The following is a 72,089-nucleotide window of genomic DNA, read 5'->3' on the forward strand; positions in this document are numbered from 1 at the left end:
AACGTTGCTTTTGGAGGAAGATTTATATCTACAAAAACCTATAATACGTAGGAAACAGCTCAGGGATATTCACAAATGGAAGAAGGCAAATGGAGGTGCTCATATCCAAGCTCTGAGTGGTGCTTAGGGCTGTCCTTCATGGATTAGCATGCACATAAATTGAAAGGCAGATAGCAAGGTTTTAAATTAGATCAGTCTGCATTTGCCAGGAGATTTTTAAATGTTTTGGATATGATCTTTAAGAATACTGTTTGAGAGGGAGAAAGGGACACACTTGTCTATTTCCAAACACTCCGATGGCCAGGGCTGGATCAGGTCAAGCCAGAGCCTGAAATTCTATGCTGGTCCTCCACATGGGTAGGCAGAATTCCAGCTTCTTGTGTCATTACTTCCACCTCCCAAGGCACTCATTAATGAGAAGCTGGAATCTGGGATAGAGATGGGCCTCAAACCTTGGTACTCTGCTTTGAGGTTGGTGTCCTGTTGAGGGGTTTATTTTTTTATAAGGTTTAACTTGTTTCAAAGTATTTCCAAATCAGTGACTTAACCATGTGTTTCAGAAACTACCAAAAGCACAATGTCTTTTCTATCAATTATCCCTTGGGTAGAAAGTTCCTTAGAATTAGAGAACCAAATTGCTTAGCATACCAGTGACCTGGAATGGAACTTAGTTTTGGTTAGTGGGATAATACGAAAGGCACTAGTGTTTATTAACTGTTCATGATAGGTAGGGCACTGGACTGTGTACACTTTCTACTTTATTGTTTCATGAAAACATGATTATTGTTTCATGTAACATGAAAAGGTGTGTGTTAACCACCCCATTTGTATTTGAAAAAAAAATAGCATAATACCGAGAGGTTAAGGCACACATTCTGAGTCACAGGATTTGGCAGTTAGTTTTCATGCAGCCCATGCTCTTTGTCTGAATAAAATCAGAATTCTTTTGCATTTCAGTTGCATTTTCAAATGAGAAGTTTTGGGACCAGAGAGGCAAAGCATGTTTCTCCGTGACTGGATGGGAAGCAGGTCCACTGGAATTAGAACTGGCACCCACATGGGATCCCAGCACATGCAAAACAAGGGACCCAATAGTTTTTTTTTTTTTTAATCCAGTCCATTTATGAATTGGGGCTACGGAGACCATGGTGGAAGTCTGACATAAATCCAGACCCAGAACTCGCTTGAGGGAGCAGAACAAGTGAGTGTAAGCAAAGAGCCATGTGCCAGCTGCAATAAGTAAAATCGAACTGTGGAGCTCTTGGTGACACAGCTTAGAAATTTGTCCCAGGGAGAAGAATCTGTTAACCAGAAGCACAATGACCAACAGCAAAAGAGGAGACAAAGGCACAATGAATATTGCTGAATACTCCTCTGCGAAGGAGCAAAACCCTTTGCCAACCTCAGAATTAACTGAGGAAATGAGTCAAATAAAAGTTGACATATCAGAATTTAAGAATACAATGGAGCAAATTAAAAGAATAGTGGGGAGTCTCCAAAATAAAGTAAATGAAGCAGAAGAAAGAATCTCGGAATTGGAAGATATTTCCTGTCACCAGGAGGAAACGAACAAAAAGCTGGAAGCAGAGCTGGGTCAAGCTAAGAAAAAGTATTCGAGAATTGAAAGAAACTATTAAAAGGCCAAATAAAAGAGTTATGGGACTTCCAGAAGGCAGAGAAAAAGAGATTGGAATTAAAGGTGTATTCACCATCTGATGATGGACACCTTGGTTGATTCAATATTAGCTATTCCAATTTTGGCTATTTTAATTTTTTAAGATACTATTTATTTTCAATAGGAAGGCAAATTTTACAGAGAGAAAGATAGACAGAGAGTTTTCCATCTGCTGGCTCATTCCAAAAATGGCCACAACAGCCCTAGCTGAGCTGATCTAGGGCTGGGGGCCACGAGCTTCTTCTGGGTCTCTCACGCAGGTACAGGGTCCTCAGCTTTGGGCCATCCTACACTGCTTTCCCAGGCCACAGCAGGTAGTTGGGTGGGAAGTGGATCTGCCAGGACACAAACTGGTGCTTATACGGGATCCTGGCGCTTGGAGATGGAGTATTAGCTAATTGAGCCCTCACATCGGATCCACCTTTATAACTCCTATTAGGCTTATCCCTTTACTTGGTTGATTCTACCAGACCCTGTCTCTCTGAGTGAAGACTGTGGTTCTTGTATTTATTGTGTATAGTATCTAGTTTAGTGCTGATATGTTGTCAATAAATATTGAATGAACAAAGGCTGAATATTGGTCAAAATTGTATATGCTGAAAACAGTACTGTAATATGCAGTTTCTTTCCTTGTCATGCAAAGCTGACTCTTTCCTTTGCCTTTAAAAATGAAATAAAATTCATTTATTAAAATAATTTGCCCCTTCCAAACCTGTCCTACGAATGATACTTAAAATCTTCTCTTTGCTAAAATGACAGGACCAAATTACCCCCCATGTATATCAACCCAGAATGTAAATGGCTTAAATGCATCAATCAAATGTGACAGGGATTCTCTGTTTGGAAGTTTGCTTGACTTTCCTGACCTGAGTCCACTGAAGTATTATTGCTTCTAGTTTTCATTCCCTAAGTTCTGAGAGGTCTTGTTTACCAATTATACACATGGTGTTGTTTTCTTTTCCTAATATCTGAATCACATTTTAACTGTGAATTTGCTTTTGGTTCACTTATGTCTAACTTGAGATTTTCCTTGACCCTTGGCAGCTGGAGAACAAGCACTTTGGGAGTGACAGAGGAAGCATGTGTTCACCTCTGAGAAGCTGCCTTAGGTACCCCCGCCATGGTTGTTGCACTTAACTCTTTTCTTTTTGTCTCTTCTGGCTTTTAAATCTTCCCACTGTTCCAGTAACATGAGCCTTGGGATCCGTATTATAGAAGATTCAACTTTGGGGCATCAAAAAAGAAATCCTCTGTCATCTAGATATAGAATCTTTTGTTATCTTGAATTTTTTATAAAATGATCAAGAATAAAATGGTCATAAGTCTAATAGGACAACTCTATGTAGAGCGATACCATATCTTAGGAGATGTTACCAGACATGCACTTTCTCCATTTCTTTGTTCATCCTTTGACTAGGAGCAGTCCTGTGGAAACCTGGGACTTCTTACAAATTTTGTTTGTAGGTTTAAGATGTTTGAAGTGAAGACAGATGACAGTTATTGGAGAAATGGATAAAAGACAGCTAGACTAGAAGGTAGGGTTTGTTTTTCTTCTTTCTTACCAGAAAATCAAGACTTTTTATGTCAGAGTCCTGTTCTCTGTCCAGGAAGCAGAGCAGGTCTTTTGCATGGTACTTTTTTCACTGACTGGAATTTCTGGTAATCAGGACCACAAAACATTGCCTATGTTGCCTACCTGGTAAGGGGCTTCATGATGGAATTGCTTCCTTTTTTGTATTATCAAATTTTTACAGCTCATGGTATCCTTCATCTCCGCACCCTATTGCCAATTGCTAAAGAAATTGTCTTCCTGTAGTTTCTCTAAATTGAATGTGGGCTGCCAGGCAATGGGGAGCATTCATGTGGATGTAGGTGATATATTGGATGTCAAGATGTTAAGGGTGATACAGTACATCTGGGAACTTTAAACAGAGCTTACTGGCAAGTGCTATTTATTGCAAGCTGATAAGAATCTACAAGATGTAAACAATGTCTCCCCAAAGAAAAACATCAAAGCCTGACCCTTTGTGCACATTTTGATAATGATGCTAGCATTTTTTTCTGGACTTCAGGTTGTGCTGTTCACAGCTAGCAGAGCTGTAGTCAGGCTGAATAGAGATAGTCCTAGCAAAATCAGTGCTATGCTGTTGAGCAGTTGAGTGGCCTGGATTCCAGGGTGGCCTCAGAGTGTCTGTGGGTCTTTATCAGGGGAGAAGTCCTGGAGCAGGAATTTCAAACACTGGTGAACCCTTACTCTATTGGGTTTTGAGGACAGAAGATTTCCCTGCCCACAAATCATCTATCCATTTAATGAACAGTTATGAGGACTTATTTGTATCAGGAGCAACAGGGAGGAAAGGGATTCAGCAGGAAGAATTGGGCACATATCCACACACTAATTGCACCTATAGTTTAAGACCTTGAACAGCTGCCAGATGAGTAAAAATGAAATATAAAAAAATGATAAATTTTGGATTAGATGTTTTGAGGGCCATAGAGGGGAAAAAATCTGTATTTTCATGTCTCATGTCTCATCTAATAGCCTGAATGTTAGAATCCCCAGAAAGGTGAATGTGATACTCGTGAACATATTTTGGAGTTATTTAATACTTTGTACTGGAAAGACATTTATATTGTGTTGTGTGAAGATTAAATTCTCCCATTCATTTGTGTTTGCATTGCTGCAGAACATCAATGTATGGAGTTTGTTCATCCTCCCACTGGGCCCAAACACTACTTTTTCATATCAAAATTGCTCTGTTCCTTTTCAATAAGCCAAAGCAATTTAAAATTCATTCCCATTTTTACTCTTATGATATTCTTATGATAAAAGTGTTTTGGGAAGACTTCAAAGGAGGGCCCTGAGCCTTCCTCATCCTGGGGCAATCCTCTACTCTTGATTATGGGTTGGGCCTGGTGACTTGCTTCTGACTGGCAGAATGCAGAAAGGTCACGACTTGTCCCTTTTGTCATTAGGTCACTAGAATCTGTGACTTCCATCTCAGCAACAAATCCCCTAGATTATCTTTATGATGTGTCTCTCGATAAGCCACACAATTCCATTCCAAAGAATTCCACATGGCAAGGAACTGAGAGGTGAGTTCCAGACAACTTCCGTCTGGAAATGGATGTTCTTGGGCCGACAGTCTGTGAGGAAGTGCATTTGATTCCAACAGTGTGTCTTCCCCCAGCTGAGTCTTGCAAGGACTGCTGATCAGGTGACACCTTGATTGCAGTCCGAGTGACCACTAAGTAAAGCATTTGTCTGCGCCAAAGCCAATTCCCTGAGCTTTAGAAACTGTGAAATAAAAAAAAAAAAATCTGTGATATTTTAAACTGCCAGATTTTGAGGTAATTTGTTGTGTAAAAACAAATAATTAAAACAATTAGCTCAGTAAATCATGTAGGAAATTAAAGTCATGTCTTATGAAAGTATATTTCAGTTGATAACTGCAGAGAGAAATTTCACCTGTACAAGTAGTAAGAAAAGTCAATGTTAATATAATGGAAGATATGGAAAAATAATGTCATTCTTTCTAGTTTTACTTGTTTTCTTGCACCTTATTTGAAATACATATCTGTATCTATTGCATCTATCTAGAGAGAATGCTCTTCAGTCTGCTGGTTCACTCCCAAAATGTTCACAACAGTGTAGCTCTGCCAAACCAAAGCTAGGAACCCATCACCCCATCAAGTCTCTCATGTGGTGGCAGACACTACAAGTGCTTGAGCCATCGGCTGCTCCTTCCTAGAGTACACATTAGCAGAAAGCTGGAGAGAGAATTAGAAAACTGTGGCTTGAACCAGGAACACCTGACATGGGATAATGGGCATCCAAGAGGTGTCTTAAATGCTGAGCTGATCTCTTGTGCCTGGGTCTTTTTTTTATTTGCATAAACTATAAATTCTGAAGAAGTATCTACCAAGATGATAAATATTATCATGCTTTGATCATCATATATGATGACCAATTTTATTGGGGCTGCTATTTGCAAATAAAGGAAGTAAAAATATATGCAATAAACTTGCAGAAATTTTGAGACTAGGTTTAAACAGTACTGGGCTAGTCCTATAGTCTAGGCCTAGAGCAGACGATAGAAATTATATGTCATCTCAATAGGGAAGGTATGAACACCTCAGTGTAACAGTGCTAGAATGTTTTTATTTCTAATTTTGTTGTATAAAATAGATGGTTACACATTGCATTAGGAGCAAGTCTACCAAGAATTGTTGGAAGAACAGTCTCAGAAAGGTTCACTGAAATTTCAAAAAACTGTATTTAGGCTTTTTATGTTCCTCTGTGAGGAACAGTTATGCCTTCCTGACTTTTGTCATTTTCTCCAAGTAAGTGGAGAACCATCAGCGACTCCAGTATTACTCTTCACATTGCCATGTTTTCTAATTCAGCATTGGCAGTTGGAAAAATTTTTTTTTGGTATTTCCTTCCATGTTTGTGTTTTATTTCTACCAGACTCAGAAATAACCTGCGGAAGGATGTATGTAGCATCTCTATGACATGATCAAGGGTGGCATTAAAGACTCTGAGGATGGAGGTCTCCTGAAGAAAGCCATGATGTTCATGTTTCTATTAAAAGGCACAAAAAAAGGCACAATCTGCTTTCAGTTCAAAGACCCTACAGCCAATGTGCACCATGTGAGCTTGACAGTATGATAACAATGCAGCAAAGCCATTAGGACACACAACACCCATACACAGAGAGGTGGCAGCCAGAGGCAGCATCAGCATTTATGGGCACAGAAAGGATATCAGAGCCTGGTAGGCACAGGATCCAGAACACCAGGAGAGCATAATTCATATTTGCTGAATTCATGAATAATAACAAAATGATTATTAACACAATCAGTAAGAGATTTGGGAAACAAGATTTAAAGATTTGGATAAGGAAGGAAATAAAGAATTTGCAAAAGCAATACAACAGCTCAGACTAGCATAGGGTACTAATATAATGGGACTTGTAAGAAAAGTTCAGGAAAATCTGGATTGTAGGAAGAGAAGAATTTTAACTTGATGGCTAGACATTGTGGTTTACTGACAATCTTGGTTTACACCAGGCATAATTATATATACATTCTCTTGAACTCTAAGAGTCAGTGATGAATTATGTAGACAACCTACTGTTAACTTATGTCTAAGAGTTATTATGAAGTTGTTTTAAAGGATTACTTGTTTATTAGGCATGGTAACAGGATGGGGAGGAGAGAGAGAGAAGAAGAGGGAGAGAAAGAGAAAATCTTCCGCTGCTTCATTCCATAAATGGCCACAATGACCCTGGTTGAACCGAGCACATTAGCAGGGAGCTCCTGGATTGAAAGTGGATCAGCAGGTCTTAAGCTGGCACCCATAATGGATGCTAGAATCATAGGTGTCAGCTTGAACCACTGTACCACACTAGCTTTGTAGGGATTTTAGTAGACTTAGTGAAGATGAAAGTAAAAATACTCTCTTTATAGTAGTGTTCAACTGAAATTCAATGGCAAGTCATGTAAACAACCAAAAAATTTCTAGTGTCTACATTAAAAAAAAAAGAAAAAGTAGCAGGCGGCATTCTTTTTAATAATGTATTATATTTAACCCAATGCAGTCGTGCATAACTTGTGATAAGGTTATGTTCCAAAAAATGTTTTGTTTGGCAATTTCTTCAGTGAACAAACATCACAGGCACTGCACAAGCTAAGATGGCTGAGGTGGCCCTAAGCAGCCTAATCTACGGGACCACTACTATGTGGTATTTCATTGGCCAGATTGTTGCTATGTGGCAAACGGTTGCATGTTCAGAATAGTATTTACAAATGTATTCAAGAGAATCATTGGTTAGGAATTTTGCATTATTTATTTTCTGATTTTGGATTTTTGGAGTGTATTTCACACTTGCAGCACATTTCAATCAGGAGGGAGCATTGCTCCAAGTGGTCATCCAAAAGAGCAGGCCCCACAGCCACAGACAGCAGGAAGTCAGTACTGCAGTTGTTGATAGAAGTATCTGGGCAAAACCTCCTATTTGTGGAAGTCATCACACATTGCTCTACAACCTTCTGGAGAAGGCGCAGGTGATGATGAGGACCAAACAGTCACTGAAGAATTTTCTGACTGATACGTTTGTAATAGTCACATCCACACTTAACTCACAAGTGAGTGTGAAAACAGAGACTGAGCCCTGCTTGGCTCTGCCTCTGTTACCCACACAAATCTTGAGAATGTTGCTAAAATGTTGTGTAGTTTTGTTGCTTCATTGAGAGTTGGATAAAATGATAATGCTGGTCTTAATTTACCATTCTTAATTTACCATTCTTGTATTAGTTTCTTTACTCATTTATTCACTACATTAAAATTTAATTTATTTGAGGGGCAGAAAGACACTTAAAGCACAAAATCTGTTTTCTGCTTCATTCTCTCCTCAAATGCCTGCACAAATGGGACTGAGGCTGAGCTAGGCCAACATTAGTAGCTGGGAACTCAACTCAGGTCTATGTGGGAGAAGGGACCAAGTACTTGAGTCTTCACCATTGCCTGCTAGGTTGCAAATTAGGAGGAGGGACACACACAGAGTAGGGGAGAGAGAGAGGAAATCTTTTGTCTGCTGGTTCATTCCCTAAAAAGCTGCAAAAGCCTGGTCCAGGCTGAAGCCAGGAGCTTCTTTGGGTCTCCCACATGGATGTGGGAGTCCCAGCACTTGGGCCATCCAGTATTTTCTTTTGCGTGTGCACCAACAAGAGTTGGATCGGAAGCAGTGCAGCATGGACATAAACTGGCACCCATATGGCATGGTTGTTCTGCAGGCCATGGGCTAGCCTACTACTCCAAAACACCTACCCAGGGTACAGACATCTTAACCACCAGCCAAACATCTACCCTGTCCATAAAGTATTTATAGTATCTTCATTGTGGAAGACACTAACCTAGGGACTGTGCACAAGATGCAAACTAATTCTTTTCTTAATGGACAGAAACTACTTGATAAAATGATCCCTAAAACTAAAATATAATAGACATGTAAATGATGATGATGGTGATATATTAATAAATCAACCTCCCAGTTTCTCTGAGAAATGTTTTTACCACCTCCACCCCTCCCTCCCTCTAAGTGTGTTGAAAATATAACATCAGCAATGTCCTACCTCTGGAGCAAGAGCTTACATTTTCTTTGTCAGTCTAGGCAAGTGTTTGTATTTATAATTTTCCCTGCACAGCTCCTAGGGTCCTGAGGGCCAGATATGCCAAGGTTGTTAAGATGCAGCCTCCCTTCCCCCTGTCACACAGGCAAATATGTCATTGATGTGTAATTAATGACAAGGGAGTCAGGAGCCCAACATTAACATGCACAAATCAAGGCCTTGTCAGCCAATGGAGGTGTCGATGGGATTTTTGTTCTTCTAGCAATATTTATTGTTACAAAATGCTGAACAGTCTAGTGGGGGAAAAGTAGTGCCTTTGTGGCATTGGTGATGTGCCTGTTTACTGCAAGCCAGAGGGGCAGCCTGAGTTGGAGCTACTGATTAATTCAAGGCTCTGCAGGCTGAAATGGATGAGGGAGCTGGAGGGAACATTTTTCCTGTTTAACATGTGTGTGCTGCACAGATTCCCTCTGATTATGAACTGACCCTTGTCTCTGAAAACTTAGGGGGATTTAAAAAGTTTCTGTTTACCCCCCCCAAAATATGAGTTAGTTGAGTATTTCTTGTGTGTCTAGTGTTGAACTAGGTTGGTAGGCAATGGAATCAGACATTGTGGTCTGTGAGTTCAGGAACTTTATATCGAGTTAATGAAGAATGGGAGTTCTTGTTAATCAGGCAATTAGCACTAAAAGAAATCTTAGAATTTATATTGCCCAGCACTCTGGGTCACAGAAACCTAGGATTCATTGTTAGGTATTCAGCCAAATCGCCTGGGGCAGATCTCAACAGCATTTGTTCCACTTATATTGCAGCTGAGAGATCCCAGAAAGTATCTCATGAGTTTTATGTACCAGGAGCTGCAGGGCTGATGTGTTGAGGTAATCAGAACTTACACTGTCAGTGCACTCTGCAGTTACACTGGAAAATCACAAAGTGAGGAAGTGGGAGAACTGGGTGAGTAACAGGCTCCCCTAAGAAACGTTCTGCAAAGAGGGTAAGGAAAAACGGACAGAAAAATGACATCTTTGAATGCTCAAAGCAAGTCAGATAGTGATCACAATTAGAACATCTAACACAGTCTTGCATTGCACCTGCAGATCCAGGTGTGCTTTGTTCCATGGTCATCAGACGTGTAATTTGGGTTGTTTAGTTATGAGATATTGAAACTGTTACACTTCAAGTTTCATGTCTATCTCTTTGTCAACCCTTAGGACTGACCCATATCTTAAATTTTATGTACAACCTCACCTGTTTCCAAAGTAAAATTCCTGTTTTGCTGGGCTTTTTCGCTCTGTTTTTCGCACTGAATGTACCCTTCAGATTTATCTCCTACTGCACATTCTGTGCTTTCCTTCATGAATTTTCTCTCTTTCCCTGATGATACTGTATTTTACTTCAGTCATGAGCAAGCCCAATTTTCTCACAGATTGAGTCTTGTGTTATAAGTTCCATTTAAGCAACCAACATTTTATACATGTTACCTTCTGTCTTCTTGTTTCTGCTTTCAGATATATCTGTATGCTCTAGGTAAGAGAAAAGCACTTCTCTGTGCAAATATAGTGTACAAATTCAGCACTGACCTCTAGTCCCCTAACCTGGCTCTGATTGATGGCCTCATCTGTTACACTCAATACTTCTGATACAACTCTAGCTACCCGTCAGAGTTCTTCTCTAAATATAGCAATGCTTCCTGGTCCATTGGCCATGAATTCTTGTCATCTTTCTCCTCATGAACATTATGGATTAATCAATGTTGTAGATTATTTTGTTTGATTTCTCTTAGAATCAGGGCTCAAGACAAAAATTATGGTACTTGTAGATTTCTTGGGAAGTGATTCCTGGAAACACTCATAGGAAATGGACAAGGCAGAAAGGCAGACAATAAAGGTGGTATAATTGATTGAGTAGCTTTTGTAGTTATTTAGAGTTTAACTCTGCTGAGATTTCTAGGATTTGACACACAGTATGTGCTTCAGAGTGGTGCCTAGCAGGAATGCAGGTTTCGAACACCTGTTGCTATTGATCTACTGTAGATCGCTGTGGAAAGGATGTTTATTTTCCACCACTCCTGAGCGGCTGCGGTTATTGTCTCTGGGAAGAAGTAACATTGACATCATCTGGTTAAACTTTTGAAGCTCTTGTGGAGAACCTACCAGTTCTCACACATTCCTCTTTTTTTGTCAATATGTTACTAACCTAAAATATTAGGAAATTTTATGAGGTCATGATTGCTCATTTTAAGTTGAGATTTTTGTAATAGTAGGAATATAATCCTCCATAAAGTACTTGAATCCTGAAGTTTGAAGTCATGCATTTTAATTTTGTGTGTGTGTGTGCGTACTTATATGTATCATAGATTTATGAAAGATAACTTGGTCTTGTGTTTAACTTCTATGTCATAGTTAGGCATATCCTTTGCTGTATATTGAATGTCAGAGTAGTTGCATGTCGTAAAGGTGAGAAAGGTGTTGATGATGACAATAATGATGATAGAGATGATAGTAAAACAATTCCTGGAAAATAAAACTGAATGGAGAAACATTTAAAACTGTTCTTCATGTCCTAATGTAGACATTGCATTACACCGGAAACATCACTTTGTACCCAACAAATTTCTTTTTAAAATTATTTATTTTTATTGGAAAGACAGACTTACAGAGTGAAGGAGAGAAAGAAAGATCTTCCATCTGTTGGTTCACTTTCCAAGTGGCCACAACACCTGGAGCTGAATTGATCCAAAGCCAGGAGCCAGGGTTGAGGGTTCAGGAGCCAGAAACTTGTTCCCAATCTCCCATGTGGGAAAGAGTCCCAAGAATTTGGGCCATTTTCCACTGCTTTCCGGGGCCACAAGTAGGGAACTGGATGGGAAGTGGAGCAGTTGGCACAGGAACTGGCACCAACATGGGATCCCAGTGCTTGCAAGGCAGAGGATCTGCTAATCAACCCATTGAGCCGGGCCCTCCAAAAAATTTCTTTCCAAAATTTTTATTTTGCCTAGGAGAAACTTTATCTTGAAATTGGATCATCCTGCATGCAAAAAGAATTGCAGCATTTCCATGTTCCCCAACGCCCTTCCTCTGAAGCTGTTCCTGCATACCTAGCTTAATGAGATGAGTTGGGATTCTCAGTTTTCCTTCAGTTGTGAACTAATTATCCCGGCTATTTAACCTACTTCCTCTCTGTGTATTCTTTATATTTTCCAAGATCTTGCTCCATCAAATATTACCTATATTGATTATGTATTTTCAGTCTTCTGTTTTTCTGTTGAATGTTTTCCTGTGGTTGATAAACTCACTTAAATATCCCTTGTTAAAAAATCAATTCTCCTCTACCCTGCTGTCACTTTTAGTTTTCTGCCTTTTATCGCAGCCCAGTTCCTGAAAACCATAATCTACGCTTCTGTGTTTCCTTCCATATTATTCACTCACTCCTCGTCACTCCACTGTCTGGCTTCTGTACTCACCACTCCACTGAAGCTGTTCTGACAGGGTCCACTGTAGCCTCCTAAGGCCACAGCTAATGACCCCTTTCGGCCCTCATCCTCTGATTTGCTTGTGGCATTTGACACTGTAAAACACTGCTTTCTTAATGTCTACAATTTTCTCTCTGTCTCTCTTCTGATCGTTCCTTCTCATTGCCCCTTGTGATCCCTTCTCCTGCTGTGGAAACTCCTTGTGCATTTTCCTGCCATAAATTTTAGATTTACAGGAAAACTATAGGATCCCCTTATAACCTCTGTAGCTTTTTCTGCTCTGAATGCTGTTTCCCAACTCACCCAGGAAGCCCAAACGATTTAGAAAATTGTTGCTTTCACTCTGCAGCTCATGTGTTTGTCATAGGAAAGGTCATTGGGTCTCTCTCAGGCTCTCGTATAAGAAAGGTATGTTGATAGCTTCCACCACATGGGTAGCTAGGAGAGTTTAGTGATATTAAATTAAATAAGGCATGCAATTCTTGCTAGTAGGGAGTTGAGAGTTAATGTATGTTAATGATTTACATCAGTACTTTACAGATCTCTGCTGTGAAGGGTATCATAACCCATTGCTGTCATCAATGTGCACATTTCCCAGCGACTATCAGTTATGAACAGTGTTTTAGTAACTTTTGTATCTTTGGTACCTAGTAGTATTAAAACTTTTAAAAATTAGATATTTTAACAGTATTGTAAAAATTATATGTATTTATGATACAATATGTAATGTTTTGAAATATATAAACATTGTGTAATATCCAAGCAGAATTAATGTCATTATCTCTGCTTATTTTAACATTTTGTTTTGATGAAAACACTTTTTTATAAGTAGAGAAATATACATTACAATAACATTATTTATGGTACAACTGAACCCTAAAACTTCTTATTCCTGTCTAGCTATAACTCAGTACTTGTTAACCAAGGTCTCCCAATCTCTTCCTCCTTTCCTTTCTCAATCTCTAATAACCATCATTATATTTTTAACTTCTATGAGATCACATGTATTTTAGACCGCATATGTAGTGAAATCATATGATACTTGTCTTTCTGTGGTTGGCTTATTTTACCTAACATAATGACCTCCAGGTCATTCATATATATATGAAATCTATTCCCTTCATACAAATAAATAAATAATGAAAAAATAATTCCAAAGTTGGGTTTTCCCATTTCATGGGTGCTGTAAGTAGTATTGCAATAAATGGAAGAGTTCAGATGTCTCTGATGGAGCAATTTAATTTACATTGGATATATACCTGGGTGTGAGATTGCTGGATCATATGGTAGCACTATTTTTGTTTTTTGAGGCAGTTCTTTACAATTTCCACAATGGCTTTCCTAATTTACTTCCCCACCAGTGGTGCCCAGTGGCTCCTTTTTCTCCACTATTCCTTGCTGCAACTTGTTGTCTTGATTTTTTATATTAATTTGAATAAATAAATGAAGAAGATCTATTGTTGTTACAAGATGATACTTAGCATTTTTTGGTTAGAAAATGTTAAGGGGCTCTATGTGTATTATTAAGGCAATGAAAAGTTTATATATGATAATATAACATGAAATGTGTGATGTTAGGCATGTGTCAAAATACATAAAGTTGTAAAACAACAGTGAACCCCAAATTTCATCTTTGGATTTTTATTAGTAACAATAATGATAATACCATATCAATACTAGTCCACCAATTGTAACGAGTGTATCACACCAAAGCAAGTTGTTAATCATAGGAGATATTTGGAAGGTAGAAGAGGGAGTGGGTTTATGGGAATTCAGTACATTTTCTGCTTAGTTTTTCTATATACCTGAAATTCCTGTAAAATAATAGACTATTAAAAAATAATGATATTAGTCAGGAGGATTAACATTTGCTCTCCGTAAGCTAGAGAAGTGATGTGATTGGCCAAGATTACATATCTGAGACAGTTAAGTGAAGGGGTTCAAGCTTTCTTACTGCTATACTCTTCTATAAGCCCTATTCTTTATTCTGTTTTGGCTGCATGAATAGAGTTGCACAGTTAGTAAAGGCTGAGTGTTTTTTTTTTATCTCTATTCAACTTTTAGTGAGGGAGAAGGTAAGCTTATCATTGGTATTCTCCTTTAGGCACTTTTGGAAAGTAAGACTTGGGTGGAGTGGAGTTTATTAGGGACTCGATGAGAATATCCTTCACAAGACTAATTTAGAGTCTTTATGACTCAGTGGAGGCTGTCAATCCTAAGTGATCTGACGTTTAATTTCTGCTGATGTAAATTTTATATGACAAATAGTTTCATTTAATTGTGTCACCTCTGGCTTATGTACACCATAAAAGTTTTCAGTTATAACAGCCACCAACAAAAGAGCTATGGCTGAGAAGAATAATGTCAAGAAATTTTGCAAGGGCGCAGAGAGTTGTTAAAGGGCAGGTTGTTCTCTGTGAGAAAAGATCTCTGGAGGAAGACTGGGCTTAAGGCAGAAACACACATGCACCTGTGCCTTTATGAAGGCCTAGACTGGCAAGGGCACTGCTTTCCCTTGGGACCTTGACTGATACATTTTTCCTGATAATGAGTCCACACACCTGTCTCCCTGCTGGCTCTTCTTTTTGGATAGATTTTCCACATCCTTTTGGATAGATTTTCCACTTGCTTTACAACATGCTCTGCCATACATAGTAGTAGCCCATTTCATGAAAGTTTTTTGATTCTGTTTGTTTTTCCAGGTTAAAAAATGCTATATTAGGGATAATGGCATGATTAACTGCCACTAAATATCAGGAAAGTGCTGATTTGTACCTGTGCATCAGCAAACGCTTTATTAAGCAGTTACTGTGTGGCAGGGTCATGTAGACTGTCTGGAAGATAAGTCATCTTTTCTTGTTTCGAATAAACTTTCATTTGACTTGTAACATCATATATATATATATGAGATATATATATATATATCTCATATATATCTGGATAAAGAGACAATAAAATACACTGTGATCAATTAGGAATGTTGCCATGTCTGTTGCTTCAGCGCTCCTTGAATGAGTAAAGCAGATCTACCCATTTTACTGGTGAGGTCCTCTGTGTAGTAGCTGGTTTTCCACTTCCAGGGTCTAGTGTGTTGTTCCCATTACACTGTGCGCACATGTACCTGTGAAAACATGGTGATGCACTGTGATGAAGCAAGAGCTCTTTCAAGATGCTGAGAGTATAGATACATGCTACCATTGCATATGCCATTGTTGACAATGCCTGCATCCCAAGAGTGAATGTTTTTGTAAATTTATAATTATAAGTAAGTCAACAGAGACTGAATAATGTAAGTTCATTCTACCAATGAACTGCATATTAGGCAGTTTTCATGTTCATTTTAACATTTCTTCATAAGATTAAACCTTGATCAACTTAATATTTCTATTCTCTAAGGGAACTACATCTAACCTATCTTTGGGAATAATGGTTACAACATGTGCCTGTTGTGTCCCATTTTCTCCACTGGATCCATTCCTTACCTTTCTCCACACTTTACTACTGTGTTCTTAATCTGGGGAATAATTCTCATATGAACTGGCAGTGGGCCGGGTGCCGCTAAGAAGAGGCATCCCATTGTATTTGTCCAATGGAGATCCCCGACAGGGAGTCAGGGAGTCAGGGAGAGGAAAGAGATTTTTTTTCCCTAGCCTCCTCTTCTTTGAAGCCATCTTGGGCTGTTCCACTACTCCCTTTTAGGCCAACCTTCTGTTCCTCTGTCTCTGTGTCTTCCCCTTGCTTATACCTTCAACTCTGAGAGGAGTCACAGCTATTTATGAGAAAATACTCCTATTTACAAAGTAAATGCATTGTTTGTAAATAATCTGTTTATCAAATTCCCTCCACTTCCACTCTCTTGAATTTTCCCATCTGGTAATGATTTTTGTTACCAGCCGCAAGTTTGTTTTCTATTGGGATTCTTTTTTTTTTTTTTAATTCATTGATTACATTGTATTATGTGATACAGTTTCATTGGAACTGGGAATCACCCCACCCCTCCTTCCGTCCTCCCCCCATGTGGAATGTTCCACCTTGTTGCATATCCACTGATCAAGTACAGTTGAGAGTCCCTCTTTGCAAGCATAAACTAAATATAGAGTCCAACATCTTATAGTCCAATCTAGTTCCTCAGCTTCCTGGGGAGACCCTGTCCGGTCCGAGGGCAGAACCATCAGATTATCATGCACCTACTTCTCTGCTGGTTTATCTTTTCCATAGCAACCATCTTTTCAAAGTAAAACATTGAAACACTGTGATCTAAGTAAGAAAACGCACGCAAAATGGGGGATAGAAATAGTACCTATGATATGAATGATGGAGTGTGAATGCAGTGGAGCAGACTTCGACAACAAAAAATCTTCCTATATCTTGTCATTGAGTGACCCAAGCAACTTTGAGGGATTTTGAGATTCAGTTTCCCTAGGGAGGGTGTATTTATAAAAGATAAACATGTAAGTTCAATGGAAACAATAATTTAGTCAGAAGAGATGGGGTAATAGATGTGTCATCTGTAATTTATTAGTTTCATCATCTGTTAACCTCCCTTATGTTCAGCTAACACTGGTCTAAATCCTTAACAAGTGGTTACTGTCACTAACATTATTTTGAAATTAATTGTATTTTAGATGGAAGTAAGTTTCTTATAGGAGCACATGTTTTGAGAAATGTATACTTTTTTAAACCAGAATATTGGCTGGAGGAATTTCATTTGTGTTAGACACAAGAAAAAAATCTGAATTTGTTCCCCTTGACAATCAAGTTCATTCAAATTATCAGTCAAGGTCACCCTATCCAACATTGGGAAAGCTCAGTTGATGTAAACCTATCACCTGGAATAACACCTTTGGGTTAAAGATTCTGGGATTGATAACACCATATGTTATCATTAAATGAATCTCCCCCCAAAATGGTTGTGAAGTAGAGCAGGCCTACTGAAGCTTTGCAAGATGCTGTGTTAATTGCTACAGGTATAAAAATAAATATACCTTGGTCATTACCATCAAGAGCACGTCAGTCCAATTAGGGAGAAAGGACAGAAGGTGACCTATCAAGATAGATCATGGATTATGTCTTAGTATTCTTTCATCTCTAGTGTTAACATGCTCATGGGCCCTTGAAAATATCACTAAAGTTTGTCCAAAAATAAATTGATTGACAATAATGCCAGACATTGGAGATTCAGAGGGGAAGCTCATTGTGGCCATAGGATTTCGTGAAGGTGAATGGAATGGATCCAGGCCTTGAGAAATGTATAGAGGAGTAGAGGACACAGACAACACTAATTATTTGCTCAATATGAATTCACTCAAGCCAAATTACCAACTAAAGTGTGTGAATTTTACTAGAAAATGAGTTACAGCTACACCTTTGCAGACTTGATTTTAATGGAATTGATATGGACAACTTAAAGTTTGTATCATGTTTTCAAACCATAACTAGCGGTAAGTGAACATATTATTTCACCACAATTGTACTACTGTGTTAGCTCTTAAAAATATTTGCTTACCATGAATATGTGACACAATATTTCAAATTAAAATACACATTATAATTAACAGAACAAAGATAAGGCAAAATAAAGCTAGTCTGTGCTTACAAAGAGGTAACAATGGCTGAAAAGGATGGAGCGTTGGTAATGAGAAATGGCAAGCTGGTGAAAGAGAGCGCTGGACTGAGAGCTCTCCAAGGTGAGTTGGTTAAAGGACTGTGGGAAGACAGAACAGTTTTCAGGAATTCTGATGTAAATATACTCAGCCTATGTCTACTACCTGAGCTAGTAACTGGGTGGCTAAGAATGGAGCTGGATCCTCCACTTGTTTGCTATTTAATTTCAGACAAGGCAGGTTACATTTCTACACCTGTTTTTATCATCTCCAAAATAGAATTGTTGTGGAGTTTAGTGAGGTATTACATTTAGCTGGAAGAAAGTTGCCTACTTCATAGTGTAAGCCACTCTGGTTGGTTTAACATTGGTAGTTGTTGGTATTTGGTTTTGTGGTGGTTGTTACGATCTTGTTGTTGTATATCACACAAGAGGAATGGGAAGAATGGAGCAGTGGAGTAGGCCAGTGGCCAGTGTTTTCTGGTGAGTGATTCAGGGCTGCTCTCTAATCCTTTCTGAAATCTGTCAGATGCTCCAGTGGTGGCAAAAAAAGGAAAAACTTCAGTGCCTTTTAGTGGCATCGCATCTGATTAGTGTTCTCCTAAACCTCCTAAATCTTTGGACATCAGAGCCGTATTAGGGATACAACAACTCGCAGAAAAGAAGCAAGACAGAGATCAGGGTATACGCTGTTTACTTCAGAGTCTCTGCCTTTTGGAACAGAAGACAAAACTCTGGACTGAGTTTTTGAACTTAGCCAAAATACAGCTCTTGGAATTACCAGCATGACTTTGACTTTTCATGAGACCCAGGAGTCCCTCAAGGCGTGTTTATGCTCTTGGCTTAATCTTGGTTTTTTACTCCTTTCTGTGAGGGGCTTACACGAGTGTCATTTGCTTTGATGGGCTTGGCTCCATACGGTGAGCTTAGAAGCTTTATAAAAATCTGCCCTGATTTTGACACTCTGTGATTTTTCGGTTGGTTGATTTTTGTTTGTCTGTATAGTCACATGGTCTTTATTTCCTTTTAGGTGTGGCAAATAAGCATTTCCTGAGGATTTCAGGCTCAGAGTTTTCAGCATCTGCTATGTTTCTGATTATACTTGTCTGAAGTCAAAGCTGAGTGAAGACCTTGTTTCACAGGCTGATTTTAACACAGGCGGCGTGGCTTTAAGTTCCTTCTGTTATGTCCAGGAATGTAAGGGTCAGGGAAGCCAGAGTTCAGACTTAAGGTGGACATTCCTGGGAGCTTCCCAACTTCCATGACACTTAGTTGCAGGGTATACCAAGACATTATTTGGCTGCATTAATTTTAGTCACGAATAATGTTTTAATTTTCACCCCTCTGTAAACATTTTAGTGGGAGAGACCATTTCTGACAAAGGGATGGTAACCAGGAAAGACATGGGACTTGTCTAGGCAGGCAGGTACTATCATGCAGGGCCCTGCAGAAACAAAGAAGGGTAGGCAACAGCCTCTTCCTGTTTTCTATTGTTGCTGTTGATGGCAGTCCGGTCAGAAAAAATAACTTGAAAAAAATAATTGCAGATCTCTGGCAGTCTTTGCTCAGAGTGATGTGGGGTTGACCCTAGGTGTTCATGAATCCTTTCTAGGAATCAACTCATGAGATTGGCGGGAGAACTGTGTAGTCTAAGCCCACAGCATCCCAAGGAGCCCTGAGCTCCTGATGTTCCCTACATGAGGCTTCTTCTGTCTGTCGTAGCCGTCTCTGTCTTCCACTGAGTTTTTGCTTGTGTGGAGGTCTAAAGTAAATTTCCTGTAAGTTGTAGCTTTTCTTTACTGATGACCATCAAACTCAAGCCTTTATTAAGGTCACATATTTCTGGACCATCCTTTTTGACCATAAGTGTAAACTTATGAATACTGAGTCATTCATTAAAATAGCTATTACACTAATATTAGCTAATATCACTTGAATCTTTGATATGTAGCTTAACACTATACTGTGTATATTGAGGGTACTTCACAAAGCTTTTGAAATAGAAAATGAAAGTAATAGTTATTTGTTACAAATTTTAAAATACATGCACAAGAAGAGTTTCTTAGAGAGGGAGGGGAAGGAGGAGGGAGAAGAGGAAGGAAAGGAGGGGAGGTGTGTTTGTGAGAGAGAGAGAGAGACAGAGACAGAGACAGAGCCTTCTACCCATGTGTATACTCCCCAGATGCCAGTAAGGCAAAGTTGAAGCCAGGGAGGCTGGGAGTCCATACAGGCCTTCTGTGCAGGTGGCAGGGTCCCTAGTACTTTAGCTGTCACTTCCTGTTTTTTCCCGCGTGCCTAATAGCAGGTAGCTGGACAAGAAATGGAGCTTAAGACTCAAACCTGGGCATTTTAGGAGAGGAGGTGAGCATCATAAGCAGTAGCGTAACCGCAGTAATACAATATCTGTTCCCCTCTCCTTTATCTTGATAATTTTTTGCACTACCTTCTGTTATCTGCCTGTTAGGTAAATGAGGACTCAGTGTGGTTAAGTCATTTGTCTAAGGTTACCTGATTGTGTCATGGCTTCAATATAGGTCTTTCTGAAGACTAAACTGACATAATTTATAAGCTTCTTATTTGGGTTGTAAATTCTAACAATTGATTGCTTGTAAAAATTCAAAAGTAGAGACCAATTCAAAAGTTCTGTTTCTTTACCTAATAGAAAGCTTTCAGAGGACCAACAATGGGCTTACAGGACTGTAAAGATGCAGATATTGAACTAACAAATAAATTAATGAAGGAAACAGTTATTTTATAATATTGTGTTTCTTCCTGATTTGTTTATTCACATCTGGAAAATTTTTTAAAGGTGAGAGAGCTGATAAAACATGCTCAACCGTAGTACTGGCAAGGAAAATCAAATGAACATCACAGAAGGTGTCAGAAAGTCTATCTTTCTTGGAAACTTTTAACCAAGTTTATGCTAATGGATTTGCTATAGACTCGGAGGAAATCAATCCTCCCTTCGGATATATTTTTTCTCAACAGTTTGATCTTTTCCTTTTAATCGAATCAAAGGTATTTTAGATATTTGGAAGGGGTGTCCTTTTTTCTAAAGTAAAATCGATGAAGTTAATAGGGTGGAAATAGTGTAAGTCTACTGAGTTAGAAGAATGAAGTCCAGAGCTCAATTTTCCTGTTGCATATTGCCTCCCTTGTGTAGATTCTGTTTGCATATTCTGCTTAGAATCATCTAAAGTTAACTTTTGATACATTTGATATATAAGACATTGAAGAGAAATATTGAGATATGGTTTGCCTAGATTTTTGTTGGTACAGTATTATCAGTTGTCAGGTTGAGCCACATTTCTTTTTAGTCTGTCATTAACATGAAGATACAGTTGTTGCCTATGCCACTGTTTATTTAGTGGGGCATTAAGCCCTTGACTGTAATATAAATCAAAGATATATTGTCTCAAAAACTAAAAAAGAAAAGAAAAAGAGGAGTAGGGAAGAGTGGAAAGAGAGAGAGAGGGAGGAAGTGAATATCACTGTCTTAGAATTGTTAAAAACATATATATTCAGGTCCTGCCAATGTTTACTTTTCCAAGGGTTCCTGAAAAAAATTATAACTGCTATTTTTAAATGCTAGTTTCTTGCAACTGTTCTCAGTTAAATCATAAATTGCGTGAGAGAATTAAATTAAGTGTTTTAAACCTTAACCTGACTGAAAGCTCTGGTTAAAGGAAATGAATCAAGTACAAGACTCACCAGAAAAAGATGAGGGGGTGCCCAAATTGGGAATTTTAGTGGCTTGGAAGACAAACTCATACACTTTCCAACATCGATCTGGGTGAATTCTCCTTTAGGAATATTGGGAGATGTGAAGATGAGGCGTAAGTTTACTCAACTGAATTCTTAGTTTAAAACCGATGGAGGCTGAAGTTAGGATATTATTGGCCATTCTGACTCTTAATCTGGAGGTCCTGGAAGAATCCACATCCAAGCTCTGTCAGGTTCTTTGCAAGAATTAGTCCTTTCAGTTGTGTAAGTCTGAAGTCTCAGTCTCTTATCTGGCTATTATCGAAGGGTCACACCTGTTAGTCACTTGTATTTTTCAACGACTTCTCCATCTTCCAAGCATTGCTGGTGCATTGAATCCTTTTTGCAGTTTGGATTTTCCTAACTTCACTTCTGTCTTCTTTTGCTCTCAATAGTGAGAGAAAGCAATATGTTTTTTTTTTAAGATTTATTTAATTTTTATTAGTAAGTCAGATGTGCAGAGAAGAGGAGAGACAAGAGAGGAAGATCTTCCATCCACTGATTCACTCCCCAAGTGGCCCCAAAGGCAGAATCTAAAGCCAGGAGCCAGGAGCTTCATCTGGGTTTCCCATGCAGGTGCAGGGTCCTAAGACTTTGGGACATCTTCCACTGCTTTCCTAGGCCACAATCAGGGAGCAGGTTGGGCAGTGGGGCTGCCGGGACAGGAACTGGCACTAATGTGTCTTTTGTGCCTGCATTCAGGTAAATGAAGGATTCATGTAACAGCTGCTTTCAGAAGTTTAGAGTTTAGTCAATTTTGCTTCTCTTGGGTTCTTCACAGTTCACTCTGTGAATAATAAATTCACAGTCCACAACATTTTCTCTTTGATCACTATAGAATACTTTGACTTATCCCATGTTATTTAGGACCATTCTGTTGGTTGGAACAGTGTTTTATATGGATGGAGCCATTATCGCTTCCTGTTGCGTTTGAGTTGTTTCCTATGAATCTCTGATTTACATCTAATATTGTCCAGTTCTTCCCCAGAAAATCTGAGAAATGTAATTCAGACTCTTTCTTCTGTTTCCAGCTTGACACAACTGTGTAAACAAAGTCTTTCCTCTATAGTTACATGCAGCATTCACAATAATCCTACCCAAATCTGCTTCCTGCTGGTCTCAGTTCTGACACCATATAGAATAGATACATGAACAGCTGTTTTTTTTCTTTAATTTTCTTCTTGCTATTTTTTCTTGGTTGTGAAGCAACATACGCTTCAGTCACTTGGATTTCAGACCATGACCTCGCTCTGAAATAACAAGAAATACAGTCTTTAAAAAAATATTTTTTTTTCCTTTTTTGCACCCGCCCTTGACATTTATTTAATTCATATTTCACACAGAGGCCTATGACATGTGTCTGATACAGAGCACAACCAGAAACTTGCTTAGTGTACCAGTGAGAGTGAATTATGAGTGGGATGAATACTCTGTTCACCTTTCAGAACTGGAATGCACCGTGATTGGAGGGAAGACTATGCGGAGGACACCTAGGTGATATGCCCAGGGTAGCTTTTTGATGCTGCAGCCTCTGCCCATGCCAAAGCATATAACAGATCCTATCAGTGAGGGAATGCAGATCTCTGTCTTTGTATAGAATGAGGGAAATGGCTACCTAAGAACCAAAGGCTGAGCTGCTCTGGGAGATTTCCATGCCCATTTGCACTACAAACAGGTCTTGAAACATGCATCTTTTGCATACAGTATATATTTTGTGTACTTTATACTTGGTTTAGCTAGAGTACATGTCAGCTGTATTTGGGACTGCAGGGGAGGGCGAAAATTGTCACTTAGTGATATTCCATGTGCAATTTGTCAACTGATACCTTTTTGAATTTTTAATTGTGAATAAAATTATCTTGACATCCCACTGATCATCCTGTGGCAAATCTAAGACTTCTATGAATTCCTAAGGTTTCCTTCTCATGGGTTCTTCTTCTTCCTCTTTTTCCTCTTCTTCCTTTCCTCCCCCTCCTCTTTCTTCTCTAATTTACTTATTTATTTGAAAGAATTACAGAAAGAAAAGAAGACACAAGGAAATAAATGGATCTTTCATCTTCCTCAGGGCCTAGTTGCTCTGAAGCCAGGAACCAGCAGCCAGGAAGCCAGGATCCAGGAGCTGCATCTAGGTTCCCAGGTGGGTGGCAGAGGCCCAAGTATGTGGGTCATCTTCTGCTGCTTTTCTCAAGCCTTTAGCAGGGAGTTGGATTACAAGTGGAGCAGCCAGGACATAACTAGCACCCATATGGGATTTCAGCACTGTGGCTTAAGCAACTATGCTACAATGTTGGCTTCACCTGGGTACCTCTTATGTAGTGCCATCTCTGAACACTCAATCCCCCTTCAATCTCATTTCTCCAGACTGTCACATTCTTTCTGCTCTGAAGAATTCAGTGCTTCTACCTTGCTTCTCTTCTACCCCCACCAAACCAGTCACAGAATGGACTTACTTTTGTAGCAGGTTATGTAGACTTGGATGGGGAGGGTGCTAGAGAAGATGACTTGTAGCCAGATTAGTAACTTTAACTGAATCTTAGCTATCTCTGTTCCTAAATGTCCTTACTTTGATAGTGGGGATTTCTTGACCACTTTTTTTGTGTAGCATACCTCCTGCCGTATTTCTTTGCCCTTTCCCCCTTCCCTTCTCATCTTCCTCCTCTCTTCTCCCTGGGTTTTCTCAGTTCCTGTTCCCTGAATCCCTGTCACTTCTTATTAAAGATAGTTTAGCTTTCAGTTTGACCCATTGTCACCTTCTAAATGATGGCCTCAACTACTATGATCAAGAGAGCTTTCCTAAACACAATTCTGCAACTACATACAAGGAACCTAAATACAGATAACTTTCTCAAGGAGATCTTCAAATAAAATGATTTTGATTCATTGCACATCACTTGTTACCCAGAGGGAATTCATTGCAACTTGTGTGTTTCTGGGTGCTACAGTTGCTGGCATTCTGCTCTCCTCTTGGACTGTGAGCTCTTTCAGAGCTGTAGCCTTCTCCATCATGATCTGTGCATGTGAAACTCCTCCTCACAGTCACCTAGCATGAAAGATGTGAAGAATATATGAAGCCATGTCAAAGACTTCATGGAAATGTAATTAAAAGGTCTATTTTGGTGCATCAATGGAAATCCATGCATATCTCTTCATTATATGCATTTTGTTTGCCTAACTGTTTAAAAACTATTTTTAAACTTATTGGATGAAGGGAGAGAGAAGGTTTAAGGAGAGAGGTAGGAAAGGTGGAAAGAATGTGGGGGAGAACAAGTATTTGCATCTCCTGGTTCACTCTCCAAATGCGAGCAGTGACTGGTAGGGGGCTGGAGCTGGAGCAGGGACTGGGAACTCAGTCCTGGTCTTCTAGGTGGGTGACAAGATCCCAAGTACCCGATTCATCACCTGCTGCCTCCCAAAGTCTACATCAGCAGGAAGCTGGAGTTGAGTTGGATCTCAACATCAAACTCAGACACTTCAGTGTGGATTGTGATTTTCTTAATTTCTAGGTTAACATCTGTTCTCTTTCATGAACCTTTTGAAAACTCATATTTATTATTTTGTAGTATTTATTATTAATGTTGAGGCATAAATCATTTTCAGATCAAGTACTTCCAAAGGCATTTACCCATAATGATGAGAACTAACATTAATAAACACAAAAATACCTGAGAATATTTTTCCTTACAAATTTTAAGGTCTATAAGTATTTATGTTGTATTATGTGATGTTTTGTTCTATGTGTACATTGTGCAATGTCCAGACTAGGTAAATATATCGGTCACGTTTGGCATTTAAAATAATACATTATCTGTAAAATCCCAGAAAATTTTGCTTTTATCTGTTCTTTCTCCATTGTGATTTCCCCCATTCTCTTTACAGCCTGTAGTAGCTAGCATCATATTTTAAAACTCTATGTGATCTATGTGAAGTTCATAAAAAAAACTCTATGTGATCACTTGTATTTTAGTTTCCTTGGATGATTGAGTTCATAAGAAGCACAGATTTCTTATATTTAAAGTGACGTGGCTGATGTGTGTGTGTGTGTGTGTGTGTGTGTGTGTGTGTGTGAGTGATGCTTTGATTTGGTCAAAGAAAGTTTTGGGGAGATAGGCCCTTTACATATCCTCAAAAAAACTTACTATGACCCAGCATGGTAGCCTAGCGGATAAAGTCCTAGGCTTGAGCACGCCGGGATCCCATATGGGCGCTGGTTCTAATCCCAGCAGCCCAGCTTCCCATCCTGTTCCCTGCTTGTGATCTGGGAAAGCAGTAGAAGATGGTTCAAAGCCTTGTGACCCTGCACCCGTGTAGGAGACCTGGAAGAGCTCCTGGATCCTGGCTTCAGATCCACTCAGCTCACTTAGGGAGTGAATCATTGGACGGAGATCTTCAGATCTTCCTGTCTGTCTCTCCTTCTCTCTGTATATATCTGACTTTGTAATACAATTAAATAAATCTTTTTAAAAAAATCTTCCTGTGCTCGCTTCGGCAGCACATATACTAAAATTGGAACGATACAGAGAAGATAAGCATGGCCCCTGCGCAAGGGTGACACGCAAAAAATCTTCCTAAACTTTTTGCTGTTTTGTGACAAAACTGGAAATTCAGGAAAGAGGAATTCACATTTTAATAGGAGATACATCTGGCTGCCCAGTTGGTTTTAATTCTTAGTATAACACTTGGAGCCAGAGGAATTTTTCTTTCCATGCATAGAGAACTGAGATTATGTATTTTCAGAGAAAAATTTCACCAGCGACCATGACCCTAAACACCTTTACAATGTGGTGACTTTATCCACTATACCATAACAGCAGCCCTTTATTTGATTGCTGTTATTATTTTTGTAGTGGTTTATCCCATTTGTCCCTAAGTTGTGGGAAGACAGACTTGGAGCATCTGTCAAGGTTATTTGGTGTTAGGAAAGTATGTATTTTCCAGAAGCCACTGTCTGCTGCTATACCTCGGACTGGGTCCTCAACCTTGGCTGCACTTTAATCACAAGGGCAACTTTAGCATCCACCAAGCCAGCTGAGACCTGCAACCACATCTTCCTACGGGGGCCTTTCTAATAGGTATGGGCATATGATTTTTATAGGTCCCAGGTGATCTTTATGTACACTGATATAGTTTAATCACACAGCTCAGCAAGGCGATTTCAGCTGGAAGTAAGAGTACGGACGGAGAAGTACTATTTGAATTTTGACTCTAGAGGGGATGCAACCTCCTGCTGAGGGTGTTAAGAGATCCAAATTTCTTGATGACTCCTGTAGAAATGGGCACATCAACTCTACCTCCTGTTTAATCCTTACTCATGGCCCCATTGAACTGAGTAGCTTATAGCAGAAGAGATCGCTTCATACTCACAGTTGCAGCTCTTCTTATTTCCCTTCTTATCTTGTTTAAGCAACTTTTAGTTACAGGGGTGAGTTAAGCAGGAAACTCAGTGGCCTGGAGCCAGGTGGGAAGGGAAATAAGTTGGGATGTAAGTGACAAGGATATAGAAGGAAGCCAGGGAACTGCCTCAAAGCACAAAGTGCAATTCGCAGGAAAGGTAAGCTGTGTTTCAAGTCCAGGACTGCTGCAAAAAACTGGAGGCACAGTGGGTTGCCAATCTGGAGGCAGGCAGAATATTCAGGAGCCAGTCATGAGTAGGTAGTATCTGTCCAAATGTAGGTATGATTGGTCCTCTTGATAAGTGGGAGGGCAGCTCCCCAGACAGTGGAATTTCATATCCAGCCTGTGCAGATCAGAGCAGGAGAGCTTGCAGGAAGGAAGGGATACTGGAAAGAAATGGATTTATGAGGAGAGGCAGGAATAAAAGGTGAGGGTACCTCATGCAGGCATATCCGGCTGTCAGCATAAGATCCCAAGAGTCAGGGTTGATGTGTCAAATCTAGCTGTAGGTTTTGACTTGATTCTAAGATGGTTGGTGTCTTGCCACTCCTGCTGAGCACACTGTGTGTGACATGACAGCTCTGTAAACAAATGCAAGGCCAGGCGTGCTGCTGGCAGCCACCAGAGGGACTGGAGAAAGCACCAAAGAGATAAACTCTGCTGCAGGAAAAACCTGGGATTTCAGGCTTGCAGACCTGCTGATCTAAGTCAGCTCCTTTTTTAGTTCTTTTATGTCATCTTCTAGTTATTCAGTGGCTTACTGGTCATTTAACTGCTGGACTACTTCTGGACAGTGATATTTGTTTGGAGCAATGAGAGTACAATTGCTCTGCTCAGCACATTTGAGGGTACTTTAAAAATTCACGGAAAAGTTCAATAAAAATAGCCTGTTTGGGTGCAAAAGCATTTAAATTCATACACAGAGAGGCTCTTAGAAAGCTCATGGAAACTGAGTGCTATGAAAAAAACAAAAGCCACATTTATTTTAGGGTTTTTTTTTTGGCAACAAAATAAACTTTTCTTTTAGTTTCATTTTCTATGCATTTTTATTGTACCTTCATACATGGACAATGCCAGATTTTAACAGCTGATCATCATGCCTTCAGTAGTCGTTAATATTTTGGGGAAAGACTAATGTGCTCATACATGGATTTCTGGCTAGGTTAGGTTTATCATCAACCTGCCTCTTAAAGCCTCCATTCACAGCCAACATCTACCACCTACCACCAACTCCCACATGACTCCTGGTTCCCTGTGGAGGTGCTCCTTTCTTTGCCTCAGTCATAATTCAGGAAAATACCCTTTGCCCTGTAAGGCATCCTGTAAATGATACTTCCAAAGCGTTATTCCATTTTTCTCCCAATTGGAGTTGATTTTCTCTCCTACTTGGATCCCCCTAAAAAGAGCAGCTTCACGGTAGTGCTGATTACAAAATGTTCACAGAGCGTATTCTGAGTATTTTCCATCTTACTAATGTAATGATTACTGTAACTAATGTAACAGTACTGCTAATGTTACTTTGTAGTGGGCTTATTGACTACTTATTTGTCACCTTTAGTCCCCTCACAAATTTTACTAGGTAGCTGCTGTGGTTAGACATCTCTTACAGGTGAAGAAACAATGTTCAAGATTATCGGTGTAGACATAGAAGATCAGCCTAGACATCCACTGGCTGGGAAGTCATAGAATGCAGAAATATGGTTTTGTAAGATGCACAATTACATTTTACTGGATTTTACTGGCTTGCCTAGTAGTCCTGCTTTTACATGCCATTATCACCTTCTTACTGAATATATGTACCTATTGGATTATTTTCTTTAGCTTATTTTGATAGAAAACATGAAGATTTGGAAAATTCATTGATTATTTCAGCAAAAATGTTTGCTTATTAAAATGCAAAATTTGTACTTTTGATCACTGCAAATTTTAGGTACACTGTATGTTTTAGGGCTTACTTCAGGGTTCATAGAATAAACATGTTTTTGTCTATTTAGACAATATATCACCCTAAATTAGTACATCAGCTCTATTTTGGCATCACCACCTTGTGTTGTTTTTCTGAAGGATAGCCACCCCAGACATGGCTAGTAGTCTGGACCTAGAGCCCCCACAAGACCTGTGAGGCTCAGGGAAAATCAGCTTGTTCCTCTCTTCTGACCTTCACAGAAGTAGACTTGGAAAATAGAGAGAAAGGTATTTCAAAGCACAGGAATGCTCTGTGGTGGGAGCCAGGAATGGATCCTGCTTACCTGTGCCTAATGGGTGGCACTGACTAGAAATGTAAGATCAGCAGATATGTGTTCAGATAATCATGACTTTATAGGCACATGCCAAATTGTGCTCAGTAGGTCCCTAATAAATAGCAGCACATCTTGGTATATCAATTACTCCTGAGCTCTAAGTTTCTAATGAATTTCTTGTTGTGTCTGGACAAGTCATTAAGTCATTAAGTTTTCTGAACCCATTTACATGTAATGGACAGCAATGAAATCTTGCCAGTGTCATGCACAAAGTGAATTTGTGATAGTTTGCGTTTGTTGAATTCTTATAGTATTCCCAATGCTTCAAATGGATTATCACGTAACAACCATCTGAGATGGGTTCTTTCCTTTTTTAAAGTAAGTGAGAAAAATGGAATGCAGAGAGGTTTCCCTGTTTGGGCCTAAGTCCAGTGCCACAGTCATTGTGTCATATCACCTAGCTCAGCTGTTCTCAATCAATCTGTATGGTAGAATTAGCTGAGGAAATTCTGGAAGGTACCAGTGACTGCAGTGACTGTGCATCGCCCCCACCCCTGAAATTCCTGTTTAATTGGCTTGAAGTAGGGTATGGGCATCGATCCTTTTTACAGCTTCCTAGATAATTCTCCTGGCAGCCAGAGCTGAGTGCTAATAGAGAGCAGGCATGCAGTGAACTTGCATTGAATCTCAATCAGAGTGTCTCAACCTTGACAATACCAAATGAACAAATGTGCTCTGCTGCAATTTAAAGCCAAGTATTTTACAGTATAAGAAATTCTCAGTCAAGCAACTCTTTATTGCCATTGAGTATTTGTTAAATGCATACCTGTCCAGGGTCTTTTTTACTTATACCATTGGCAGAAGTTAACAGATAAAAGGCTCCTGTGGGAAGTTGATGGAAAAATGGAATGAAGAGATAAGTGTATTTTGGTAATTTTTTAAGTCCAAGCACAGTTTTTGATAATACACATTTCCTGTGATCTTTTCAAAGACCCATTGTGTGCTCAGAGAATTTCCTAAGAAAGAGCAAGGTGCAAAGTCAGGGGAGATGATGGGAAAGTGGACAGTATTTTATTTACTATAGAGAATAAAATATTTTTTATCATTGATGACATGTTGAGGTTTTAATGAATATATTTGAAAGATTTATTTATTTATTTATTTATTTGACAAACAGAGTTACAGAAAGAGAAAGAGGGAGAGAGACACAGAAAGATATTTCACTCACTGGTTCATTCCCCAAATGGCCCCAGTGGCTGGAGATGGGACAATCTGAAGCCAAGAGCTAGGAACAAGGAGCCTATTTTGGGTCTCACAGTTGGATGCAGGAGCCCAGGTACTTGGGCCATCTTCCACTGCTTTTCCAGGGACATTAGCAGGGAGTTGGATAGGAAGTAGAGCAGTTGGGCTTCAAACTGGCAGCTGTATGAGATGTCAGCACTGCAGGTGGAGGCTTAATTTGCTATGATCACAATGCTGGCTTCCATCTGTCAAAGTTCTATCCTCCAATGAGACTATATTTAATGATAGGATCTTAAAATTTATAAGAAGATTAAATGATGTCCTATGGGTTGGACCCTAATCTGGTGTGACCAATGTCCTCCTAATGAGAGGATGCCACAGCAGAAGGCCTGAGCATGTAGAAAAGCCATGTGACTGGGCCCAGTGAGAATGTGGTTGTCGGCAAGCCCAGGACAAAGATGTCTAGAGTAAGGAAAACTGTTGTGGCCTTGTTCTTGGACTTCCAGACCAAGAACTGTAAGAAAATACATTTCTGTTGTATAATCCACGTAATCTGCTTATTTTCTTTTGATAGCCCTAGCAAACTGATAGAATCACCTTGCACTGCAAAAACTATTCAAAGTGGATTGTTTCCAACATGTTCATTTCATCATGGTCTGACAGAATCACATTCATGACAAACATCCAAGGCTGGTATGAACAACCCACAAACAGCACACAAATCATCTATCTTAATTTGCACACACAGACTTTTATGTATCACAAAATATTTAAACTACATAAACATTCTTCTAGAATAATAATTAAAAATGTGTTTTTGATCTTTTCTGTTTTTTTTTTTTGTTTTTGTGTGTATTGTGTGTCTTTTACAGAATTGGATCTTATGAAGAAACTGACATTTGTTCAAATTTTGTTTATGTGATTAAATCTCTAGCCTAGCAGGGATAGAAGCTACAGATTTTTACCTATATTCTTTCTAATAATTGGAACTAGTATTGAGTGACAGATCAAATAATCTTAAATGAATAACAATGAAAAATTAGTCAGATAGCACTTACACATAAGAGGAAACACTTCCATTAAGCAAATGTTATGTCATTAAGAAACCCATTAATAGCTCTGCCAGTGATCATAGCTGTATAATTCTTCTCATCATTGTTAATAACCAGAAAAGTTATAATTGCATATGGAGCTTAATTAAAACTTTCTATCTTATTAATGAGTGCCCATGCTTCAGCTCTCTCATTAAATGGCCTTCAAAACTTAGACCATATTTCTTGAGGTGCAGGTTTTTAGAAAACAAAAGGAAGTGTTAGCTAGATAAGGTTAGATTGCAAAATCTCAAAATGTTGCAATTACTATCATTGGATAATAAAAATGGAATTGGCCTTATATATTGCTTAATCTAATTATAGTATTCTAGTATGAGTTTTAGATTTCATGCTTATTTGTTTATCTTACATATGTTATGATAAAAATAATAGAGAAAAATATACCCTCCTAAGTAAATACAGTTTTACTTAGCAAGTAAGCTTATGTCCTCAGCAAGTCAACTCTATTTTTTAAAATATATTTTTAAAGATTTATTTATTTTTTGTTGGAAAGACAGATATACAGAGATAAGGAGATACAGGGAGAAAGATCTTCTGTCTACTGTCCCCAAGTAGCTGCAGTGGCGGGAGCTGAGCCAATCCAAAGCTAGGAGCCAGGATCTTCTTCCAGGGCTCCCACATGGGTGTTTGGGCTGTCCTCGACTGCTTTCCCAGACCACAAGAAAGGAGTTAGAAGGGAAGTGGAGCAGCTGTGACATGAACTGACACCCTAATAGGGTCACAGCGGATGCAAGGCGAGGACCCTAGCCTCTAAGCTACCAGGCCTGGCCCAAATCAACTCTATTTTTAAAAATTATCTTCCTATCTATTTATATACAATTTTTAGCAGAAGTTAACTATATGCTCATCAGATTTATCTTTTCTTTCTGGGTCCTCACCCGCCTTACATCTTCTAGTCCTTTCATCTAAGTAGGGTCAAGGTCATGTGTCTTGTCTTTGCCAGTGTTCACCAGCAGAAGCTGTGTTTGTCATTGGAAGTGGTGACAATTAGGAACAAGAAAGCTTCCTCTACCCTCTCATTTGATCCTCTTGTCTTCTGGATGGGGAAGAGTCCAGAGGATGAGGCAATAGGAAGTAGTGGTGCCTTTGGTTGGAAGAATTCTGTCTTCCTAGCTGACTGTGTGGAGCAAATAGCATGCCAGGTCTCAATTAAGCTGTGGATTTAAACTTTGTTAAGGTTTAGGATGCTGAGATTTGAAGTTTATTTTCTAGTACTAATCTAGATAATACATCAAATTTCATAGGTAAATGAAACCTGCTAACATATTGTCTCAGCAGGAATGAAAGAAACATGTGGAGTTGACCTTGCCTCATGTGTCTGTAGCTTGAGGCAAACATCTCTCTAAACTCAACTCAGGTCACTTAACATCCAATCTCATGACACAGAAACAAATGTTCAGAATTGTAGGCCAATTTAATATGAAAGTTTTTTCCATGATAATGTTTGGTACAGTATGTTCAAGGAAATTCTTTTAGAAGAAGTACTTTAAAATTGAATTTTAGTGGAAACATGGGTATTTATTAGCGGGACATATGGTATAAGGATGTTCCAGAAGAAAAAAATATCAAATACAGCGACTCCAAGCCATGAAATACCATAATGTGGCATTTCAGTAGTTGGACTCTGGCTAGAGCATGCGAGACAAATAAGGGATTCACATGAGAAAATGGACATAAAAGTTAATCAGGGCTCTCAAATGGTGTTTTGTATATGAAAAAAATGGAAAGGTGATTGGGCTATTTACTAACTTCAGTTATGAATCAGCTTGATTATTTTACTTCTCTGGGTCATGGATTTTTATCTTTTTTTTTTCCCCCTTGTAAACTCTCTGGTTCCTTTCAGGTATAACAGCCTGAATTTTATGACAGCCCAATAGCATTCAATCCCTGTGAATGTGTCATGGTAGTATTTTTTGCTATGGGGTTTGCCAGTGGCAGCTCCGTATATCCTATATCTTATCCCTCTACTGCAAGGATACTTCATTATTGAAATGCTGCATTCCAACTAACACATACCAATGCCCTAACACACACTTGAGTTGAAAGGGAGTTTAACCATATAGTATCCAATTCTGGGGTTGACTATACCTGTCTGTGATCTTTCAAGTTTGTGTTGGAGCAATAGCTCTAGGTCCCATGATGCTTCAAATGGTCACCAGATGAACCATAAATCTAACTAGGTTTACATTGCAGGAGGGCGTCATGAACATAGGTAATGTTTTCTCATTCATGCCAGGATTCTGTAAACCACTAAACTGAGCAATTGCTCCCCGATCATACAAGTGAACTCATTAGGAACCCATAAGAAATTAACTCTCATTTTATAAAGTGGCCATTGTCCTAGATATTTCCAGAGATAATGGGCATGCTATTGGACTGCAGCTTTTAAATGTTTTTGAGAGAGTTTCACTTACATGAGGAAAAATATAATGAATATCTGTTTCATTTCCCACTTTTAAAGGAGAAAAAATTATTTAATTGCAAGGAAAAGTTACTATAAAAGCAAATTTTTAAGGGAAATTATTTAGCTAATAGCCAATAATGATGGACAATCTTAATGCTGCATAATATCTAGTTAAAGTTTAGATGGTTGAGAGTAATCACCAAAATTTCATAATGTGTTTAATACTATGTCTGATAGATTTTAAAAGCTTTGCACAGCAAAATATAATTGTCGATGATAAGATAAAATTCATGTTTCAAAATTGAAAATCAAGATTGTCACAAAATTTAAAATATTATCTGTACATGATAGCATTAATGATGTATTAACAAAATACTGAATGACAATCTCCAGTAAACTGGTAACATATTAGTTGTTTTAATTTCTTTTAACCTTTAATAAATAAATTAGGAGGTCAGAAGTCATAAATAACCTTCATCATTGCATGCTTAATTTTACTATAGGATTGCCTATTTTATTCAACTTAGAACTGAAGAGAGTTTGTGACCTTGGAAGAGGATGCTATATATTTTACTGTAGAATAATTTCAGGGTATTAGCAAGTTTTTCCACATTTTTGTGTGGAATCTTTGGTAATCTGGGTAAGACTGCATTTCACTGTATCCTCTCTCAATGGATAACCTAGTTTTGTGAATTGGAAATCAGTGTCTTATCAAAGTTATGTCATCTTCTTAAAGTCCATTTAAAATTGCATATCTGTATTTTAAAATGTCATATATATATGTGTATAAATACATATGGGAGAGGGTGTGCACAGAGAGAGAGAGGAAGAGAGAGAGGGGGAGAGAGAGAGAGAGGAAGAGAGACACTCCTGCATTCCTATTCTCTGGCTCTCTTCTGACTTGTCTATGATAGAATGGAGGAGGGAGCAGAGCCAGTAACTGCTAACTCATAACAGGTCTTGCCATGGCTGGCAGGAGCCCAAGTATGTGGACCATCATTTCTTTCTCCTAGGATGTACATTAGCAAGATGTTAAAAAATTAGGATCCAGAGCTGAGAGTGAAATCCTGGCACTCTGACATGGAATGCAGGCATCTTAACTACTAGGCCAAAAATCCACTCAACTTTTTTTTGTTTAAATGAATTTTTTTGATGTAAATTGTTAAGGAAATAATTACACAAACTTAAGGTGTAGATCTTGATAAGTTTAGATGTGGGCAAATACCACAATATTGTCACTACAGTCAAGGTAAAAACATATCTGTTATATCCATCACCTGGAAATGTTTCTTTGTGTTTTTCTTGTGTGCACACATGTATGTCTGTATATGTTAACAATGCTTATCATAAGATTCATACTCTGGCAGGTTTTCAAGTGCACAATACTTTATTTGTTTATGGGCACTCTAGTGAATATGTATTTACAGCTTATTTATCTAGCATGATTTTGTATATGTATTGAACAACTCTCCATTACTGTCACTAACTACCAAATATCAGGAATTTTGCTAAGTGTTCTACATATTCTATTGTACTTAAATCCTTTAACCAATTTGATCGGTAAGACATCATTTATTCTGACTTATACATAAGGAAGCAGAGGCCCAGGAAGTTAATTAATTTCATGGAGTTTATATAACTGTAAATAGTGGAGCTCAGGTTTGTATCAGTATCTTTTAGTTTTGAGAGCCTATCCTTTTCATATTATTGTCTTCTGCTAGTGTTACAGATCTCCTTTCCCTGTATCTGAGACTCATATTTTCTGAACACTCTTGCCATTGCTCTGATAGATTTGCCTATAATCCTGCCTGTAGTGTGGAGACCACAGCAAGCAGGAACTGCAGGGCATTGGTGGATGAATGGCCTGCTTTAACATTTATAGCACATAATGGATCTGGGGAGCTTTCTTAGAAATAGAATTCACTAATTCCAGGCTCTCTATATAACAATACAAGGAAAGAAAACTTTTTTTCTATCTTCTTTATGAATATAGAAGGGATAGAGAAGTTAGTAAGGCTTGCCAACTGATCTCTGAAAAGAAGACCAATGAGAAGAACATTTAGCTTCCTGCGGATATGATGAAATTTCAAAGCTAGTAACATCACACTTTATCTTTCCTAATCCCACCATTCTGTCTCACCCAGAAATGCCCCTGGAGAATTCCCATGTTGGAGAAGATCATCAAAGAACAGGCAATGAATAAGTCATAGAAGCTGGAAGAGTCTTTTGCTTTTGGAGTATGCAGAGGCAGATCTATAGTGAGGGGAGGTGAAAATACACGTCTTGCTTTTAGGATCACAGCACCGGGAATCCCTCCAGACAATTTTTATGCATAAGTTCTGTAATTACACATGTTCATACATATTCATTCACATGATCCTAATTTTAGAGAACAGAGGAGTGAATAAACTGATTAGTAATTTGATTCAGATGGCTCTCTAAGTCCCTTGTGACAATCCCAGAGTAAGTTGACGTTAATAATTAATTCATCCAGAGACACAGTGAAGCAGTGGATTGACTGATGCTGGAATGGTTGAGACATTCATTTATTCAAACATTTCACTTGTTAATTCAACAATTGTGCCCTACTAATCTCAGGCACTGTGCTGGATATAGAAGGCACCCAAATGATAGGTGATTGGATGTATAGTTTCTAGATTTGTGAGAAAGACAGTTAGCTTGTGGAGTCACTGGACAGTGTGACTGAGTGCTAAAGGCATCAGACAAAAGACATAATTTGAGGAGTGATTATTTCTAGAGATGGAAAAAAAAACCTAAGCTGCTTTTCAAAAGCATATCTGCAGTTTTCTAGAGGATGAAGCATAAAAGGGATTCTAAGTGGAGGCACATCAAATAGGATGATTCTGTTCCTTTAAGTTTCCAGCAATTCTACAGCATTACTGATAAATGGGGAGAGTGGTTGAAAATGTGGCTCCAGTTGGCCAGAGGATTTTTGAATGGTCTGCTATAATAGTTAAAGTCTTGCATTTCATCTCTCCTGAAAACTAGGTCGAGGTGCCTGGGGTGTTGTGGGAGAGGGTTGAGTTGTTAAACCTAGATTCTTCTCTGCTTAAGATTACTGAGGCTTCTGGTAGAAGATGGATTGAAAGGCCGGTGCTCACTTGGGATCCCAGCGCAAGCAAGGTAGGCTACCGCACCAGGCCTCCTCTACTTATTTTATTCTCCTTTTTCCTCTAGTTTGTATTTCTCTGTTTTTCAAATAAAAATTAAGTGATTTAAAAAAAAAAACTGGATTATGTTTGGCACAGACTTTGGGAAGCTTTTGGAGGAAAGGATGCAATTCAGAGCTTATTCAAAACCATTTGAATGGTAAACTAGAGGGGAAGATTTGACAGGTAAGATTGAAAAATTTTACAACTTTGGGAAAGATGACAAATCAGGAGTGATTTAAGATTAAACAAAATTCTATTTAGGCAGTTAGGGACTGGGATACTATTCATACAGTGATGGATCATTTTGGGGGAGGGATTTATGTCAAATTAGTTTGGGAGGTATACAAAGTTTAAAAGGTCACAGGATTTATGTTGAATAGAAGCTTAGTTACACTCCCCAACTAGCCAGAAGTTAACACATAAGAGATTAGCTGTTTTTCATTCTGGTGTGAGCCTTTTTTTAGATATTGAATATGCCACTGTCCTTGTTTGGATTGCCCTGTTCTTCCCACGCTCCTTCTCTCCCCAGGCTAGCTTTATACTTCTTTTTTAAGAGTCATCTCAGAGGAGGATTTTACTGCAAGGGTTCCCATCTTCATCCCTTCTCCCTCTGTGACTGCTGTCACTCCCATCCTCACTGCATGGAAGATCTAAACCCTTCTTCTTTAATCCTCATCACTTGGAATGTTCACTATATATGCACCTCGCCTTCCCTCCTGACATCTTATGAGCTCCTTGGGAGCAGCAGAATCTGTATTTTAATCATCTTTGTAACTTCAGCACCTACAGAGCCTGGCACCTGAAGGTCACCCAACATGTGTTTGCATATATATATATATATATATATATATATATATATATATATATATATTCTCTTTCACTCAGCCATCCTCTTTCTTTAAATCTTATCTTTCCTGACACTCTTTTCTCATTTAAGATGTAACCATAGGATTCTATGTGGGGCAAGAGGAAATTACACATTAACTTTGCTCATCTATGTGGTGCCTTTACCCAATTGTAGAGCAGGATGGCACAGAGTTCAAGCCTATTCTACAGAGAATGGGAGTGATCCTAAGAGAAACTTTAGGGAAGTTCATGCTTCCAGTTTCCTGGAGCTGTTTGCTTGGCACCCACGTGGAAAGAACCTTCAGAACCAGAGGGAACCAAACAGCCACAGTGACCATCTGAGGCATCTCTCTGGCGATGACCTTGGGAAACAGACTTTCAGTATTTGTGGCTTACAGGTCAGGTGGTAGGTTTCCTGTGAAGAATTTTTATTTGCATCCCCAGTTACCTAACCCTTTGGGAGATAACAGCTTTATCTGGCTACCTATGAAGATCCCCAAACTCAAGAAAATCCATATAGACCCTTATGTTAGCAACACCTTGCTTGGGTAGAGCAAGTTATGCTCGCATAAAAATTTAATCTTGGCTACTCTGGGCCTCATGATGAAAGTGAGGAGCTCTGGGCTGGTAGCAGCAGGCTCCAACCTGCTCACGTACCCTGTCGTGCAGAAATGTAGAGTCATCCTGACCATCCAGTCTTCTAGTTGAGTTTATGTTTTGAGATTGATTTATTTTTATTGGAAAGTCAGATATACAGAGAGAAGAAAAGACAGGAAGATTTTCTGTCTGCTGATTCACTCTCCAAGTGGCCCTAATGGCCGGAGCTGAGCTGATCCAAAGCCAGGAGCCAGGAGCCGCCTCTGAGTCTCCCATGCAGACTCCCGTGCAGGGTCCCAAGGCTTTGGGCCATCTTCTACAATTTCCTAGTCCACAAGCAGGGAGCTGGATGGGAAGTGGTTGCCGCACCCGGGTTTATATTTTGGAAAGAGTTATGTTGATAGGCAGCTCTGTCTGCCTGACCCTTATCGGAGTACATGCAATCCAGGGCTTTAGTAGTGAGTCAAATTTGTTTTTCAAGTGGCCCTGAATTATACCTGCATCTTGTACCTTCACCTTATGAGTGAGCCTTGTATCTCATAATCTATCACACCATTGTAGGCATTATCTGATGCTTTTATTTCCTTGTATTATCATAACTGTGATAACTGCTTTGATGTGTTGTTGCTCTTCTATTTTTGCCTAGATTATCCTAAATCTCTTACTATCTCAGACTGTAAAAATCAGCAGTGTTATTGGAACTCTCATCATGGTTTTCGACCTGTTCTTGCCTCTCTATTCTAAAGCTTTCTCACCTTCAATTAGTAATATTTTCGGTATGTGATTACAGATAATGTGCATTGTTTTTGCTCTATTGTAAAATAAAAGTCTTAAATCACTGTAAGCTCAGGACTATAGATTTAAGCAGAATTATATATCATGGTCAAGTGTATTGTATCTGAAGAAGCATAAGGATGTTTGACATTCAGAAATGATTAATAGAACGTTTACTAATGGAATAGAAGTCAAAATCCAAAGACTTGACTCAACGAACACAAAAAAGGGCTTTCGGAAAGTTCAATGCTTTTTTAGATTTACATGCAATATTCCTGGTGATTTTAGCTAGAAAAAAATCCGCAAAATAAATTAGAGAATATTCATTGGGAAAAAAGAACTGAAGTTCTAAAATTCTATTTGCATATGGGAAATTATAAGTAATTTATTAAAAATCACTTAAATTAATAAACAAAGTAAATATGGTAGCAGAAGTTGAGATCAATATTTAAAACACCAGTTTTATTGATATAAATATTGAATGGATGCTGTGAAAAAGAAATTATGAAAACAATGCGGTTTAAAGTAATATAAACATGAATAAAATATTTAAGAATAAATTTAGCATAAAAAGTGTTAGAATTGGGGTCCTGAAAACTTCAAAACATTGCTAAACAAAATGTAAAAATCACAAATAAATGGGACAGCATTTATATTTACTAATGAGAAGACTTTTATAAAGATACAAATCCTTTGTAAATTGATCTATGGATGTATTTGCATGAAATAGACATTTTGAAATTTGCTTACTCTTATAGAACTTGTCTTTATTCTTGAGGAAATTCGGATTTTCTACTTATTACTTGTTGAATTTTTATTTAATGGATTGTTAAGCTTGTTGTTATAAAATAACCTGCACATGTGTCATGATAAAAAGCACAATCCATAATATTTAACCAAAATATTTGAAGAAATTAGCAAAGGTATTCTAAAATTTTATATGCAACTGTAAGAGACTTATAATAGTCACAACAATCTTGAAAAAAAGTAGAACAAAATTGTCCCTTGGTTTCCAAACCTCTCTTGGAGGTTTGGTTCTAGGACTTGTGTGGATCCCAAAATTTGTAGATGTTCAAGTTTCTCATTCAAATACCATGACAACTGCCTATGACCTATGCACATCCTCCAATTTACTTTATCTTGTCTATTTATACTACTAATATATTGTAAAAACAATGTATATAGTTGTTACACTGTATTACTTAGGGAACGATTATATGAGCAAATGCATTTAGTGTTTCATGGTCATGCCTAGTTCAGTCTATTACCACCCCCAGCTCCCAAGCAAACCAGCTGAAATTGCAGATCACAGAGGTAGTCCCACACATCCCCCATAGATTCTGCTTCCCAGACCCAGTTCTCTCACATGCTGGTTAATTCCATGGCCCAGCCTAATATTTCCCATAACTGTTGCAACTCTCACTGGTGGGTACTGTGATCTAGTTGTGCCAAATAGGTCCCCAGCTCAGGCTTTAGTGTGCACCAGTGAGGGGTTTTCCACATTGCTCAATCCTAACTACTTTAGCTCTTATTTTCCACAAGGGCTGGTGTTTTGTTCTGACCATTAAAGGTCCTTGCATTTTTGCCTTAAAATCATACTGCCAGGTGGCCTGAGGGCTTGGCCATTGGCTGCTGGGTCACCCAACGCATGCTCCATTGCCTAGGATCCTACACTAGGGATGACTAACCCACCTGGCTCCAAGTGCATAGCCACCCAAGTCTCCGACCTGAGCCCTGCTACCTGGGAGCCAGTCCCTGGAAGAGGCTGGCCCCTCTGAGCTCCTGGCCAGCCACTGGGACCAAGCCTTTAGACCCAAGCCCTGCCCCCGGGATGAACTGACCTACCTGGCTCCCAGTGCATGACCGCTCGAGCCTCAGACCTGAGCCCTGTCACCTGTGAGGCAGCCCCTGGGGGAGGCTAGCCCCTCTATGACATTTTTCTTTAAAAAAAAAAAACAAAACATTTTGAGTGTGCTATACTCTATCATTTAACTGTAGGCTCAATGTTGTATAGTAACTCTATGGCTCCTTCGTCTTGCATAACTAAAACTTTACATCCGTTAAATTAACAACTTCCCTCCATTTCTGATAACCAGTCATTCTGTTCTCTGCTTGTATGAGCAGCTTGATACCTTATATAAATGGAAGGGCTTATATAGCATTTGTCCTTCTGTGACTGGCTCATTTCACTTAGTGTACTGTCCTCTAGGTTGATTCTCATTGTTGCATATTGCAAGATTTTCTTCTTTTCTAAAGCAGAATGACATGCTGTTATATGTGTATGTGGCATTTTCTCTGTATGTTCATCAATGGATAGACATTTAAGTTGTTTCCAAAACTTATCTATTGTAATCTATTTATTTTTGATCAAGCATTTGGTATGATTTGAATATGATCTGTCTCCTTGAATCCTTCAGAAATTTAACGACAAAGTTATCTGTCAATGATATTAAGAGAGAGTAGAAACTTAACCTGATTGTCGTGCTTAGAGATGGGTCCCTTGAGAGGTCGTTGGGATTCAATTATGGCTTTTGAGTGAAAACCCCAAGCCAGAGCTTCATCTGAGTCTTTGGTCTGGGTGGCAGGTGCCCAAATACTTGGGCCATTTTCTATTTCTTCACACCATTGTCAGGGAGCTGGATCAGAAGTGGAGCAGGTGATACTTAAACTGGCAGTTTCGCAGGCAGTGGCTTAACATTGGCCGCTATTATTATTATTCAGCATTTGAAAAGTAAATAGCTCCATTAAAGTGTGTTAAAATAGATAAAACAACCAAGTAGATATTCTCTAAAGAAGTTGTACAACTGGTCAATGAGCACATGAAAAGATATTACATGTTATTAATTGTTTTTGAAATACAAGTAAAAAATAACACAAAACATCATTGCATACACATTAAGATCATCATGCCAGAAAAAGCAAAATGAGAGTAATTGTTGGTGAAAATCACAGAAATTGAATCCCTCATATAAGCTGGCCTAAATGTAAAATGATGCAGTTGTTTGGAAGAGATCAGTAACTCTTTAAAATGTTAATCATAAAATTAGTATATGACTTAGAAATTCAATTCCTATATATGTACCTAAGAGATAGTGGAACACGAGTCCACAGAGTAGCTGGTTCATGAAATGTTTTTCCTATTAGCTCGAAGTGCAAACAAACCCAAATCATCAGCTAATTAATGACTAAAGAAAATACAGTGTATTTGTTCAGTTGAACACTTTTGGAAAATCAGAAGGAATGCTGTGGTGATGCATGCTTAAACATGGGACAGACTTTGAAAATCATGTGGAATAGAAGAAACCCAGTCACAAAAGGTCACACAGTAAATAAGTCTATTTATATGAAATGTTCAGAATAAACACATCTAGAAACATAAAGCAGGATGCAGTAGAATGCTGGTTGTCTAGGTCTGGGGCTGGGGTGGCATATGTATGTGGGTGAATCAGAGGAGACTGGGTAATTATTGCTAGTTGTTAAGAATTTTTTATTGCTTGTTTTATGAATCGTGGAAGTCTAAAATTGTGATGATGGCCAGATAGCTCTGAGAATGCGAAAAGCTACTGAATTTTCTACTTTAAACAAGGCATTTTTGTAATACTTCATTAAAGCTCGTAGAAATCTTACAGAAAATATGAGCAAAGTGAGATAGCTCTTTACAAAGGCATTTTACTCGTATGTTATTTAATTTAGTCCTCAATATCCAGAAGACTGTGTTAGGAATCTCACCACAATTCACCTCCTGTGTGCAGCGAATGAATTCAAGCTTCGATTTAGCCAGATATCCAAGGTCATCTATCAGTATTGAACTAAGTGAAGGTAGACATATTTGGATTCTCATTTTGCTTCCTTTCATATATGATTTCCTCTTATCCTTTTGATTCCTATTTTTAGACTTGATCTCTGACCCCTTAAAATCAACCATTCCTTCTTCTTTTTTTTTTTTGCATTTTCCATACCAGAACTACCTTATTATTCATCAATTAATTTATTCATGCATTGCAAATCGTCAAGACTGGTCTCTCAACTGACTGCCAGAAATCTGAATTTCTTCACATCAAGAGTTTTAAAAGTTCTAAACATGATTGTCATTCATGAAAAATACCATCTGGACTCCTGTTCGTTGTGGAGCCAGACAAGCTCTGCTGACTGACCTAACTACCAGGAGATTTAACTTCAGTGGCTTTGTCTCAATGTACGTATTTCATTTCAAGCTTTCTTTCTTAAAACTTCACCTCTCTGACTCTCTGCATAAGCTGGCTAGGCTGTCATTCTGTCCACATCTCTAAAACTCTTAAGAAACAATACTTCAAAACTTCTTCCTTCTACTTTCATTTCTCCTTTAGTTTTTCTGCATTTTATTTAATTTGTTTCTAAGCTATGAATGAATGAATGAATGGATACCTGGCACACAGATTTGAAGAAGTGAATAGTTTGACTGACCCTTTTCTTACTGAGGGCATTATGTCCAGAATGAACTAGGTGAAAAAGGGACCAGCCATTGGGAAACTTAGTTGACATACTTTTTCCTACTCTGTTATGGTTGTTTATTTTGATGACTGAAGGTCTTTAAAGATATCAAGATCTTACTGACAATTTAAGAAATTCATATCTGTTTGTCGTGGTGGCTTTCTAAGACCATCAACCTAGAAATTGGTATTAAATCACTCATTGCCAGGTGCAGGTATCTTAGCTTAGCAGTTAAGACAATCACATTCCACATGAGTACCTGGATTTGATGCCTGGCTGCATCTCCTGAACCCAGCTTCATGCCTATGCACGCTCTAGCAGATGATTGTGATGGTTCATGTAATTAGGTTCCTGCCACCCATGTGGGGCAGCTAGATTAATTTCTTGGTTTCTGGCTGCAGCTCTGTCCAGTGTCAGGCACTGGATACGTTTTGGTTGTGAACGAGGAGGTAGTGTCTCTCTCACTCTCTTTGTCTCTGTGTGTGTGTCTCAAATAAAGAAAAAAAGCCACCCACTCCCAGAACATACTACATTCCTTGATTTATTGATCAAATATTTATTTAATATCAATCTATTTTTGCATTGCGAACTGGGTAACAATAATGATAGTAATGTTGTTGATGACATAGATGATCATAATGCAGATGTTGATGTTAGCAATGTTTTGCATGCAGGTAAGCTTTTATGAAGTATTTTCATAACTGTTTAATTCATGTGTGTGCAACATGCAGTATGTGTAACATTAGCATCTAAAATGAATCATGTGTGGTTCCAGAACTTCCAGCAACATTAATGGCATTAGACTCACTTTTAGTGGTTAACTTCTTTACATATATTTCACTTCAGAACCACTTGTAAACAGAGAATCTCATAAGGAAACTCACTCCTCACCTTTACCCCATGTGAACATTTCTCTCTACTCTTTGCAGTCAATCAATACTCCCAGAACAAGGCTGAGGCTCCAAATGATAATTCTTGTTGTATGTCTTAGTTTCTATGGAAACTGCTAGGAAAGGAATTTGTCATGTAATTCTAATTAATGAATATGTAACTATGTACTCTCCATCTATGCATTGTTAGAAAAGTGTAACCTTTCCAATTCATTTAAAACTGCTTGATCCTGAACGTCAAGTAGAGGGCTTTGACTGGTCACAAGGAAGGGAAAATACAAAAAGATTTACCAGAAATCCTCAATGTGTCTGGTGAGCAATCTTCACATTCTCTGCTAATCTTGCCCTTGACTAAATCCTGAGTTGGGCTGGCTTTCCCACTCTGCTCAGCAATCCTGCTTTCTTCTGGGTGCTTAATCTTAGCCTATTGTTCAACATTTTTAAGTCAGAACATTTTTTCCTAGTCCCAGCAAAGCTGATAGTCTGAGGCTTCTCTGAGAGCTGAGATCTCCACAGCTGTCTCTGGCTGAATCCCGTAGATCATTCTTCACTTCGCTCCAGATAGATTGTGACTTCCCTAGCTACAGTTCTGCTTAAGGAAGAGTAATCTTTACTAGTGTCTTCAGACTGGTATTCCCTTCTCAGTGCCCTTCTTGCTTGACTCCTGTGAACTCCATCCTTTCCTCTCTCTTGGTAAAGTAACTTCATGACATCTTTTTTCATTCGGATTTCTCTTAAATTGGATACACAGACCATTTCAGACTCACTGCCCCAGAAATATCAGATTTTTTCCTATTCCACACTGAAACCTTGTATTAGCCACCAACTCCTGAACGAAAAGATAACCCTGTATTCTAATAGTGACTGCAGATTTTTGATAGCATCAGAACAGGCATAAAAAATGATAGCATGCAGAGACTTAATGTTGGGAACATTTTTTTTCCAGCCAAAGAAACTGTGCTCTGAGCTCTATGTTCCCCATTGCCACAGGCCTGATGGGTAACTGAGCCTTAAGAATTTAATGCAAATGTCTGTACCAGGTTCAATAGTGTCCTCCCCCCCAATTCATTTCCACTTGGAACCTCAGAATGTGACTTAATTTGGAACGGTGTTACAGATGTAGCTGAAGAGGTCATTCTGGATTAAAGTGCATATTGAATCCAATGACTGATACTTTTCTAAGAAGGCCATGTGAAGGCACAGAGACACACACAGGGAACATGTCCATGTGACAATGGAAACATTGATTGGAATGTAGATGCTGAGGAGTGCCATCAGCCACCAGAAACTAGGAAGAGGCAAGGAGGGACACTCCCTAAGATTCTTCTTAGAGTGCATGGCCCTACTGGCAACTGATTTTGGAATTCCATCCTCCTCAACTATGAGATTATGTTGCTGTTGTTTTAAACCACATGATTAGTAGTAATTTGTTAACACAGTCCTAGGATAGTAATATAGGCTTTTCTTGGCTGAGCCCTTTCTGGATGACTCTCGGTAGAACTGAGACTTTGCTTATCTGGGAGTTCTGTACTATTTATTTTATATCTGCCCCCATATTATTCCCAGTCCTCATATGCCCTATTCCATTCCCCAGGTTGTTACATTTTTGGCACACTACTCCCTTGCCCTGTGGCTACCACTTGTGCTGCTCGATAGGAGTCCTCACAGGAGATGTGAGGGGAAAAAAGAGAAAGAAAGGCACCAAATTATTTTCTCATTTTGCTGTCTGGTTGCTGCACTGTTTTTTTAAATTCTTACAGAATTTATTATTTAGGGTCTGGCACAGTGGTTCAATGGCAAATCCTCACCTTGCAAGCTCCAGAATCAATCCAATATGGGTGCCAGTTCATGTCCTGACTATTCCACTTCCCATCTAGCTCCCTGCCTATTGCATAGGACAACAGTAGAAGACGACCAAAAGCCTTGGGATTCCACACCCATGGGGAGACTCAGAAGAAGCTCCTGGCTCCTGGTTTTAGATTGGTTCAGCTCAGCCATTGTGGTCATCTGGGGAGTGAACTAATGGATGGAAGATCTTTATCTCTCCTTCTCTCTGTAAATTGGATCTCCCTTTCCAATGAAAATAAATAAATCTCTTTTTTTCTAAAGAAGAATTCATTATTTAGTTGGGAGCTAAGGAGTTTCTGTCCATTGGTTCACTCTTCAATAGCATTCTTTGAATATAGGAGCTGAAAACCTGGTCCAGATATTTCCATATGGGTGGAAAGAGCCTGATATTGTGAGCCATCCCTGCTGTCTTCTAGGATCTGTATTAGTAGGAAGATGGAGTCAGAGTCAGAATGGAATATTGAATCTAGGCCTTCTGACATGAAGTAGGGGCATCTTAACTCCAAGGCTAAACATCTACTTCTTACTGTGGTTGTCTCCATCTACAACTATAACTATAGTCTTTGACCTTCGGACTTTATTCCATGACTACAGTTAACTGGGTTACAGAAATGCTATTGTTTGATCTTTCAAATCTAGGCTGGTAACTTGCTGCTTTTGGGTCCTCAAAATCTCCTTTAGATGTTCTTAACCCTGCCCACAGTTCTAAAAATAGTTCCATGATTAGAAAGTCCCTTCAGATATGTGCAACTGGAGTGTGTTAAAGTGCCTACGAGTCTATACTTACTTGTACTTTATGGTACTTACTCTGTGTCTTTAAGACTGTGAAACCCCTAGCATGGGCGTCCTTTAACTTAGTGGTCTATAAAATTGCTCACAGAGACTATTCCATAGTAGTTTCTTAGCAAATAAAGCCACAAACAAACACATAGCAATAGAAGATTTTTCTTATTCTGAGAAGGATGCCTGATGGAGAATTTCATCTCTGTTGGCTCCAGGAATGTCAGCCTGAGTCTCAGAGATATATGGCAGAGTACTTTGTCTAGATAATAACAAAAAGTAATTGTGCAGTCTGATACATTTGCAGAGTGCTGATGCATGTTATCTTGGCATCTGACCTTTATCACAGTCTTACAGGAGAGAAACAGATAACATCTTAGCTCCCAAAGGAGATAACAGACTCAAAGAAATTAAGAAACTTATTTAAGGTGATCTGTGTTTAACAAATATATACTAAGCATTTTCAGCATAAAAGAAAGAAGCCCACAAATGAAAGAAATTTCTCCAAAACAAGTATGTACTACAACTGAACAAAATTGTGTTTGAAGGGAACTATTATTCATTCCCTCTCATCCACTCACTCACATTCTACACACTTTCTCTTCTTTTAGTGGGGAACTGAAGAATAAAGCAATAGTTGCAGAGTGAAAGGATTGTGTTTTAGAGTGAAAAACCTTGTAGACAAAGTGTCTAGCTCATTCCAAAACTAAAACAGAGATTAAATTAGCCCATTTCTAGAATTCAGACAGCCCAGTGAGATGGAAGTTCATAAGGGGAGAGGAATGTGACAGTCTGGGGAGCTCTTGAAGGCGCCACACCACCTGGAGACAGACAACCTCCCAGCACAAACAGTGTGCACCTAATTATTCTTTTCTCCCTGGAGTCTATGTAGTGAACTGGGAATGATATCCTCAAAGGGAATTTTTAGTGATGGAGGGGTCTTCAAATACTTAATTATAAAAGATTAGTTTTTATTATATATTTGACTCTTTGGGCATTTAGAAATAAGATCCTGAGTTATATTGTAAATGCTGGAGACGTAGTCATGATTGACTGCTGCTCTATTCATTAGTTGATAAATGTCATTAGAAAAATATTTGAAAGAGAGAGCGATTTCATTCCCTTTGTGGACCCCTTCCTCCGAACATGTGCTTTTGGTATATAACCAATGCGGAGCCCATACTTTAGCTACCTCCTTTTTCAATCTGTCACACACCTTCTGCTCTAAATCTGCTGAGAGCCATCACCAGGTACTTTATTACCACCTCTGTGTCCCAGAGACTCCTGAAATCACTTGGACCATGCAGTTCTCTCAGTGAAGGTGAAGAGCTCTAAGCCATGCTGCCTCCTCTCTTCTGCCATCTGACCAGCTCAGGTTGATCCTGAGTGGTTTGGGAGCACAACTTGTTTATGGGGGGGGGGGGGGTCGTCTGTGATTACAAACTTCTTCCTTTGTGGCAATGATTTTCATGACTGTATGTTTTATTGCACCCAATTAAGCCAGATTATGGTCTTTGTTTAGGAAGTATTCTTGGAATCTGTTGTGAGAGTCATAGTCTCAGTAGACTGGTCACTCATCAGTAGCTATAGATTTTGGGAGGAGGTGATAAACACTCACAAATCACAGCCAGTCTGAGTAGAAGGAAGGGGAATACCCAGACTCTCTCTTCCCACTTTCTGATCTCCTGGCTGGATGTTCAGGCTAAATACACTGTAGAAGTGCACTTCACAGGGCATACAGTAAGGCACAGAATAGAAAATGGATTGGGGAGTAAAGTGACTAACAGTTGCCTTATGATTTTACACCATGTAGTCTGTCTCTGCTATCACAGCACCAAACAGCTTTAACTGTACCTTAGATTTGGTATTTGAGAATGTATTGAAAGGAGCAAAACTCAGTTGATAATCCCTAATGCTCTCTAAAACTCCATGGACATGCTGACTGTGTTCCAGAAAAGTCACAGATAACCCAGTGATCTGGCTGGTATTTGCATCTCCCGAGTCTCTTGGGATCCTATTTCACACTTTGTTGCTCAACCACAAGCACTCACTCCATCAGAAACCTAATGTTCCCTGTGCCTTATAGAAGTGAGACTTCAGGCATTCTGGATCTGGTCTGGATCTGCACTCAACCCTGAGGTTTAGTTTCTCCTCCCTTTTGCATGTTGAGTTTCTTTTCAAGAATATTGAACCCTTTTCTATTTCAGAATTCTGAACCTGTGTACATGGTGTGCTTACCCTTTAGCCTACTGTTTCCAAATTTTGCCTGACAAACTCTTTTCATAACTCAGCTCAAATGCCAACTGCTTTGTAATTTCCTTTCTCCTACCCTTTCCACACCAGCAAAGTTATACTCTCACCCTCCTTACCTTTACAGACCTCCACTCAAACATCTAATAGAGTCTAAATTACTTAATACTTATGCTATATAAATGGTATGGTGAATAAATATTATTTTACAACTTTCCAATTTTGATCAAATGTTTTTCAAAGCAATTTTGCTTTTTTTTTGGTAAACTATATTTTAATAGGCTTTGTGGAGAAAATTTAGGTTCACAGTAAATTTTTATTTGAATTTTTTGCTTTTAAATTTTACCCATATTATCTCTCCCTATCCATTCATATTCTTATATTCTGCTTGGAAAATGTGCACTATGAAAAATTTGTGCATGGATTTTAACATTTTGGACAAAAAGAAGCAGTTATTTTTTAAAGAAATATTTTAAAAATTTGTTTGAAAGGCAAGTTGAGGGAGTAAGAACATGAGTAAAAGATGTGTGTGTGTGTGTGTGTAAGGGGGTAGGTGTGGGTGTGTATACACACAAATGTATTTATTATAAATACTATTCCTAACTGCATGTGGAAATGAAAAACACTATTTATCATTATACGCTTTACACACAAATAGTGCAAACTCTCCTCCCCTCATCTACAATGATACATAACAAATGATACCTGCAGAGTGACAGGTCATACCTAGAACAACACTACTGAAACTAAGTGAAATTGCTAAATCGAAATATATATGCCTTTCAGTTTAGCAGATATTTCCAAATTAAACTCCTGACAGTGAAAGATGTTTCAGTGAAGTAAACGTGGGAGTCATTGATGGGCAGTTGAATTCACGTGGTGTGGGTGCCCCTCTAATCCTCCTGGTGTTACAGTGACTGTCTTCGCTCATAAGCTACAGTGCGCTCATCGTCACACCATGATGCAGTGCACAGCAAACACCAATGTCTAGGCCCCAGTCCTTTCTTCTGGAAGCATGTTACTTACATGTTCTTTGCACACATGCTTGTGCTGTTACACACACACGTATATATTTTAGTTATACTACATTGAGCTTCCCATTGGGTTACATTTCATGGCTTAATGATCAGTTATAAGTGCTCCATTAGAAATATGCTATTTGTGAGACATCAACTTTAACATGTAGCTAGACAAGTCCATGAATTTTTTTCAATATTCTTCAATCAATGAAACTACCTGTGTCCTATGTCTGCTAATCTCAGAGAATATGCGGCTATTACAAAAAGATGAAAAAAACGTGGAAGGATGGAAAAATGTGAAAATGAGGTTTATATTATTGCAGCTTTTTGAATCTGCTGCATAGTTTTTCTATAATATCCATTTCCATGAACTTTTTGAAGACTCTTGCTATTTATTTTTTCACTGTCAGAGTAATAAAATTCATTCAGTACGTAAGCTCAGGATTGGTCCCTACGTTCCTTCTCTGCCTTGCCCTTTGTGCCACTGTCATGCTGCAGAGATCTAGGGAGTGTTTTCTCTTTGCTTTGCCTCACTGCTTCTCAGTGTTGCCTGCATGTCACAATCTCTTGGGGAATTTAAAAGTGTTTAAGTCCAAGTCTCACCGTCAGATATTCTGATTTAATTATTTTGTGACATGGCCTTTGTATTGGCAATTTTAAGAGTTTCCTGGGTGATTCAAGTAGGTAGTTGGTGTTAAGAACCTCTCTTTCGATGTTGAAATTTGTTTTTCCTCTAAACTGCTGCTACATTCTTATCTCTCCCACAATATCATATAAAATATGATTTCTCTCAATTTGTGTCTTATACTGAACTTAACAATATTTCGCAATGAATATTCTATACGCTCCAATAAAATGATGACACATGCCTTTAAATTCTCTTAGGGCCAATCCCAATTTTGTGCCTGCTGCAGTTTCTTAAGCAGCACTGAATGGGTCCATGCAGTGTGATCACAGACTCCCTTAACAGAGAGACACAAAGTAAATTCTCTCATTGCTCCATTTGGAGACAGATTTTCGTTCCAGTGGGAGCAGCGAGCCAGAAGGTCAAGAAGACAAATTGGTTTTGAGAATGTCAACATGAAAAATGAGAAAACTACTTTTAGCAGTCGGAAACCTATTTAAAATCCTAATCTTCTTATTAAACCTGTTTGAGGACAGCCTGGAGAAACTGATGCTGGAGATGCTTCCATTTACCATCCAGATGTACACAATAAATAATGGAATTTCAATCAGCTGGAGAAGCTGTGGAGCCCTTACACCTGATGAGATTCTTTTACTCATTTTTCCCCTGGGAAAACTAATTACAGGCAACTATTTCATCAAACTGTCCTGAAGCGTGGCGGCACACTTGCTGTGCCACTCTTGGAAACAGAGAATTTACTTAATAAAAGGATGTGGCCTTAGTGCTACTACATTAAGGTAACAGACCCCACTTGTTCGTTTGTCATTGTTATAAGGGCTGTTGTTACAAATGAATTCTGGGGAGAGGTAAGACATTTCTCTTTGGAGAATGTTGACCAATTTTTCAAACAAATCGTGTCTACAATTGTAAATAAAATATTTCTGCTTGTTTGTTGCCATATTTGTACCTTTAATTAAGAACTTACTAAAAACTTTGGATTAACTCTGAAAGTCAGAAGGCAATGCCCCTTTTTACAGCTAAAGTATGTGAGACTCCGGAAGTTACTTGTTCGAAGTTACACTGAGGCTCAATGTCAGAATCTTCTTAGGAATCCTTATCTACTATTTTTTCAAGCTATCTCCTAATATGGTAGGGGAAGGCAATCAGCTGAAGAATTTCTGCTGGAAATACAGTGTCAGCCTGAATTTTGTTCTTCTAAGATACATAAAGATAGAGGTTGGATCATTTCAGTAAAGCAATTGAGGACCATCCTGGGGTACAGGCGAAGAAAAAGCTTGCAAGACCAGTGTTTCTGCCCTCCTTCCTAGCGGACAAACTAGGCAGAGAAACTTGAAGGAAATGAGATTCTCTCTATATATCCTGGATACTAACTAGATGTAGCACTCTGCTCTCCCTGGTGCTTAAAATGACTGTGACATAATTCCAGCCTATTGGGTGGAGACTACTTCAAATTGCCTGTCACATTTTGTCACCATTGTCAGACTTTTGCTGTGTCCCTGTCACTTCACACTTGGGATTATAACATTAGCCCTCATGTCAGTCCCCTTGATTTTATTTTCTTCTTCCTATTCTCACACTTGAGACATCTTTCTTTAAAACCACTGTTTTTCTACATCACTCACTTCTTACCCTAATCTCACTCAAACGCAGCATTTGTTCAAGATGTCTTTGGTATATTCTGACAGAAAAGTGTTAGTTTTCTCATCTATACAGTGGTGATAATAGGATTGGGATTTCATGATTATTGTGAAGATTCAAATGAAGTTGTACCTTTAAAGACTTTAACATGTCTCCCATAATCAACAGCTATGAAATATGAAGTTGATGATGTGATTGGAGATGATGATTATCTTAATTTTCTTGGCAGCTACCAAAAAGTTCATTGGACTGAGTTGTTTACAAATAACAGAATCTTGCATTTATAGTTCCGGAGCTGGAAGTCTAAGATAAGAATGCCAGCATCAACAGGGTCTATAGTACCCTCTTGTGAATCGCATACTGTGATTTGTCCTCACATAGTGGGGAGACAGTGGGACGGTTTTCTTTCTCTCATGAAGACATACTGATATCTAAAACTATTGGATTTAGAGTATCATCATTTAAATTTGGGGAATATACAAGTATGCAGTCCACAATATAGCCACCTCATCCTCCAATTCCTGTCTTGCTTTTTCTACTTACTACTTGTAGAATTCTTGATTTGGAAAAGGGTTAGCTTGTGATTATAAAGTAAAATGAAAGCATGTAATTATAAAAAATTAAAAGAAAAATAAAAGAAGGAGGAGGGAAGAGTGGAGGTTAGGATGGGAAACATTGCTATGCTCTTAGAACTGTATATTTGAAATGCATAAAATCTATTGCCTTTTCATAAATAAAAATAGAGAAAAAATAAGGAAGTAGGAGAATGAATGTTATATTGGCTATCTCTTAACCTCCTAAAAATGTTGTTTATGTTATTGCTGTAACACAGGCATCTGCATAAAATTAAGGCTAGGACTTTGTAATGTGGACAACTTGGTGGGAAATGAACAGTAAAAAGCTGTATGATCAAGAGTCATTCTCTGTGAACAATCTGCCCTCAGGAAATGAGTCCCCCTAGAGTGAGATTGTTAATAGTTTGTATTTCAATTTTGATTTTTTCCCTTTTCTCCTCACTATTTGATTTGACATCACAGCACTTTGTCTATTTGGAGGGGTTTTGTTTTCAAGGAAACAATCATGTATTTAGTCTGCATTTCTTGAGATTTATGATTTTGTTTCTACTTATATTCTTATTAATAGTCCACTCTTGCATTATTTAGGACTTTGTCCTTGTTCTTTTTTTTTCTGATTTGAGTACAAGGCATAATTGAATTTTTGTTCTTATTTTATTAATGGGATTATTTATGTTTGTGACACTGTCTGAATGTTTTTTTGCTACATTTCTTATTTTTAGAATTGATTATAACATTCTGCATGTTTAATAATCTACAATTTCATTGTTGATTTCTTTATTGACTTGAGAGTTATTACTTAAGACAGTAAATGGCTTCATTTTATTGTGACTTTTTTCTTTTAATATCCACACAGCCATTTATTTTTGTTTTGATTTTATTGAATTGTTGTCAGTGACCATGACTTGTGTATTCCTGATTGGAATAGTTTATTGAGTTTACGTTAGTGACTAAATATATGGTACATTTTTGTAAATCCTCCATAAAATCTTCAATAAAATGTTTATTTCTCTCAAGACATTTGCAATTGTTCCCTTCCAAGAACCACTCAAAATCAATTTATTGCTGAACTTTGTCAAATTTGCAATAATATATTTCACATTGGAGTCTTTGTTCCAACTCTCCCCACTCGATCTCTGGGCAGTCATCCCCTCTCTCCTAGTTTGCCAGAATTGCTTCTTCACTCCTAATTTGACTATTTGTAGCAACATTTATTTATTCAACTTAATGAAAGAGTTATGGACATAGAGAGGGAAAACGAAGAGATAGTTTGTCAGCTCTGTAGTGGCTGGAACTGGGCTCAACTCTGGAGAGAACCGGAGCACAGTGGCCCAAGAATTTGGGTCATCTTTTCCTGCTTTTCCAGGCTGTAAGCAGTTGCTGGATCACAAGTGGAACACAAGGGACTCTAGTCTGCATCCTTGTGAGATGCCGGTAATACAGGCACCACAATGTCAGCACATTGACTTTGACTCCTTTCCAATATCTTCATCACCTGCCAGCCAGCTGTTTTAAAGAAATCTTTCAATTGACCACTCTCCCCCTATATTGTTGAATGTCCATTTGTTTCTGGTCTCAACACAAAATTGAAATATGAGCCAATGCCAAGTTTCCCTTTGCTAACCATGATGTAGCCACAGAGGCCATGCATTTTTTTGATCCTTAGATATATCAATATTTTTCTGTCTCAGTTCCCTAGCACATGGCATTCCCCCATTTGAATTGGCTGTGCTGCATTTGCCTGGCTGACTCCTTTGGTTACCATAGTTCTCTTTATTCTCATCACTTTTCCCAGACCACTCAAACTAAAAGAACTTTACCCCTCCCACTCCATGTTCACTTCGCTTGCACCTCTCTTGGTTCCTTGATAGAGCTTAATGCAATTTATAATAGAGTGTTTGCTTGTTACAAGTTCAAAGACTTCTCAAGCAGGGTGAAAGGCATGAGTACAGAATCATGATAGTCAGGAAACATACTGCTTACCAATTTCAAATGTATAATGAGCTCTCAAAGACATCTAATGGAAGAGCAACTTGTATAGTGCAGAGTTTGAAATGTTTCTCAATATTTAACCTTACTAATTTTAGTATTCAGTACGTATATTCTTATTTATTTATTCTTCTTCATCAGTCAAGTGTAGAGTAACAAGTATTACAGTTTCCACTACAATTATGTTTCTCTCAATTTCTTCTCATATTTCTGGCATAGTTCATTTTATGACTGCCAAGGCAATGTTATTCAGCACATAAGTGTTTTTTGACTGTTGTGAATTTGTATGATTCAGGGCTCTTTTGAGTATGCCAAGAGAATTCAATATGAGTTTGTAACAACAGACTGTAACAAAGCAGACATACAAGGCTCAAAGGGCATCTTACAGAATCCAGGCACAGGATTCTGCAAGGCCTTTGGGTGCTCAAATATGTATGTGAATGTGTATGTGTGTGTGCATGTGTGTATGTGTGTTTTATGTCTGTTCACTTTTGATTTTAAATATGTGCAGTCTTCAGACTTGTTCAGACACAACAATTGCAGATTTTCCTTTTTTATTGGTTACAAAATGGCTTGGACTCTTCCCAAGCACACATAAATAGACAATCTGTGAATATGACTAACCCAGTTGGGATTGGATCTTGACATTGTGCCTCTCGTGTTTCTGGTGATGCAACCCCTCTATGGGATAATCCTCTATACCTGGCCTTTTGTCTGACCAGACTTCCAGAAATAATTGAGCCAAGGACAAATTGAGCCTGGCATAGTGTGCTCTTTTATGTTACAATCCTGGCTGCCATGACTAGGCAACTGCTGACTGGTTTAAGTAAGATTTTTTTTTTCCCTTAATGTTGTTAAACTACAGCAGCAATACAGAAATGAAAGTGCTGGACCTTCATCTCTTTCCCAACCCATTCTCACTTCTTATTGTCTACCCAAAATGAATATGTGGTAGGGGACACAGTGTCTCTTTTCTGCAGCCAATGCTGTGCCTCTACCATGATGCTGGCTTTTTGATACATTCTGTACCACTTTAACCCAGACCTGCATATGGTTGCATCTCCATTCAAATGCCACTTCACAAAAGAGTTTCAGGGAGTTATCCATGCATACTTTTCATTTTCTTACCTTTTCAAATACAGAAAAGTCCATTTCCAGACTTATTAACGAGAAGATTTATTCAGAATTTATATTGCAATAGAGGGGAGTGGCATTTTGAAACAAGGAGAACCTAAGGTCATATAGTTGGCAAGCATCTCAGAAGTTGTTCAAAAAGTGTTTTTCTTTTAAGAGAGAAATAGAGTATGCTGGAAAGAACTGGATATGAGGAAGTGAAACAAAAGGCAAAATAAGTATCTAAGATGATCTTTCACTTTGAGGCTGGCATGTTTTTCAAGAGGGAGCCAAGTTGACTGAAGCCTAGGTTGAGCTGAAGTCAGAGATCTGGGGCAAGAAGAGAATCTTATCCAAAGTATGGTTAACAGGTACTTTGTCCCCACTGATCATGGAAAAGCAGTTAATCAAATGAGTAACAAAGATGTGAATTTAGAGGATCTGTGTCTGTCCTTGTTGTAGATAAGCAAGAGGGACCCTCTTGGTCGTCTATCAGTCATGTGGGGAAGGCTGATGCTCAAGTCATTTTTCCAAATGCTGAGGGTGTGGAGTTTCTTAACTTTGCTGTTTTCCAGGATCTCAGTCAACACTGACACTTCCCTTTCACTCATCAGAGCTCCTGCCTTGCAACTTCTTTATATGCCGCCAGTGACCACCACCTTTTCAAGTGCAGAAGGCACTTCTCACTCACAATGTGCCCAGAGCCCCCAGTCCATTGATTTGCTAGCCCCTTCCTTTTTTTTCTTGAAATGATAACTGCTCTTGGTTTCCCTGAAATCATACTCTCTTGTATTTTCTTTTACTGCTTTAGCAATGGTTTTGTTTCCCTGTCATCTGTATCTATTTTTCTCTGCCCCAGCACCTCATTTTGATATTTTATAGGGTTCATATATGGAGTCTTATGATTCACACATTCTTAAGGCAATATTCATTTACATACCTCAAAATACTATGCCTTGTGACCCTCCAATTTGTGTCTCTATTCCACCTCTCGTTCCTGAACTCCAGAGACACATATCTTGTTCTTAAAAACTCTGTTATTTACAGAAACATTTCAGACTTCAAAATTCTGCATGGATTAATTTTTATTTTCACATAGTTCTTTAAACTTCTACCATTTTCTTAATCTACCTGATTGCGTAATCTAGTAATCTTTGTGGTACTGTCTCCACTCATCTCTTCAATCCATTGCCAAACCATGCCTAAAGACTTCCGAATATATCCTGTGTCAAGGAATAGATTTGTAGAGAGATGATAGGTCTTTCTTGATTTCAAGTTTGTTGTTAAAACCTTCATTATCAGTTACAGAAACTGCTGTTATTTTGAATTCACTTCCCTAATCCAACTGTCTCCTCCATCCAGTTAGTTTATCATACCAGCAGCCAGGATAACATTTGGGATTACCCATTCAAAATATATTAGTGGTACTAAAGGTTAGAGGCCACAGTTTTTCCAAATTCAATTTGATTTTTTGTGCAGGACTATGCTCTGCATGAAATCAAGTTTGGCACTCTTGGTGGCCTCCACCAGGCACTTGTAGCACCTCTGCTTCCTTCTCTGTGGAATGTCTTGTCATAGACTTTCATAACCTTTTCATCTGTGGAATTCCCACTCAGCATCCATCACACGTACTAACTCCTTCAAAGATGCTTTCTGAAAATTTGCAGAAGCTAGACCATCTAAAACTATATTCTGTCAAAATAACTTGCCCCTGCCTTGCATATTACATCAGCTACAGCATTAATAAGGTTGGCCCTCTGTGTTCAGAGTTTCTGTACTCATAAAGTCCACAAAACTCATCTAGAAAGTGTTTGAAAATAATGACTATAGAACATACACAAATTATTCTTGTATCATTATTCTCTAAAAATATAGTGTCATGATTATCTGCATAGCATTTGTATTGTAATGGACACTAAAACTGGTCTAGAAATGACAAATTATATGGGAGGATATGCATAGGTTGTGGTCAAATAGTGTGCTATTTTATATAAGAGACTAGAACATTGTGAGGGTGTTGGTATAAGCAAGAGTACTGGACCAAATCTCCCATGGATATTGAAGAACAGCTGTTTATTCCTCTTTGTTTGAATGCCATGCTCAGCATAATATCTGAAACATTTGGCTCACAAGAACTTTAAGGATTTGTGTTTTTAAATTAGATTTCTACCAAAAGTCCCATCTCTCTTGTCAATCTTGGCAATCTAGTTTTATGCAAGAGCTATACTTATGCTCTTTCCTTCAGACCCATCTTTTGCCCTAGTGGTATTTCCTAGTATAATCTCTTTCAAACTAGTTCTTCCTCCCCAGAGATGTTTCAACCAGATTTTTCCCCCTTGCACACCAGTGCTCAGAGTCACTTTCCAACTGTCTGCAAAATGGAAAATCCACCAGAAAGCGAAATGACTCAAGGTCATTTCGCTTTTCTGAGGCAAAGTGGGCACTCAAATAGTGTGCAAATTTGTGTTTCCTACATTGCTTTTCTAACAGATGGTCTATTGGAAAGGACAATTCAGACCAAAAATAGACCTGTAATGGCTTATTAAGAGGCATTTAGGGAGCAAGAAAACACATTTCATAATGTCCAAGAATGATATAAATGTGGTACCTTGCAGTTGTTTAAGACCTTTGGAAAACATTTATCTATATGGCTGCTCCACAAAATATTCTTGGTGTCCAAGCTCTCTGTCTGATGAAATGGAAATGTACCTGCTGCTGTTATCTTATTTCTGGGGCTTTGGAAGTACCTTCTTGTTTTCCAGAATTACTCTCCCTTCTGACACAAAGATGCCAGACTTTTTTTTGTGACACACCAGACTCCAATACTTTTTCTACGGATTGCAGCCAATAGTGACAATCGCTCTAACATGGTAGTTAAAAAAATCATACAGGAATGTCCCTGATGCGTGTTGACTCAATGAGAAAACATAATTTGAAGGCACTAGTGAGTATTATTTGAAGCACTTTTAGGATAAACTTCATTGTTTCTAGTAATAACAGGTTTTGGAGGGGGACTTAGGAATGGGATGAGATTGTTTCAGGTGAGAATTTAAGGGGCAAAATGTCAAGAAAGGAAAATGTAAACATCCTAATACCTTATGATATATCTTGTTGGGACTTTAATCTTTCTAGAGATAATATGTAAATCCTTTGGACATGAACAGAATGATCAAGAAAAAATAGAGAAGCATCCTTTCCAGTGTAGGTTCAGGTTTGGGCCTGTTTTTGTGCGATTCTGTGAATTGAGTAGATTAAGGTACAATTGGACACTTACTCCAGCCCCTTTATGAACTCTTGCTGAGATGTGTGTAAACAAGTATCTTTTATGAACATCTTGGAGCCTGGGGCCAGAGTTTTACATTTGTTAAATCATCACACATTTAAGAAATGGGTATGAGAAAACACTCCATTATTTTGATACATTATCTGTACATATTTAGCTTCCTCTTGATTCATCATAATTCCAAAAGAAATATTATTACATGCCAGTGGATATAGTTTTCCATATATTTATTGCTAGTGTTGTTATTTTCAACATCTGCATATGTAAGTAAAGAGATAAAAAATAGGTCATAGTTTTTTATACATGAAAAAGCTGGAATGAGAATTATTTTTAGAATGGATGAGATGATGTTTGCTAATGGCTTGGAAAATAAAATAGGATCAGAAATGAAAATAAGCTATAAACTTTATTCTAGTCTTGCCCTATAAAATTGTCTTGGGGAAATAAATGTTAAATCAAGAATTTTATGACTTTCTTTCTGAACTCACAGGAACTTCAAAGTAAACTCAAAAACAAGTGAAAAGTTTAATTACATCCCCCTATCTACATATAAACACATGCACACATATACATATATACATACATGTAAGTACACTTTTAATAAATACAATAGGTTGCCAAAGTTAGGAATTTATAAATCATTGGAAAAAAATCCAAAAAGAAATAACCTTTTCAAGGCCATGGAGCATCCTGATTAATCTTTGATGTTCTAATTTTTCTTACCTCTAAGAAGAAGGAGTGGGTACAGAGAAGGAAGGGTAAAATAGCCCAGGTAGTCCTGGGTCAATGAGTGAGATCTTCAACTCTGTCTAAGTTGCCAAATCAATTCCACTAGGATCTTCCAGCTGAATCTTCTTCCTCTGAGCAGGATGCAGGAATAAAGGCAGATGACACTGATCCAGAGGTGAGAGTGGAAGACTGTGCAGGATGCTGAATGCTCATAGTTCATCTCTGGCCTAACTCCCTGTGGAAGAAAACGAGGCCCAGCAAGGCCATGCTTAGCCACAGCCATGTCTGATTTTGTTTCTGAAGAAATCTGTTGCCGTTCCCATGAGTTCCTGCTCAAAGTGAACCATTTATCCTACCTACCACTCTTCCAAGGAACCCACTGAATACACAAGGGCTCATTCCTAGCGTTTTTCCATGAAATACATTCTCAAGTTTGGGATAAGCCTGCAAGAACTCTCAACATCTCTAAATGTCTTTTGTTACATGTTTTTCTGCATATTTTCTGTTTTGGCTCTTCTAACCTGCTCATTTAACTACCTCTTAAACTAATCCCATAGAGCTCTCTTAAGGATATTTTCCTTAGCAGGGGATGACAGTGGGCTAGTGGAGGGAGTTAGGATTACAGTTTTGTAAACTAATATTCACCAAGGATTCCTACTGATGGACAATTTATTAGTCTCTAAGGCTGTGGGGCTGAACTGGTGTATCAGATTTCTCTGGAGATCTTTTTAAAGTGCCCACTCATATGTGCTAAATTGGACTTTGAGGAGTAGATGTCCTGTGGGTTTTTAAGTGTCTAGACCAGTTTAGATTATCTAAATTTTCCTCCAAAATTAAACTGGTTCATTAGAAAACTGGATATTGGGCTATATTGTTTAGCTCCTAACAATTATATTTGACTTTATGTATGCAGGCTAAGTTGAGTGATGTTAGGAAAACTGATAAATTACAGTCACTTTAGGATTTAAGAATATGATCTCTAATTGCACATATTGTTTTGCATCAGGTTCCTGTGTATGGATTTCTCCTGGAACTAAATGCTGAAGTAGAGTGACTAGTGGAGGAAGCAGAAGCTCTATGTTTCTTTTTTTCTTTTTTTAAAGATTTATTCATTTTATTACAGCCAGATATACAGAGAGGAGGAGAGACAGAGAGGAAGATCTTCCGTCCGATGGTTCACTCCCCAAGTGAGCCGCAACGGCCGGTGCACACCGATCCATAGCTGGGAACCTGGAACCTCCTCCAGGTCTCCCACGCGGGTGCAGGGTCCCAATGCATTGGGCCGTCCTCGGCTGCTTTTCCAGGCCACAAGCAGGGAGCTGGATGGGAAGTGGAGCTGCTGGGATTAGAACTGGCGCCCATATGGGATCCCGGGGCTTTCAAGGCGAGGACTTTAGCCGCTAGGCCACTGTGCCGGGCCCTGAAGAAGCTCTATCTTTTGGAACAACTTTTAAGTGCAGGAATTTAAGATGTTGTAAATAATTAGGATTCTCACATTTCTTCCAGTTCAAGCTTAAAGCGGCAGTTTTAAGAATTGGGACACCTTTCTGTTATACATCTCTGTGTGCATTCCTGGATTCATTTTACTCATCAAACTGTAGTCTCTGGGCAGTCAAAATGCTGCTTTGGTTGACCACAACTCATGCTAGCGTGCCTGGGTTTGAGTCATGGCACTGCTCCTGCTTTCAGCTTCCTTCTCAGGCAGATGTGGGAGGCAGCAGTGATACCTGAGGCAGATGGGTCCCTGCCACACATATGTGAGATCGGGGATGGGTCCCCAGCTCTGACGCATTTGAGGAGTGAACTAGAAATAGGTCTATCTTCACTTTTCTGTTTTTGTGTTTCTCCATGAATCTAAAAAATAAGTAAATTGAGTGTAGTTCCAATTGGGGTTCTTTTAATGGTAAATTTCCATTATTTTGAATTTATTGCTGGATATTACATAAAATTCTTTATGGAATGAATAACAGTAAAATATAGATAATAACAGTTTCAGTTTTTTTCTTTTGTTAAGTCAGGAAAATATGAGCTCTTGGGTTTGGAAAATTATAATAGATGATAGCAAGAAACTTAATTTAGAAATATTGTTCTTCATGCAGCATTCACTAATGGTAAAAAGATCTATTATTAGCATAATTTTTGAATATAACAATTATATTTTTATGATATTGTGACATTCTCCTAGATGCTCTTGTTTTACTTGCATTATCTAGTTTGTCTTATGCAACTATTCTCTATTGCAATGAAAGTATTGTTGCTATTTCTCTTTTAAAGTCAAAAGAACCAAGGATCTTTGTTGGAGGATTTTGTAATGTCAATAGAGATATTATTCAAAGATACTGAAGGCATTCATAAATCCCTGCTCAGGAAACACTGTGGATCGTTTAAGATCAACTATGTCTACATAACTTAATTAATAAAATTTAATTGCGCTGCCACCTGTAGTGCCAACATCCCAGTTGGGGATAGATATTGTCTTGGCTGTTCTGCTTCAGATTCAGTTCCCTGCTGAAGCTCCTGGGAAAGCTAAATAGGATGGCCCAAATGCTTGAACTTTTGCATCCATGTGGAAAATCCCATGGAGTTCCACACTCTTAGCTTTTGCCTGGCCCAGTTCTAGCTAAGCAGCTGGAATCTGCAGAAGGAAGATTCTCTGACTCTTCCCTCCATCCATCTGTCTCTCAGTTTCTTTCTCTCCTTTACCCACTTCTTCTTTCTGTTTGTCCCTCTCTCTGTAATTCCGTCTTTCCAACAAATAAAATCTTGAACACTTATGATATGTCTGCTATGTAAGTGAATGAATATGAATGGTCTTATGTTAGAAAATAATGTACAAATATAGAAAGAATTAATGTAAACTATGACCCAAGACATGTATAACTCTATTGAAGTGAAACAAAAATTAAACAGATAATTTCGTGGACTGATTAAACATAGTAGAATAAGTAATATAATAAAATATGAGTGCCAAATTGTTCATTATAGAGAAATTAAAATGCTATTTTAGTGTCTATTAGTTTGATAAAGATAATTACACATCATTCCAAAAGCCATCAAGAGGACATATATCTAACTATATTTAATATATTTTATACTGTATTATTGTATTAATTAATTAATATTAGAATAATGCTACACAAATATTCTGAAGGACAATTTATCAGTGTATATGAGGCTACTTCAAAAGTTCATAAAAAGTTGAGTTAAAATTTAAGTTTAGTTTGGTGCAAAAAAAATGGAAACCACACATCTGATTGTTTCAAAAAATTGACTGAAATGTATCTTGTGAAAATGAATCATGAACTAGAATTTTGTGCACCAAAACAAACCTGATATTTGATTGTATTTGTCACAAACTTTGTAGAGTATTGTTGTTTTACAATCTGATAAGTCTATATTTGTTGTGTCAGCTTTAAAATTTAGATACAGCGTCAGTACACACTTAGAGAGCAGAATGATGGGCTTATGACTGCTTATGAAGGACTACACTACTGTAATAATATAGGGAAAGTCAGTGTGGAGGAGGGAATTTGGGGAGGGGTTAAAGGGAATCCAAGAGCTTATGGAATTGTATCAGAAAAAAGTAAAAACAAAAATCAGAGACACAATCAAAAGTGTATTTATGAGAATTTTAATACTGAAATGTCTATAATAGTTTACACATATAACAGTAGGAAATAATCTCTCAGAAATGTTTATGAATTTTAAATTATTCTGTTAATTAAAATATTTTGAAATGTTTTTAGGACAGTGTTATTTTTATAATAAGAAAAAAACTATACCAAAACTATAAAATTAATTGAATAACACTTTCACTAGCTAAACCAGTTGTTCTAATTTGATGTAAAACCAGATGTTCCCATTTTGGAAATATCTGGTTGCTTACATCCAATTTTGTCTGTTTTATTTCGAAAGAAAAAGTTAAGAGAATGGAGTTTGTATGCACAAAGCCCTGGTATAGGTAAAGCAGCTGGGAGGTGAGCTATTTCAAGGAGGAAGTTTTGTGAAGGGTAGCAAGGATACACCCCCATCCATGGGATGCAGTGAACTTTGGTTTTTTTTTTTTTTTCTCTTTAAATTTTTATTAGTTCCATATTGTTTCCTTAATATATCTGATGTAAAAGGGGATTTTTAAGGGAGAAGCCCCACCCAGTCTCCCACCCACCCCAGGTCCCTGATGTGGGGCATGCTCCGAGGATCTTGCTCAAGTGGTTTTGATAGTTCAACAGTTCTGAATTGCTGCCACTCTCACCACTCCAAGTACGATGAGGTCATCGGAGAATCCTCTGATTGACATAGTCCATCATAGAGTCTCTGTTTATTGCCAACATATAGCTGAGGTGGTTGATTGACTTGTTCTGTCCTCTGTCCTTTGATGGTTAGGGTTCTGAGTCCGGAAGCTCGATTGGGGGGGTTCCCAAAGAAACTTTGTCTGAGGTGTTCCCAGACTAGATTCTTGTATGAACTAGCAAGCACAGGGCCTGGCACAGTCCATTGCCCTGATCAGGTGGTGGTTGCAATTGCTGGGTTGGTTCTGCTTCCATCCCTGTCTTCCACTGGAACCAATGGGTGTTTGCGGTCCAGCCTGGTTCTGCCCAGCACACACTCGGCCCTCACATAAACCAGTGGGAGCTGCAGCCCAGTCGGAGCAACCCACAATAACCCCCACCAGTCCCGCCCCCTACCCTGGTTTGCCAGTATGTGTGGCAGACTAGTCCAGTCTGTCCCACATCTCCTTCTGCTCTCATACATGTCAATGGGTATTAAAATCTTGTTCCATCTAACCAGCTCAACTATCCAGCCTTCACGGATGTTGTTGGGTGTCTGTCTAGCCACCCCAGCCCCTGTCCTAGTTTTGGTGCCCTTCTGCGGGGGGGGGGGTGGGGGTGGGGGTGGTAACGCAAGAGGGAGGAGCCCACTATTTCCCTCCCAGGCCACTCCCACTCCCAGATTATGCACTCTCCAGGTGGTTCTGCGGCTTAACTTGACAGAATTAGCCCCCAGTGCCAGCTTCTGTCAGCTGATGCTGTGGCTAAGCCCCCAAAAGCCCCACCCACTCTAATTGTAGATTGTACCAGTAGGAATAATCTGCCCAGCCTGGTTTTTCCCTGATCTGGTCCACATGAGGCACAGGTGTTGTAGCCCTGCCTAGTCTGGTCTACCCCCATCCCAGCTCACGCTGTCCAGTGGGAGTAGCTGTTCAGCAAGGGAACCACCCCTTATTCCCCTGCCGGCTCTGCCCCTCCCTTCCTGGTTCTCATGTGTGCTGGATGGGTACTGTGGTCACATCTGGCACAGGCAACTTTGCCTTGGCATTCCGTGTTGTATACTGCTTTAGTCGTGACCGAACCTGGCTCGACCCACACTCTGGTCAGATGTTCAGATTTGTCAGTGGATGATGTGAATTGATTCAGCCTGGTCTGCCCCTCACCCAGGCCAAATGTATGCCAGTGGGAAACTTTCCATGACCTCTTCTGGGCTGTTTCCCTCCGTGCTTCTTGCGCTTACCTGCCGGGTCTGTGTCCTGCCAGAGGAGTTGCCCAGGCTCCTTCATCCGAACCCCTCCTGGTGCCAGATTTCGTGCATACCAGTGGATGCATGAGCCAGCACTACTCAATTCATCTCCTGTCCTAGCAGGAACAGCAGTTTTTCCTAACTGGTCTTCAACCCATTCTGGTTCTTGCTGTTGGATGTTTCAGCCCAGCCTTGGCTCGTCCATACCCACATATAGCTCATACATGACTCAGTTGGGGTTGAGACCTAGCCTAGTGTGTCCCACATCTACCCTGGTCCTCCAGAATACCAGCAGGTATTGGAGTCTGGTCCGGCCTGATATGTCTTGTCCTAGTCCACACTTGTGCCAAAGGAGACTACAACTGTTTCCTGACCAGAACGCAGCCCCATTCCAGCTTGTGTGCCCCTTGGTGGGATCCTCCACCCAGCTAGGGTGTCCCCTTTGCTCCCCAACCAGGCCTGTTCCCAGCCAGTGTTCAGCATGCCAGTGGTTGCTCTGACTTAGCTTGTCACTGCCCGTCACCTGTCGCAACCCCTGCCTTAGGCACTGTGGCTCAGCGTCCATGGCTCACGCAGACCAGTTGGTGCAAGAACCTAGCTGGGCATGTCCTGTGCTCCATCCTGGTTTCCAATCTTACTTGTGGGCTAAGGTTTGCTCAGTACTGCCCAGTGCGCCCTTTCCATCGCCTTTTCATACATTGACGAGCTGTTGAAGCTACTTTGCCCAGCCTGTCCAACCCCCAGGTCCGGACCACCTGTTCACCAGTGGGAGCTATGATTCGCCAGGGGAGCTTCTCAAGTTTCTCCCCCTGATCCCCTCCCAGACCCAGTTCTCATACATGCCACTGGGCTTTAGGCCAGTGCCCGGTACAGTCTGGCCCTCCACTTGGCCTTGCATGAGCTGGTGAACGTTGCAGCCCGGCCCACCCCACACCCTATTCAGGATGCACACTCAAGCGCCGCTGCCCTTACCAGTCCAGACTGCCATCGATTCTCCAATCTGTGATCAATGGCAGGCTCCTTGGTCACACCTAGCTTAGTCCACCACCACTACATCTCTTGAAGTAACCAGTAGGATTAGAATTTCCATAGGGTTTTGCCCACACATCCCCCACAGAATCTTCCCCCGGATATGGTTCTCTAGCGTGTTTGTTAATGTCATGGCCCTGCTTAATGTGACCAGTCTCTGCTGGGTCAGTTCTGTTTCCAGCCCTGTCATCCACTTGGACCAATGGGTATTGTGGTCCAGCTCTATCCTACCCACTTCATACTCGGTCCTCACGCAAACCAGTGAGAGCTGCAACCCAGTTGGGGCGACTCCCCATAACCCCCACCAGGCCTGCTCCCTTCCCTAGTTCCCATGCATGCGAGTATATACCGCAGGCTTGTTCAGTCTGTCCCACCTCCCATTAAGCTCTGGCACTTGTCAATGGGCATTGAGGCCTAGTTTGATCCAACCAGCCTACTATCCAGCCCGCACACCTACTGGCAGGTGCCTTTCTGTTTAGCAACCCCTGCCCCTGTGCTGGTTTTCGTGCTCTCCAGTGGGAGTGGTTACCCATGAGGGAGGTGCCCACTATCTCCTGCTAGGCCACTCTAACTTCTGGATTGCACACTCTCCAGGTGGTTCTGGCAATTAACTTAATAGAATTTGCCCCTGGTGCCAGTCTGCCATCTGATGATGTGGCAAAGCCCTACCAACCCTTGCCCATTCTAATTTTGCTTGTACCATTCGGAACAGTCAACCCAATCAGGACCTTCCCCGATCTAGCTCTCATGAGGCCCACAGGTGTTCCCCTCACCTATCTCAGCCTTTGCTTTCAGTTCTGTGGCATAGTATCCCTGCCTCCTGTAGACCAGTTGTTGTAAGAGCCTGGGTTGGAATGACATGTGCTCCATCCTGATTTCTATTCTTTTTTTGTGAGTTGAAATTTGTTTGGCCCTGCCCAGTCTGCCCCCTTCCAGTTGCAGCTCGGTCCACTCCACATCCTGTTTTAGGATGCTCCTTTTGGTGATGCTGCCTTGACCTGCCCAGAATGCCATTGGTTCCTTTACTCATAAGTGATGGCAGGTGCCATGGTCACTCCTAGCTTAGCCCCTTGCCACCCCAGCTCGCGAGCTAACCTGCAGGACTTGTATTTTCACAGGGTTAGGCCCACACTTCCCCCATAGAGTTTACCTCCGGACCAAATTCTCTCACGTGCTGGTAAGTGTCTTGACCCTGCCAAATGTGACCAGTCCACTGCTCCACCGCCCAGTCAAGTCATGGTGCCCAGCTAGACAGGCCCCCATCCATAGCTTTGGTGTGGACTGGTGTGTGGCAGTCAGTGATGCTCTATGCTAATAGCCCTTCTCAGGATTCCTAATGAGGCTGGTGATTCAGTCTGGCTCAAATCGATCTTATGGACACTCCCCACCAAATCATCAGGTCTGAGTCCCCATGCTTTCTCGAAAGTTTCCTAAGCAGCAATTTCATATCCTTAAAACCCCAGAGCTCGCCGCTGGGTGGCCAGCAGGCAGAGCCTGGCACCATTTGGTGCACTGGTCACCCAAAGCCAAGAACTCAGTCACTGCCTTTCGGCACTGGTCTTGGCCTGCTGAGTCCCCAGTCTTGGATCCGGCCTGGCAGGGGCACCCCCCACAGATGCCATTCTGTGGGGGGTTGCCATCTGCCCCCAGCCCCAAGGCCCTGAATCCGGCTTTTGGCGGCAGGGTGGAGCTAGGACTACAATCCCATTCCCAAGGTTCCCTCCTGGCGTGCTTATCCTGAGGGAAGGTTGCTCTTGGGCCTGGAAAAAGCCAAGGACTCAGTCACTGCCTTTCATCAGTGGTCTTGTCCGATGCAGTGAACTTTGAACTGGTCCTCCTGCCAGGGTCCTGTGGGCTGACACAGCTGACTTGGGGGAGGGGACACTATTTTCTGAGTGTGGCTGTCAGGCCACAGCTGCTCCTGCCATCTGTTCTGCCTTTGATTCATATTGTTTGTCATTTCTCCTGTGCCTGTTTTGTAGGCTGCTGTGCAGTGCTCATTTTTAAGTGACTTCTCTGAGAGTCATAACAGTGTGATTTCAATTCTATTTTACCTGGAGGGCTTTGTTTTCAGAAGAGATCCAACTCATACATCATCAACTCATATGGGACATTGAAAGCTTGATTCAAGAAGTTAATCAGGTTTTTGTGATCTTTAGGTTCTGATGAACTATTTAAATTAACTCGCAGGTGGTTAGACGGAATAGATTTGGCCTGAATGTGATTTGAAGAATAGGGATATAGACCTCAACTGACAACTAGGGATTACTTTCTATTAAATTGATCAGCTATGTCCTTTTTGTTTCAGTTGCTCTCAGTGTAGAAAAGATTTATTTGTTTAAATGCAGGGCTGAATGACATGGTGAGGAGGAGAAAGATTTGGTTCACTGACTCACTCCCCAAATGGCCGCAACAGCCAGGGGTGGCCAATGCTGAAGCTAGGAGCCAGGAACTCCATCTGAGTCTCCTACATGTGTGGCAGGGACACACGTACTTGGAACATCATTCATTGCTGTCTCAGTTTTATTGGAAGGGAGCTGGGTTGAAGGCAGAGTAGCTGGGACTTGAACAGGCTCTGATATGGAATGCCAGTGTTGCAAGCAGTAGGTAACCCACTGTGCCACAATGACAGCCCCCCTCCCACCCAGTGATTTCCAATTGAGCATTTTATCTTTTTAGGATCTTACCCTTTTCAGAACAGAAGCAAATATTAAATAAAATATTCAATATGTTCTTGTTATTGTTGTTCAGATACCTAGATACCTACTCTATACTTGGCTCAGCATGCTGATATACAAACCAAAACAGACATTACATCCTTGGAGGTATAAACTGAAGCAGACACCAGTTCGATTTTTTTTTCTGGAGTAAACAAATACTATGAGATTAAGTTACCTTCTCATTGAGGCAGCAGCTGCAAAAACCGAATAGAAATAAACCACTGAACAACTTATTACAGGAAGAGGGAGAGTAAATGGAACAGGAATGAAGCCTGAAAACTTTCAAGGGCAACCTGTGGCTGATTATCATGGCACTGGCAGCTCAAAGGGGAAATCAACCTACCACCTTCTTGCTTTTAGATTGTCCAAAAGGTGGCATGTATTTCACTCCCTAGAGTTCCCATGTAGAAGATGTCCGGAGATATTCCCCAAAACAACCAATGTGAATGTCTCATATCCTACTGACATTGTTTTCCATGTCCAGGTAAATTTCTACTATTTAAGACCTATTTCTTGTTGCACAAAACTATTTCCTCCTGTTTGATCATGCAATATTCACAGAAAAACTTCTGCAAACATGCAGTGTGGGTTGTGTGTAAACTGTGTTCCATTGTTCGGGGGGGATAGTTTAGTTTCCCTCACTTAATAGATGAGACCATTCAAATTCAGAGGATTAAGACTAAGCAAAGCCATGAGGGCCGTTTTTCTCTAGGCTAGTCTGACTCAAGGGCCATGATCTAAAGAATAGGTTATTTTAAGGACAGGAAGAATAACGGGTTTCATTGGTAATGTCAGCAGATGGCCTTGTTCTCTGACCTCCCAATAAACAGTTATGGTTGCATTTCTGGATCCCTTGTGATGTAGTGGAACCACACCTCTAGCTTAGTTTATAACCTGGGCATGGGACATCATGGTTGGTATGAGATTCTACAGAATTTCTCCCTCTTGGGTAAAAGTTGGCAACATTCAAGATAATGACTGTTCAACCCGAGTCTCTGAATAACTTTGGAGAACAGTCTCAGATGACGCATGGTGACAATGTGGTAGTACAAGCAGGAGTCAAGGACTTTTAGTATATTGATAACTCAGGAGTTGTTCCGACAGCATAAATGAGCATTTGTTCTTCAGCACAAAGTCTAGACTATTGTACTTCCATTCCAGATTATCAGTGCAGGTGAGCATGTTTCTCAAAAGTTCTCTTGGGCACTGGAATTATGACTAAAATTAGCAGATAGATTCGATTAAGATTTGCTCTTATGAGCTTTTATTAAGATCATAAATAGAAAATTTGAAAATGACTATACTCACACCATGAAATGAACTTTATACATTAATGAAATAGTTAAGGTGTGTATTTATTGCAAGCACCATTGGGAAACCTGGTGGTTATTAGGAAAATGTCTGTGATTGGATTGGGGCAGAAGTGAGACAATTTAATTTCTGCTTGAATTTTGAAATTAAAGAAAAAAATCCCCAGTGGGATGTAGAGTTTTGCTAGTGACTCCTTTTTAGGAAGATTGTTACTAAATGCCAGTGACAGAGAGTGTGGCAAGACATGATTCCCAGATCTGGCTATGCGCAGAAGGACCTGGAAAGCCAGCAACTAGAGAAACCACTCTGTATACATTCTGAGGCAGAATATTGGGGCAAGGGGAATCCAGGAACTTGTATTTTAAAAAGTGTCAGAAAACTTCAGCTCTGGAAACCCGCACGGCACACTGCAAGTTTGGCTGTTTTAAAATATCATTTTGCCTTTACTATAAACATGTACACCTTGAGGTCTTAGGATGGGCTCCAGTGGGTTGGGACAGTTTTCATAGTTATTCTTGGTCCCTGGGAGGCAAGACCAAGGGATCTGGGCAGGAAATAAAGAAGGGAGAGTGCTGTCAGTTCTGTTTAATCTACCGCATTGTAGAGGAACCCACTGAGTAAAGATTGTTTGGATTTCTTGCAGAGCCTTTTATCTTCATCCTGTTAGAAACATACAAACACAGGCTATGCATATTAAGCGGGGATTTGAGTCAAACAAATTATAATTTGTTATCTTGGAAGAAGAATCTATTTAATTTGTTCACATTTAATTTTTTTTATATATTAAGAAGAAAACCAGACCTGGAGTTAGTAAAACCATCTGAAAGGCAGAATTATACAGCTAGGATTCATGTACATATG

The 72,089-nt window shown here is 39.4% G+C and overlaps 1 non-coding gene across 1 annotated transcript; it reads left to right on the plus strand.

The window, feature by feature from the left end:
* Window positions 1–26,118: 26,118 nt before the first annotated feature.
* On the plus strand, window positions 26,119–26,220 carry LOC118760706 (U6 spliceosomal RNA). Its single transcript, XR_004996938.1, has one exon. It is a non-coding gene; the product is annotated as a U6 spliceosomal RNA (small nuclear RNA).
* The last annotated feature ends 45,869 nt before the right edge of the window (window positions 26,221–72,089 follow it).

The sequence above is a fragment of the Ochotona princeps genome, chromosome 8 (assembly GCF_030435755.1).
Source record: "Ochotona princeps isolate mOchPri1 chromosome 8, mOchPri1.hap1, whole genome shotgun sequence".
NCBI classification, from domain to species: Eukaryota; Metazoa; Chordata; class Mammalia; order Lagomorpha; family Ochotonidae; genus Ochotona; species Ochotona princeps.